General features: G+C 39.7%; 4 protein-coding genes across 5 annotated transcripts; 2 read left to right on the top strand and 2 right to left on the bottom strand.

Annotated features, from left to right (window-relative positions):
- Positions 1-2,846: 2,846 nt before the first annotated feature.
- LOC139141921 (NADP-dependent malic enzyme-like) lies at positions 2,847-16,588 on the bottom strand. Of its 2 annotated transcripts, none has more exons than XM_070711684.1 (12): positions 16,360-16,588; positions 10,023-10,181; positions 9,099-9,299; positions 8,749-8,910; positions 8,453-8,556; positions 7,879-7,988; positions 7,347-7,444; positions 6,689-6,802; positions 6,287-6,398; positions 5,017-5,159; positions 4,295-4,468; positions 2,847-3,466 (listed from the first exon to the last, which is right to left on the bottom strand). In XM_070711684.1, exons 1-12 carry the CDS (start codon positions 16,522-16,524, stop codon positions 3,224-3,226), a joined length of 1,785 nt encoding a protein of 594 aa, XP_070567785.1. In that variant the 5' UTR covers positions 16,525-16,588; the 3' UTR covers positions 2,847-3,223. The 2 variants fall into 2 exon arrangements, with proteins under 2 accessions (XP_070567785.1, XP_070567786.1); XM_070711685.1 differs by lacking the exon at positions 16,360-16,588 and adding an exon at positions 11,014-11,185 and having other exon boundaries at positions 2,956-3,466.
- A 4,538-nt stretch (positions 16,589-21,126) lies between these two features.
- LOC139141920 (uncharacterized) lies at positions 21,127-27,697 on the top strand. Its single transcript, XM_070711683.1, has 5 exons — positions 21,127-22,489; positions 22,998-23,095; positions 23,775-23,986; positions 24,674-24,809; positions 25,696-27,697. Exons 1-5 carry the CDS (start codon positions 22,081-22,083, stop codon positions 26,296-26,298), a joined length of 1,458 nt encoding a protein of 485 aa, XP_070567784.1. The 5' UTR covers positions 21,127-22,080; the 3' UTR covers positions 26,299-27,697.
- A 1,642-nt stretch (positions 27,698-29,339) lies between these two features.
- On the top strand, positions 29,340-42,925 carry LOC139141919 (uncharacterized). Its single transcript, XM_070711682.1, has 5 exons — positions 29,340-29,561; positions 34,017-34,315; positions 36,122-36,367; positions 37,727-39,865; positions 41,100-42,925. The coding sequence occupies exons 1-4, from the start codon at positions 29,435-29,437 to the stop codon at positions 39,164-39,166; spliced, it is 2,112 nt and encodes a 703-aa protein (XP_070567783.1). The 5' UTR covers positions 29,340-29,434; the 3' UTR covers positions 39,167-39,865; positions 41,100-42,925.
- Positions 42,926-50,117: 7,192 nt separating this feature from the next.
- On the bottom strand, positions 50,118-54,546 carry LOC139141918 (uncharacterized). The gene is made up of 4 exons (XM_070711681.1): positions 53,933-54,546; positions 52,571-52,890; positions 51,616-51,855; positions 50,118-50,462 (listed from the first exon to the last, which is right to left on the bottom strand). The coding sequence occupies exons 1-4, from the start codon at positions 54,078-54,080 to the stop codon at positions 50,373-50,375; spliced, it is 798 nt and encodes a 265-aa protein (XP_070567782.1). The 5' UTR covers positions 54,081-54,546; the 3' UTR covers positions 50,118-50,372.
- Positions 54,547-60,948: the final 6,402 nt, after the last annotated feature.

The following is a 60,948-nucleotide window of genomic DNA, read 5'->3' as shown; positions in this document are numbered from 1 at the left end:
TGTCATTTTATCATGTGAACACCTTCAATCCATATTTATAGTTTACTATATAATAAAGTTTGTTTTTTGCACTGAATTAAAATGGGGCTGTTAATTTGAACTTGAGAAACTAGCCGTTGTAATTGTAGCTTCTGGTGTCCCATTGACCAAAACCATCGAAGTGAACTTTTTTTACTGTCCCTAAGTCACATCTCTACATTACTCTGCTCAAAGTTTGTTTTAGAACTGATTTATTTACAAGGGGAAAAAAATTAAAAAATAAAAATATAAGGGATGTAAGAATTAAACCTGTGAATGTTGCTGTTACTGCACTGCTGTTGTGACAATAATTTTGAAGTTTCCAGTCACCAGTTTATTCACAGAATTAGACGCAGTCTTGAAGAGTTTAAGATTTGTAATTCACTTGGAAAGGTTGAAGTTTACGTAATTTTCTTTCTCTTTGTTACAGTTTTTAAGAATCATTCTTTACGTCTAGGTGGCCACATTCAAGTTCAAAACTTTTGCTGTTCTTGCTTTCAGTTGTATTTCTTTTTTTTTATATTCTGAGGTATGGAGTAGATATTGGAATAACAATGATATTGTAAAGATTTTATCCCTTTCAAATTGGTAATGGTGTACAGAGAGAGTCAGGTTAATTTGAAGTCAATGTGGTGATTGTTTTGAAACATAGAACTTTTGGTTTTTCTTGTGGTGAGACGTTACTGTGAACAGGACTTTACAATTGTGCCATGCCTCTGTAAGAGATTTCCCTCGCACCCTTTGTCCCCTCACCCTCCTCCCCTCCCCCCTTAGTTTGTATAATTTGATGTTACAACCAAAGCTGATGTAGTATGACCATTAATTGCCTAAGCAATTCGCAGTTATAAACTAAACTAACCTAACATTCAGCGATACTCCGCGAAGCTTCACACAGTGTTATATTCCCTGTGTTTTGATTGGCTGAAAGATTGAACATCTGGGGAAAGATGTGTTTAGCAAATCCAAACCATGAACAGAAAAGATATTGATGATGCTGTTGATGTAAACACAGGTGTGACAAGGCCACACTGCTGCTATTGATGTGAGTCCACAGAGGTGCAAGCTAAGTCTCCTCTGATCCCTTGTCTCATATTCTCATTTTTTTTTTAACAATCGTCATCCTAATTACCAATACAGTAATTATACAACAAACTATAAACTGTAAATGAAAGGTTTAAAAACTCGCTTTTTGGTTTTAGTAATTTCGAATGCTTCCTTCTTATAGAGAAGCAGTTCAACACATTCTTCCCAAATTACTGATCACGATTTGTAGCAAGCACCGCTATAAATCTATCCAAATTATATCTCCACAAACTGTCCTTGGACCAAACTACAGGAATAATAATAGATGTTCCAGTAGAACAGTCCAATGTTGGAAAACGTAGATTTGGCAAAAAACTGCCACGCTGTTTTCCTATTCACTTACAAATTCAGCAACGGAATAAAATTTCACAAATTTTCCTCCAAAGCACACAGCTTACAGTGCAGCATCATGACATTCTATCATTTCATGGATTTTCCATCAGAGGCAGTTTGATGTTTTTTTTAACTTGTCTATAATTCAGCTGTAAACATTTTATCGTCCTTCCTCGCCTAGTCGCTATGTACATTGTCCTGTCCTCATTATCTTCTCAAATTTATTGTATTATACAGATTAATATACCAATAAAAATACAGTTTATGAGTAAAAATGTTTGCTGTGTGTGTCATATTGATCTCTGTGATAAGCATCGGTGTGCTATATTGGTTTTATTGACCACTTGACTCTGAGACTGAAAGATTTAGCAGTATTGGGACACTCCTAAACCTCTGTGTCTATTAAATGTCAGAATTATGAAGTGCCAGGGCACCCCCACGTGGCTTAATCTTTCATATCTTTGTGACTTTTCATTCCTGGCTTGAGTGTGAGGTAAGACTGAAAGATGCAGCGGTGATGGGACACTCCTCATCCTCTGAGTCTTAAGGTCAGAGGTCGTGGAGTGCCAGAGAGCCCCCATGTGACTTAATCTTTCATGTCTTTTTGACTCTCCAGTCCTGTCTTGCAATGCGAGGTTCCAACGTTTCAATTGAAACTAACAAACATTTGTTTTGTGCGAACTTTCAACAACAAAGATCTTGAACATCGCTCAGAGGAAAAATGGAATTATGCCACTTCTCCCAAATTTCTACACCCATTGCCAAAAACCAAGCACGCCCCAGCTGAATATCACTGTGTATTTGGACTTGAACCCCGTATCATATTTAAAAAAATTGTCAGGTAGAATGTGCCCAGGGAGAAATCTTTTTCAACATTCAAAAAAATTTTTCAGGTCTTTTCTCATTTGTCATGAGTATCATAGACTAATTTCAAAGTCTGTGGAACAAATTAAGTTTTTACCATTTCGTTTTTAAGACAAGCAAATATTTCTCCTCAGAGTAAACATAGGGAATAGCGTCCATCTTGAATTCCAAGTATCAGTAAAGAGTAGGTGATATGTTTCTCTAATTCCAAACCCTGAGTGGTAACCTTGGATTTTATTCTTGATAATGAAAGAGAATGGCTTAGGGTTTTGATATGGGAAGTATGAGCACAAATTTAAAACTCTATTTCAAAGCATGTATTCCCTTTACGCTAGCAGCAACTGTTACTGGTGCGTATGTTCCAATGCCATCTCAACTTCCAAACATAATGCTACAATACCAAAGATTCAGATTTTCAAATGTGAGAAAGTTGTACGTTTATTTGTGCGATATTGAAATACATTTGACAAGGTGACAAAAACATAATATCACTCTCCAGTTCTCTCTTCAACTATAAGCCCAAAAATTTGAATTTTGAAATCTGAGAAGTGCGATAATGATGTATGTTTGACAAGATGTTGAAAGATAATACAATATCTCTTTCTTACTTTCTTCAACTTAAAGTATTCCACTTGATGCATGGCCAATTACTTTCTTGTAAATTTCAATCTTCTATTGACATATCTGACTTTAACAACTCCAAACCAAAATGTTATTCATGTTGTATATGGCATCAAAATCTAAAATGAAAAGCGCCATAAAATTTTATATTCACTTTGTACATGTCGCTGGTATGGTGGCGTTATTCCTATCAAATTCAAGATCCTTTAATATCGAAGTGTTCTGACACGTGAAGCCATTAACTTGAAAGCTAAGACAATAAATAAGATTTGTGCGTTTAAAGAAATTCAGATAAGGTAATGCACTACTTTTCTGAAGGCCATGTGTAGAACTTTGGCGTGAAGTCATCGTAGTCGGTACTGTACGTTTGGCTGCGGACAAATGCTTCCTTGTCGCTAGGCTCAGGTTGTCGCGAAGCCTGATGGTGACGATAGGCATATTCGACTGTCTTGGCGGCGATTTTGATGGACACCTCACGAACGGTGGAAAGAGGCGGATAAAGCCTTCCCTCAGCTAAGTGTTCATCTGTAACCTGATCTGCTAACTCCTGCAAAAATAGTGATAATTGTGTCCAGAAATAAATGGCCGACTCAATGAAAATGTAATGCATGAAACCATCGAGTTTGAATGTTTCTCAGTATACAAGAAACAAAAAAAAGATGCTGAAAAGTTCTAGCATATCGAACTTCTGAGAGGTAATGTAAAGTAAAATAACGTTTTCACAAGGAATATGTAATCAGGAATACATAGAATCGGCTTACAAGACTGGAAAATACTGGGCCCATGTTAAACTGTAATACATTTCAATGCTGTAATTGAGTTTATGATTGCATTTACGTACTGTTCAAGTCACTCTCAGATAAGTACCGATCACTACAATGAAGAGGATGTGGCCTACATTTCTTCAGGTGTGCCCCTCCAGGTGTATTGGAAATATGGTAATTAAGGTAGTATGCACCTTGACCTTGGAAGACTTTGACTTTTGCCCAAACTTTCCATAAGGAAAATCAAAATAATTCCCTTTCGAAATCAAGAATGAAAATCAGAGGTCATTGTCCAAAATTTGGTACTGGAGAAACAAATTACCCAATATTTACTAACTCTTTAAATTAAAAATGGCCGCCACCCGTGTGGAGAAAATTGATCATCGATTTTCTCAAAAATAAACCGCCAGAAACTTTAGCAACTGTGTTAGCTTCAAAATGAGCCTCAACAAGTGGTAGATCAAAAAGATCTTGTAAAAATCTTGAGAGTCTGAATATCTGTCCCTGAGGCGCATTCTACCTTAAACTGAACTACAATATATGCTTTCATTTTGTGCGAGAACAGCCAACATAGTGCGTCATCTTTATCTGGCAAATGGGGGCGCACTCACCTCAGCTGCAACCAGAAAGACGTTGTCCTCTACAATTCGCATTCCACTGGCAATTATTCCGAGCCCCACACCGGGAAATATGTAGGCATTGTTACCCTGGCCTGGATAGAGTGTACGTCCATCTGGTAGCGTCACTGGATCAAATGGACTACCGCTGGCAAACATACACTTTCCCTTTAACAATAAAAAGAAGCATATTTGGTATGATAGCAGAGGAATAAATGTTGTAAAGAATTTCTCATTGTTTATTTGTTTGATGAGAAATATTTCTACCATTGAAACATTTGGAGGAGAAGCTCTCTTGAGCACTATTTTCAGAAGATTTCAGCTTGTTTGTGGCACATTCCAGGCTTATGTTGGCCTACCAGTTGCTCAAAACACAACTAATCACTAAATCTTTAAAAGGTTCTAGGCGGAAAAAAATAGTTGATACACCCTGGTGGTATCGTATTTAAAACATCATAGAATTGGTAAAGCAGAAGTTTAAATACACAAAAGTCAAATAAGAAGTAATATCGACAACAAGCTCAAATAAATTATAAAGAATTTAATAAAGGGAACAGAAACGCTGCCACAGAATCTATCTCCTGCTAAAAGTAGTGAATCAAAACAGGAAATTTGTGCCAGCTCGCTTGCAAAGTACTTGTATTATGAAAAAACAGGCGTTGCACGTTTTGTCTATGGTGGCGCTGTATAGTATCTGACCGTGACGCACAACTTACATTAGTGTAGGTGTACGCTTCTTCTGCCGTGCACTCAGCCTTACTTGTAGGATTGCTGAGCGCAAATATTATGGGATGTTCATTGAAACTCGCCATATCTTGGATGATTTCTTTTGTAAATGCTCCTTTTATAGCGGCAACACCTGAAAGTAAAGGGTTTCATAAAACTCAAACGTTCAACAATATTCTGTGACAATCAAGGGAAGGCGGATGTTCTGTAACCATTCCTGTAGCTAGGTTTCTATAAACTTATATAACTGCTTGAAGTCACACTACTTTACAATGCTTTCACTATTTTCGTTAAAACGACACTTCAACACATCCAAAGTTACACTGCTTTCATTGATTTTCAAAAGACATGCCGGTGCATTTTACTGATAAATGTTCGCTGCCAATCAGTAAGATCCTCTATTAACACCGTTTCACAGTGCGTTTCGAAACCTTGCAGACGTGGACAATATAAAACAGAACTGTTAGGAAAGCAAGCTACTTTGCGTGAGGAAAACTAAATATCCTCACTGCATGAAAACCCAATAATTCAGATAAATTCACATTAATGAGTTGCCTGTATTATAGTATAATACACGTGAATTCACATGAATCCACATGAATACAGGCTTGCTGAATACAAAAAATGGATCATTGACTGTATTCATCTGTATATGCACTCTTCAGCTAAAATACATGCAATAATCCATGTTAATACAGTAAGTATTAAAGGGTTTTTATGCAGTGCCTCTCTTTCGCCTTGAATCTGAATGAAGACTGAACAACGGGTCGGTGAAGAAGACTGGGATAACGGAACATGCTCCGGAATGATTTTTATATTGGTGCCGAGTCACCTCAGCGTTCATTGATGCTGTGACAACGTCATAACTCAAGCCCCTTTGGTTGGAGTGCACTCACTCCCAAATTTTGTAAAGATGCACCTTGGAGAGTTCGAACAACACGTCACACTGATTAGATAGGGGATCAAAAGTCGATATTTTTAGGTATCTCCAGATTAAAACCACCTTTTCTAAAACCTAGGTAAAAGTGCTTATATATTGTGGTCAAAAGGTACATTTGAGTGAAAAATTAAGGGTCAACTGTCTACATTTTTTCAAAATTTTCTCAGGCGAAAAAGGAGCAAGACCGCGGTATATGACGTAATACCCTACCTATGGCAGCTAGTGCTCCCCGGGGACGCATATTGTAAACCATGCGTCCACCATTGTCTAGTGGTGATATATACCCGTTTAAGACTGATATGTATGTAATCAATACTTACCGATAATACCGGTGGGTTTCAATGTTTTGACGGCGTCGGCAAGACTACGGATGTGTTCATGCACATGAGCAAACGGCTCTTTCTGTTTGTTTATTCCGCCTGTTGCTCTGTCCTGTGAGAGAAATTACAGGTGCATTGTCAGACGTGAAAACAACTGACCAAAAGAAACACCTTAAATATTTTCTACACTCAACAGAAAGTTTTTTATTTATCTAAAGCGTTTTCCAAGGGAACTGAATTAGCTAGTTGAGTCTAGTCAAAGGCAAGCTGTACCAGGTGAATAAAAAGCCAAGCAACTCGCAGCAAGTTCACGGACAACGAGCATCACAGGCAACTGTATTTACTCATCAAGCATCATGATGGTAGTGAGGCGTATGCTCAGTAGCCTTGGCGACAGCGTACCTTGACAACCAATCCCTTGGAATCGACCAACCAGATTTGCTTCCGTGCATCCTCTTCAGAGAGCCCGTCTTGCATAATGGCTTTCACTAGGAGATTAGCGATTCCAATCGCTGCCTAATATTAAAAAAGAAAGCAAACATATTTCGTCACTATGTCTTACTTAAAACGTGTATATCGCTTGGCAAATATTCACATACTACGTCTTATGGTTGGATGATTATTTATAGTTTTCGGTTTTTTAAAAAAAGGCCTGTGGTTAGATGTTTGAGTTCAGTTTTTCATCTCGGGAAGTTATTTTTGGCAGGATTTTGTAGGAGAGTTTTCTCCCAAAGCTATCTGTCACCTTCATCAGTCTAATGGCGATCGTCTACTCAATAGTCCTCTTTCTGTTCCATGATGCTGTTCGCGCCAGGTGAGTAACTCATGCTTATGCTACTCTTGGCCGATATGTTCGTCTCCGATTGAAACATGAGGCGCCAACCGTGCTTTAGCATCATAAACTGTATTACTGGACAATGTGATACAATATGTACACAACAAAAACATCATGCTTTGTTTCAAGTTTTAAACAGCCACAGCGATGCATTGTGGGATTACTGGAAAGGGCCTATTGCAATATGTACACCATGTCTTTGAAATTACGAATTTGGCAACTCACCTCACCAGCGCCTTGAAATAAGAACTTGTTTTCGGACAGTTTTTTGCCAGTCACCCTGAGGCTAGCAAGAATACCAGCGACTGCAACAGATGCTGTGCCTATCAAAGTTTACAAACATGAAATAGTTTGTCAAGGAAAATATACAAATTCATTGATTTGTTGTCTAATAAAACGTTAACGGTTTGATCATACCAAGAATGTTTTATATCTTAGCTGTTTCAGTATCTTACAAAATATCAACGGTATTCAAATTTGTTTAACTATTATTGGACAAACAAATCATCATAATCAATGATGACAATAATGATGACGAGGTCACAACTACTAAACAATAAATAATGTTGACAGAATACGAAATCGTATCATCCTCTCCCGCAAATATATGTGCACGAAACTTGTATATGTGTTTGTTATACGGTCAACCAGCCTATCGTTTCAAGCGCCGGACAATTTTTTCCCTTTAACCTTTGATAAATTTAAGACGAAAACTGATGAACAAGACAGATGTGTTCTGCGTTGCCTGGCAACCTACCTTGAATGTCGTCGTTAAAAGTACAATATTTGGATTTGTACTTTTCGAGAAGTTGGAATGCATTGTGATTACCGAAATCTTCAAACTGAACCAAGCAATTGTCACCATACCTGCAACAATGGTATAAAAATGTTATCCATTGTGTTTATGTACTTCTCTATCTTTGCGACGTGCTACAGACGGAGACTTTTATAAAAAAGGACAGTCGAAGGCTTTTCTGTATCATGGACTTAGCATTGCCGTGTTACTACTGTATTGACGTGTAAGTTTTCGCAAGATAATTGTCTAGTTTATCTACCACACAAAAAACACAATCAACACAATAATATACTTCAAAAGTTTCAAAGGAAATCTTTGAACTAGCGGTATTTTGGTAAAAGTACAGTCACTGAAAATAATTTCTCATGTTACTACATAAGCGAACTCAATGATAGGGGTAATGAACGACCTGCTCTATGATGAACGAAATGTAATTGAACTGCCGTATGTTGCCCGCCCCGTACGAAAGTACATTAGAGTGTTCGTCGAACATTTGACCATGTACAGCAAGTTCTAATACCCATTGTTAACTTACATCTTCACGACAGCTTCCATGAATTCGTCGATGAGATCATCGTACTCCTTTGTTCTCACTCTCTTCATCCTCAAACCTAGGTACATCGGATCGGCTAGAAATTTCTATCAAGTGAAAAATGAAAGTATGTTCAATGTTTAATATGGGTAAGTCAACCTCCTAGAGAGCATTGTGTACGTCTAAGTAAATGGTACATAAATATGGGATCAAAATAAAGTACATATTATACTACCGTAACTAGCATTGATCGGTCGCTAACAAATTCAACCATACTAATACACTGTGGTTCGTCTTACCTCGTTATCTGTTCCGACGTCAATGCAAATTGGCAGTGTCTGAGCTGGGTCCACACCAGCACACGCTGTGTAGAGGGCGAGCTTTCCCACCGGTATTCCCATTCCACTGGCGCCGAGGTCACCCAAGCCGAGGATTCTTTCGCCATCGGTTACTACAATTGCCTGAAGAGGATGGAAAATCCCTTTTGACTTTTCATCAGCTTTAATAATCGTTTGTTTGTATAGGCTCTCTCTCTCTCTCTCTCTCTCTCTCTCTCTCTCTCTCTCTCTCTCCTCTCCTCTCTCTCTCTCTCTCTCTCTCTCTCTCTCTCTCTCATAGATATACAAAATTCCGCCTCCGTTATACTCACACGAATATTTGGTTCTGGCCAGTTCCGTAGTATCTGTTCGATATATCCCTTATCGTGGATGGTAATGAAGAGACCCCTTGGTCTACGGTAGATGTGTCCGTATTCCTGACAGGCCAGACCGACGGTCGGCGTGTAAACTATCGGCATCATCTCTTCTAAGTTGTCGATCAACATACGATAGAACAATTTCTCATTTGTATCCTACATAAAATGACGTATTGATTAGTTTTTGCCGTTCTCCAACTTCTTAATGATATATGGAAGTTGAGGATGCCCGATGATGTAGGGTCGATTTTCCACTTTGAAGCACAAAACAAATGATAAGCTTACACTTGGATTGCGCGCTTAGTTCGTCTCTGGATATTTGGCAAGTCTCAACCCTTCAAAACTAAATCCATGGCTAAAAGTCCGTCTAATCGAAAACTAAAGGTATTTTCATAAAGTTCCACCACAGAAAACACATCAGTGACTACACAGGCGCTTCTCAATGATAGAAATTAAGTCAAGACGTACACAGCGAACAGAGACAGCGCCATCCAGGTTTGGTTACTTTGTCTGCGTCTTTGTCCGTCTGTATCTGTCAGTCTGTCTGTCCGTCTCAGTCAATCTGTCTGTCTGTGTCTGACTGACTGTCTTTGCCTGTTTGTGTATCTATCAGCCTGTCTGTCTCTGCCTGTCCAAGTCTCTCTGTTGCTGATTCAATAGCATAAAATTATTATGATTTTTGAATCGTATTTCTCTGTTTTGTGATCAATCGAAACTCGTTACGTTGCAGAATCAGGCAACCCGTGAATTCATAGCAGGTGATCGAATGTAATCTGCATCGACAACTCAACACAAAGGTCACTTACAAAGACGGTCCACAATAAAATATTTACTTAACGAGTATTTTTGAATGACCTCTGGAAGCAAGTTTAGTTTTACCTGTACATCCATGACGTACATGTACTTGAGTAGATTATTGGGTTGTCGCTTGTAGTTGATGATGGCACGTTTGAGTTGTTCATCCTGACAACTGAGTACTGGAGGAAGAAGACCATGGATGCCCAACGCTTGTCTCTCTTGAAGAGAAAATGCCAGACCCTTTGGAAATAATAAAATTAAAAACAAAATTATATTTTGTACTTTGTTCTTAACTATTTATTGCAGAGATTCATTATGACCTGGAAGTTCCAGTGAAATCGACAATATTTGTTCTAAAAGGAGCGAACGCTTTCTGACTGTGGTTTTACGGAAGAGGTGAAAAGCGCCTGTTACTGGCGTTTGATTTCTAGGACCTGATTGACGCTGCTACAGGCCACAGACACAAAGTAACCGGTGGCGGCTGAGAGGAGGATCACAGAGATCTGACTCTGTCTTCTGTTGCTCCCAATCATGCGTTCGTGTATGATTAATATGGCGCCCCTTAAGTTGGATGTATGGTTTGGTGTGGCACCCGGCACCCCCTGAGTTGTACGTTATGGGATGGTGCTCAGGGTCAACACCTACAGTTCAGTTCGACCATCTCGCTTGCTACCTCCATGACCGATCTCCACATGCAAACAGCAGAGGCGCCGAACTGGAGGGCTACAACCACAGGCGCTTGTTGAGTTTACATTGGACACTGCGAGTGTCTGTGGCTTCAGCAAGTGGGCTGCGTTATCAAAAATACAAGGAGGTCAACTCAGAAGAGCGATATGACATGACCTAGATACCAACCCGGATCTATTCTGTCTATTGTAGATTACGATTAAACGGTGTCAGCATTCAATAGCCAAACATATATTCTACCCGATGTGTTAACAAATAAGAGAATACACGTTGCATAACTGTAACAAGCAAAGCCTGGAACGTGCCAGGATGCTAACTAGATATGTTACAAGACCTGGATTAATGAGATGTAGTTGGACGAGCACTGTATGTATGTTGCCTTCACCTTATTGGTGCGATAGTCGTCGAGGACATCTGATCCCCATTTCTTTGCCGCCAGAACACCAGCAGATATTGCCATGGTAACGACGCGTTTACCCTCCAGTTGATAAAACCACGGCGTCGACAAATGCGCTCTGAAATCCACACAGTATTTAGAAGCGGAACTACACGTGACCTGTGCAAACGTCACTGGTAGCTTCTGTCAGTGCATCACTGCACGAGGGAGTGTCATGTGCTGGTGGGCGAGGGTGTGATGCAATGCCCTTTGATTAGAGTTACGCGGTCGGAATAGTTATACGCTTGATAACAGTAATTCGTGTCTTATCTGAATGAAAACTAGAACTATTAGAATGATTTTATCCATTTTATCAGTTTTACACTTAGGAAAAGGGTCATCTGCTCTATTGATTACTTAATCAGTAGTACCACATAAATAACATTGCTTCCAGGGCCTTCAAATTAATCTCTTGGTTTTATTAAGCGTCTCTGCCAGCCATTCAATGACATGTCAGCGGTTATTTCTCAGTATTTTGTTTATGTAAGATCTATTCTAGAGTATGGCTCTGTTGTGTGGTCACCCCACCAGTAGGGCCTGTCAGAAAAAATTAAGTACATTTGTCGCACACTCAATGTTCACTGCAGCAAGTCTATACCCAATTTATTGCAGAATTCTGAACATCCCAAAGTTATACAATAGAAGACTTACTCTTGATATGTTTTTTATACAAAATAATCCATTCATATTATGGTCCACCAATACTTTAAATCAAATCTGTTTTTATGCCCAAAGTAGAAATTTACGCAAGAAACCTCTTTTTCGACAGTGCTCAGATGCGTGTCTGTTTTAACGATATCTCTTCCAAATGTAATATAAAATTTATAAATATTTTTTCTACGCTGTATAGTTTTAGAACTATTTTATCCAGTCATTTTAATAGTACTGTTTCTTGGTCTGTGTATTTTTATTTCACGTGGCATGTTATGTTTTTGGGTCTGTCTTTTCTTGTGATGTTATTTATGTGTTTGTTTCTCAGATCTGTTGGCGGGTTTGTCCGTTGACATGTGTATTAAATGAAATAAATCTAATACAAATAAAAATGCCCTCTTTTAAACCAAACGCTCACTGGTTTACGTGCTTGATCGAGAATGTGAGTTACCGTATACAGATCACTGTGCATAATGTAAGTTGAGGATAACGTCTGGCAGATCGCCTATCGATCAATTCTCCTTGGCAGCAGAATTTGTGGGCACAACTATTTAGTGGTACTATCCTCTAATATCGATCAAGGTTGGTCGTTTAATGACATTGAGTAACCTAACGATTCAATGCAAGGGTGTTGACAAGAATTAATTATGGAACATGAATTATATCTACTTCACAACTGAGGAAAAAAGTGAGATCTCCGGGAAATCCGCAGCCCCTTCCCGTGTCCTTTACCATGAACACATACATGATGTTGGGTTATGTGACCTGACCTCGATTATACGTGATTGGCATTTGGAGATGATATTAAAGGGCCATAGTACCTGAAACTTTCGATTTCCCCTCCCGGTTTTTGCTTTTGGTCTGGACTGCTGATTCTAGTTCTACTTCCTAAAGCACGGTGATATACAAAATATTCAGCTTGTCAACTCAGCCTGCACATGTGTAAATTGCATTATCATTGTTGGCAAGTGAATTCTGGTTAAGACTGGACTTCAATTGGAAACGATAACAGTACATTGTACATGCATATATTGTGTGCCGTGAACAATGTTTTCGGGGTAGAACTAAAACTTGCGAAACTAAAAACGGTGGAGAAAAATCACAAAAAGTTACAGCGACTGACCCTTAAAAATGCTTCGGCGAGTGAACTCGAGATCTACGGTCAGTGTCGATACGGCCGAGTCTCGTTTTCTGTTACCGTCGGCGATGATATGTTCCAGAAGGGTCCGATTTGAATTCTATATAAATCTCGCACTAATTTGAATGTATCTTAGTGACCGACTGACAAACAATAGCTACACATCAAACGACCCACGTTGGCATTTTAATCAATGCTGTGATTTTTAGAAAATTACCTGAAGTTTGGATTCTTGACAGTTCGTCAGTTTCGAGGGAAAGTCGCTGAGTTAGGAGAATTGTGCATTTTCAGAAACCTGCTTTTGTAAGTTGTTCAGATCACATTCCGGAGGGCCGGACTGTTCATACAAAACATCCGGGTCATCTGTTTGGATCAAAGTATCACTCATTTAGTTTTGGCTGAGTCATTACAATCCAAATATGGTTAAATTGGTGGTGGGGGTGGGGTGGGGGGGGGGTAATATTCTACCAGGATACCAGTATACTTATCTATACACATGTGTACAACATTATTAGTTTTGATTTTAAAGAAAGATGAGTTTTGAATTACTAAGCAAATATTACATGAGAAAGACGACCAAAAATAGATTAGCACTGAGTTGTTCTCAGCGTGTCTGTGTGTGGTTTAACGTCGATTTTAGAACTTGAGGAGGAGGAGATTTCATGCGATTATGCGCCTCCCCCCCCCCCCGCCCCATACCATTGCCGGTTGAAAATTTTGGTTCAGCCAGAAAATGATTCCAACATCAAGTTTTATGCTCGAACGCATTATTGGGATGAAAATTGAGCTACTGTATAGCGCGCACATCTGCAAGGCGTGGCTAGGTCGGCATGGTAAAGTCTCATTCACAACAGCCGGACCAACCAAAGGTATGTTTTGCACGGAGGGGGGGGGGGGGGGTAAACATCACTAGGCTAGTGAAGATGCTGCTTTTCTACAGCAGGGGTGCCACGCCCATAGTCCTCATGTTTACCATTCATGTCAACATTTCTTTCATTTTTGTAAGACTGGGTAGATATTTTTGAAACATGAGAAAAGTAATTCGTCGATTCAATTATCATAAGAAAGCCGTAAAAATCACTATTGAAAAGTCGCAAAAGCATCTTGAAAAACTGTATATAATGATAATATAGTTTAATGTTCAAATTAAACAACCGTTGAGGTTAACGTTTTTGGTTCTCTTTCAGTGTGTCTGGCTACCAACTTCTCACAGCACACAAAAGGGATACACATTGATTTTTTTTTACCGAAACACGTAAGCTCGGAAATATTAAGCAAGGGTTGATCGGGATGACCCTTTTACTTTCTATTTTTTTCTGGTCAGTTTGTTCGTGTTGTTACACTATGCAGTGATTAGGAAAGTAACGTTTATTGTTTGTCTTTATCCCATAATATACACCCGGCATTCGATACCATGAACTTAAGGAAATTTCCTAGGAATAATAACTGAAGATATCGCCATCCGCTTCGATTCAAGTTGTTTTGCCGAAAAGTCTCCTAAACATGATATTTATTTTTATTTGGCCTTATTCTGTTGCATATATGTCCGTCTAATCGCGCCCTCCAAATAAAGAAAAAGTTCATTATGATTATATAACTCTGTACGTCAACTGTTATTGGAGGACATGTGTGCTGAAAAAGTAGACAAACCAAAGCGCTACACATTCAAGTTTCATCATTAGTCGTGTACAAGAATCTGCGAAACCTGTTAACAAAACATCAATAAATCACAACGTGATGTTTTCCTTTGCCTAGACTATCTTTCTTTCTAAGTGCTAAAACTATTATATGGCACGGGAATTTTTGCACGAGACACTCGACCCATTGTGACAGCACAATGGAGTTTCAGGCTTGTCATCGAGAAAATGCCGCGGTATTAGTAATGTCTTCTGATGTTTTTATCACACCACTATTTGCACATGTGCAAACAAAGTTCTATTTCATCTACTGTCAACAGCAATGCCATATATAAATCATGATAACAATGATTATCTAGTTATATCGTATGATCAGATCACGCCATTGCACATGGTGCGGCTAACTATCTATAACTGTGTCTAATGATGATAGCGTAATTCAGACATTAGGAAAATTCCGATAATATGCGCGATACCCCGATATAAAAGCTTTGTAATAAGGGTTTTGACTTCACTTCGAAAACGTTAATGTTTGTCTGATAGCTGTAAGAAAGACGTTTGAATCTATAAGCGGTCACTGGGCTATGTGTGGGCATCACGGGGGCGGGGCCTCATCACATGATAAGATGAACCAATAGCTGTGCTTATAATGTTTATCACTAAGGAATGAACCATTTGATATAGTGGGTGGAGTGATTCGTGGTTGCCCGTCTTTCTGTAGGATTTTCCTTTCTTTATATTTTACATTATACATTATTTTTACAGTTGCATTGACACATTTACTTTCAAACTGGGGACATTTCATAAAAGGTTTTGCCACTGCGACATCGAAAATAGTTTTAATAGAACTTTGATTTCAGTCGCGCATCTATGTCAATACGCCTTGATCGTTCTCAATGATTCATGGAATTTCACAGTACAGTCATGTTGCACTGACACTGGCAAACGTCCGTTCCCTAAACAGGCAATCCAACCTTGAAACGCACCGAAGTTTGCCACCGGCCGGAAACTTTATTTTTGTCAGGAAGGCAGTAAGGTATACTATTTACGACATCCCCTCGACTGGCATTGTTTTCGTGCGATCGCAATGATCTCTCTGAGCAAACTTTTCCAATCTTCAGATCTTCTCTAAATACGCTTACGCTAACACTGATCGGACCGTTCGCCTTGGCAGTGGAACACAGTAATACTAATTTATAAATCCAACCTCCAGCGAGTTGTAAAACTGCATTTGAAGGCGACCAATACTATTCGCGTCAACGTTATGAATATTTCAATAAATCTATAGAACCAACGCTCAGCACTTAATTGATTTCGCCAGACACATGCGCACTACTACACCTCTACCTGAACCGTAAAGCAATGGGACATTCGCTCATAACAAATTTCCATTCAGTTTCAGTCACAAACAATGGCAAGATGTAATGTTAATTTATGGCGTTAAAAACTATGTCAGATGTCTCGCGTTATTTACATGCGAATCAAATAGCGAAAGTCTCGTTAAACTGATCAATTTGAAAGCAATATAGTTACGTAGCTTTGATGCTCCACCATTATTGACATACGTATATGCATTATTACATTGTCCATATTCTAATTGTGATTCGAATACTGCCATTGTTATCATAACATTCTCTTTCTTTCCATAAGTGTATATTGTTCCTCACCTGTGAAATGGAAACTGTCTGATTTGATCCAACAGGGAAAAACTAGACACAAGAATAAATTACGTACGCTCACACCGGTCCTTTAAAATTTAAAATGTTTACTCCACCAACATGAAAAATGTCAATTAAACTACCCGGCAATTTGACAGTCGACATAACGATATTGTTCTCATTGTGTAGTCCTATACCAGGACAACCCTACCTTGTTTGTTCGGCTGGACCTGAGAAGGGCAGCTCCCGGCGAATTCTTCATCGGGCTTTCGGATAAATTGTCGGATTCACTGCCCCCGTTGGATTTCGAAGCAGTGTCATAGCCGTTGCATTCTAGCCGTGCAACCGGCGATTTATGCGCACATGTGTGTTGCATGGTGTTCGATCAGTATGGAGTGACTGTGCGTCAAGTGGAATCTCTGTTATCGTGACGTCACGCTCGCCTTATGATGGTACCACTTTTTCAAGACAAAGGGGGTGTTACTGTGCTATGTGGGCGGGGTGTTGTTCGACTCACGGCCCTGTTTGTAATGAGACCGGCCAATAACCACATTTCTATAAAATTCTATCAGAGTTCTGATAACAATAATTTTGGACAGATTAAAGTAAAAACTGTGAAGTTACTCTCGAACAAATGATATATTTTAGGCATCCACAATAGCAAGCAATTTGTCAAAAATTATTTAATTTATTAAATGTGAAGTGTAATTGTTACGACACAGCTTGTCATTGTCAACTCACCCTGTAGGCCTATATGTGTAAACTGCATTTGTTGTCTAACATGTGAATTCTGATCCGGACAGAAATTCAAATGTAAACAACGACAATGCATTTTACACATTTAGATGCTGTGTTGACACCAGTAGAAGCGATTGGAAGGTATTTGTTGGAGAACTTGCTTTGACAAACAAAACATAAGTAGTGGAAAATAAAAAATTACAGCTACCGGAGCTGTCGTGTAAATTTAGCAATGTTGACAATGGTTTCCACAATGGCAGTGAGATTGTCCGAAAACAATGGGCGATATATATGTGGACTAGATATTCTGTTATCAAGTAGGCATACACCTCTTTAGCTTCATATTGAACGCTCCCTTATAGTGGTGACGATAATTGTCGAGTGTACTACATTTTCTGCCTATTATTTTCCCGGTGATCAGTGAGTTTAATTTGCGTTTTCTCATTGTTGATTGTTGAAAAAAGGCAGTGTGTTGAGATTTTCACATTGAAGGTTCTCCGAGTCCTTATTAGCATATTGTGTTGTGTAGGCGTATAGCAAACTGAAGGTCACATTATGGTCAGTTCGTGGCCACAGATCACTATCCATGCATCCATTGAGAGATTGTGGAATGATTGCTAATAAGGCAGCGTTATCGAATTGCGATTAAGTCCAGAGATATATGTATTCGGAACCTTTCAAGCAATCAGGTTGCTAGTGGCGGGAACGGGGTTTGGGTCGTTCTCGAACGCTAACGCCTATAGTAGGCACCTAACTTTAGAACTACCTGTGGCTACGAGAAAGAAGCAAGTGTGTGACAGTCAAAACTCGCTATATTTTTACCTCTTCCATATCCTAAGGGGAAGTCAGAGCTTGCTCGTCGTTGCTAATTCGTGACATTGGTTCTGTGTCAATATTTTACATGAAATATCTTTTATTCGAACTTTTGCATTTCCTACCTCAGTTGCACATAAATTCTGTATATAAACATGCATGCCTAGCTTGAAAAGGAAAAAAAAATGAATTTTGGAATGTTTATTTCCAAGGAATAAATAAATGAAGACAAATCAATATTGCCATATTTCTTATTATTAAATCAATGGCAATTACCCTATATACGTCTGTAGTACCGGTAGCAACTTGTGCAATATGATAGATCAGATATTATCAAAATTTGACGAAATACGAGAATAAGTGAGATATCTCGTGCAGATTATTGAACCAGAGCATGCTATGGTTATACCCTTGAAATGCTATTAAAATTCGTAAAATTTAGACGACTGTACTCCAAGTTTAATCTTTCTTTCACGGATGTGACTGAATTGTTGTGTGTACCGGTACTTTGCTGTCGGTTCTGTGCTGTTTTGTGGTTGTCTTTGTAGCAAATGATCATGTCATAACGAATGTTGACTAATTGTTGTTGGATTATGGATGGGTATGATTGTGATTATTTTCCCGGGGCAGATGACAAAACGGCAAATATTTACGTACCAACCGATGTCGAAAATCCTCTAATTTCAAAACTTTTGTTCTCCGTTCTGTACGATGAGATTAAAAGAAAATTTTGAATCATAACAGGACCGATAAAAAACGTAATTGGTGGCATCCTTAAAGTGACAAAGTTGATTGTTTTGGGTTTATTGCGCGCAAGAAAAAGATGAAACACGTTGATATTGCACTGCTTGGGGTTCAGGTAGGCTACACTATAGAGGAATGCTATCATCATAAACTTATGAGCTCATTTTTTTTTTTTTTCATATAGGCCTATGTTTTTATTTTAACATGAACGTAAGGTAAGGCCTATATCTTAAAATTTGTATTTTGTACTGCATTAAGCCACGATCCCTCCAATCACCCTTCTAATAACTCACTAGAAAGGCCACAGTCACCTGTGGTCTATTCCGCTCTGCGTCTATGCGACCAATAGACGTGGGTACATGTACACACGTCTATGGTGTGCGCATAGACGTACAACGGAAAGTGACTGTGGAAAGGCTTACCGTAGTATATACAGAGAGTGGTGGACACAAATGAGTGTTTACTCCTCATGTTAAAGGAAGGGTATGCTTTATTTTATTATGCTTTATCATGCTTTGGATTTTATGTTAAAAAAATTAGAGTGTCATTTCTTGACTATACTTGCAAAGAAAGCAAGAAAGGAACAAACGCCGCTCTTTAGTAACGACAAGAACACAAATACAAATCTTTATTGGTTCTTTATTATATATCGAAATAATCATACGTAACAAATAAACATACAAGGAGCCAGGGTTCCTTATGTCGGTATGAGACCGTACGCAAACTTCGGCAAACATGACCACAGGCTAATTAGACATTATTTGTGTTGATATTTCCAGTTATGATCAAAAATTAATTATGAATATTGATAAATTATTAAAGGGACAAAGTCGCCCATTTTTCATGAATTTTGTTTGGTATGAGATACTTCTTATATTATTTGACATGTTGAAAGATACTGAATGAATGGGTGACCATGCAAATATTCAACCCCGGTTGTAGACAAATTAAATGAAACCAGCGCGAAAATGAATGAATGTTCATGACCATTAGGGCCTAATTCATTTTCATGATGGTTTCATGTATCGCGTCTAAAACTGGGTTGAATATATGCATGGTCACCCATTCATTCAGTATCTTTAAACATGTCAAACAATATAAGTAGTATCTCGTGTCAAACAAAATTCATGAAAAATGGGCGACTTTGTCCCTTTAATGTGAATGTTACAGAACAATAAAATCTGTTTTTTTTACAAACAGTGTCGTCTATTTTGTGTAAATAGGCCTAGTTTCTGGAAACTTATTGTTGTTATAATTATGATTATTAATAAATTATAATTATGTTTAATAAAATAATATTTTACACATTGTAATCTGCTTATGTAAACAACCCTCTGGAAACCCTTATTTAGTTCACAATCTATGCCAAAATATACAAGTGACACCATGACCCATGTTCAGTCTACGGCGAAAGTGTTCAGTCTACGGTGAAAGTACTCATTATAGACACTGCGTGGTATCTTTCGCCGTAGACAGAATCAGAAGGTATTTAGGCCCTACATTGTTTGTAAAAAAGCAAGATTTTATTATTCTGAAACATTCATATTAATAATAATAATTTATCAATATTGATTGATATTTAATTTTTGATCATAACTGGAAATATCAACACAAATAATGTCTAAATAGCCTGTGACAAGACCAGCTACGCGAAAGTACGCCCTCAATTTCACGGTAGGATCACGTGCTAGTACTTCCGGGTCATTTGCGAAAAGCTACACACACGTGAATAGAAGTTCGAAACCAATGACATTGTTGGGGTGAAACAACATGCAAAGGCCAAACTCATGTCCGAAACTCGAAGAGATCTTCATCAATGGCGTCCACAGACTATGGAGATGAGGTACTTCGCAGAAAGCGAAAGCGAGATAGTGACAGCGACGACAACGCAAGTTGCGAACTTTCCCCGACATCGTCCAGAACTTGCAGAGGACAAAGATGCTTGTTAGTCCCGCGGACGAAGTCCGGCGGGGACTTATAGATTGGGTCCCGTCTGTGCGTCCGTCCGTCCGTCCGTCCGTCCGTCCGTCCGTCCGTCATCAACAGTTTCTCAGACACTGCTGAACCAATTTCGTTCAAACTTGGCACAAAGGCATAGCACTATGACCTACAGATGCACGTCGATTTATTTTGTGATACGATCGAATTTGGCCGCGAGGCGGCCATTTTGTTGCGATTTTTCATGTCTTTGGACCATAACTCAGACATCCTTGAGCAGATTCTGTTCAAACTTGGCACAAAGGCATAACACTATGGCTTTCATATCCATGTCAAATAATTTTGTGATATGATCCAATATGGGCGCGAGGCGGCCATTTTGTTGCGATTTTTCATGTCTTTGGACCATAACTCAGACATCCTTGAACAGATTCTGTTCAAACTTCGCACAAAGGCATAACACTATTGCCTACATGTGCATGTCAAATTAGTTTACGATACGATCCAATATGGCCGCGAGGCGGCCATTTTGTTTGCAATTTTTCGTGTCTTTGAATCATAACTCAAACATCCTCAAACCGATTCTGTTCAAACTTGGCACAAAGGCATAACACTATGGCCTACATATGCATGTCAAATTATATTGCGATATGATCCAATATGGGCGTGAGGCGGCCATTTTGTTGCGATTTTTCATGTCTTTGGACCATAACTCAGACATCCTTGAACCGATTCTGTTCAATTTGGCACAAAAGCAAAACAGTATGCCCTTCATATGAACACCAATTTATTTCGTGAAATGATCCAATATGGCTGACAGGCGGCCATTTTTTTGCGATTTTTTCATGTCTTTGAACCGTAACTCAAACATCCTTGAACCGATTTTGTTCAAACTTGGCACAAAGGCAAAGCACGTACTATGGTATGCATTATGCATGTATCAATTAACCTTGCGATAGGATCCAATATGGCTGCAGAACTGCCATTTTGTTGGAATTTTGCATGTCTTTGAATCGTAATTCAAAGTCATTACACCCATTTTGTCCAAAGTTGGCACAAAGATCAAGCACTATGGCATACATGTCAATTTACTTCGTGACATGTTCCAATATGGCTGCCAGATTGTCATTTTTTTCCAATATCGCTGCCCGATGGTCATTTTTGGATTTTTTCATGTCTTTGAGGCTTAATCATATGCAAATATTCCTTAACCAATGTTGTTGAGACTTGGTACAAAGATAAAGTACTATGGCATACATATGCATGTCTACTAATTTTGTGCTATGATCCATATGGTCAATAGACAGCCATTTGATTTCAATTTTGGTTTGATTTTTTTATGTCTTTGAAACATAAACATAGGTCACTGTCTCTCGATGGACTGATTTTGTTCAAACGTGATACGAAGATAAAATACTATGGCTGCATTCTTGTGCACATTAATTTGTTTCATTATATGATTCGAAATGGCTGATGGCTGATGACAACAACATACCCGATCCCATAGCACTTCGAAAATTTCACCAAACCATGTGTACAGTATGTGCCGTCATGACACTAGAGGCAGTGAGGGCATCGTTATGTGTGATGTATTCAAAGTTCCTTCAGTGGTCATTACCGGCAGAGATGAGTCATTTATTGAACGTTCCTCAGATTACTTTACTATGCAAGTCACAGGCCTGATGCACCCCTTGCATCAATGTCATTCCACAGCGACCTAGACCACAGCTACCTAGACACCAAAGATAATAACAAAATGGACAAGCGGGGACTGTGTCATCAAAGATGCTTGTTCAGATTTAGCAATGTAGAGACTTCTCCACCTTCCGAGTTTGGTGACGGATCGAGCGATTCCGATGACCCAGGGACTCATGGGCCGTCAACAAATCAGTGGAAAGAAGTTCATGTTCAAAGGCTGAACTTCGAAGTCGTGCGAGTGCAGTTGCCCATTGAACGTTGTATTATGCCCACACAAGGTCCATTTTATTTTTGTAATGAACAGCTGAAAGCCATCCTTTTCCAACCAATATCTGTAGGAGGTGTCGTCCTTCAACGCCCCAGCATTGTGGAAAATGACGTCATTGAAAACTTGCATACACAGCTAGCAGGTAAATCTGTTTGTAGTGGAGGTATTGACCATTATAGCATGGTCTCTCTCACAGTAACAAATTGTGTACATGCTTTACCCTGGTCACAGTCTCTCTATCCTGGGGATTGAGGGACTGTGCCATGGTCCTGGAGAGTTGAGCGTGTAGGGATAGTCAATTCTGGTTCAAATTATTATTTCTTCATATTTATTTGTTTATTTGCTTGTTTGTTTGGTTATCCTGGATTCCCTCTGCCCTGATCACACTATTTCAGTCCGACCACCAAATGAATCTGAGCAAGAGAGGACGTCAAACCATAGACAGTAAAGATTTCTCTACTGTCTATGGTCAAACTGCAACATCATTTTCAGCTGACTCTTGTCTTGTCAGGAAGATCACTCACAAAAACATATGTGAAGAATTCCTAAAACATTACTTTGAGAGTCTCCAAATTTAATGTGACTTTAGGCATACTAGGGCATTGATAATTGTTCAATCACTGATTATGGCTCCCTCACTTCGGCTACAGATGATCCGGTCTTGGAATACATACGGATATTATTTGATCAATTCATTGCAGCTGATGAAAAGGTAGTGCAGGGAGGAGATGAATTACGAAGCTTTCGAGTAAGTATTCAAACACGTTTCCGAACCAAACCAGAGACTCTCATCGTGGTTTTCTTTTTACCTGTCGAGCAGTCATTACTCAGGTATACCTGATTTGCCTGGATCAAACTGGTCCAAGGACAATAAGCACATCAATATAAATTTGTTGTGCTGCGCAATAAATATGAGCTAACAGTGAGTTTTTCTATGGCAGTCCGGCTGTCTTTTCCAACCTCAAACTCACTGGAAGTCATTCTGAGTCAATTTTGTATCTTAAATTCCAGTTTGAGCCAAAATCTGCCGTAAACATTCTGTAACCTTATCACTACCATGGTTTGGTTCAAAAACACTGTTTAATAGGAAATAAGGGATGAAGATATCAAAAAGCTTTGCAAGGACACAAAATAAGGGATAAATTTGATGATCGTAGACATTACCTTGGGAAAATTTTTCAGCATTTTTTTCACTCAAGAAGGTTGTTTATCCCGTTGATGTTTACCATAATCAATATTTGCATTCTAATGTTATGACTGCTACTAAAATGCTGCTATCCAGCCTGGGGGTGGGGAGGGGGTGGGGGGTTAGAGAGGAGGAATGTCATGGATGATTTTTTTGTACATGTTATATCACATCTGTACATTCTAAGCCACTGCATATGTTGACATATTCTCCTTTCCTGCGCCTTCATCCACATCAATAGCAACAGTTTAGATCAGTGACTGCGTCGTTGGCAGCGACAATGGAAGAAGGAGCACTATCACATGAGACCATTACAGACATCCATGACACCATCACCCTCATCAAAGTCAGCCAGATATCACATACCACTGAGCACCAACTTGATGAAATAATAGTAAATGTCATGAACTTGATCTTAACCAAGGAAGGACTTGGACAGCAATTCCGAATAAGGTAAGGTGTCTTTGGTCAGTTCCGTCTTCACACCTGACATTTCAATAACAATGGTAATCTCAGAACATGCACCATAAATACAACATTCAGGAATGGGATTGAATCCTGTACATCAGACACGTTCACCCACGGTCACTCCACAAAATGACCGCGATTCACTGAAGGGTTTGAATCAAACCAATCAGATTTACGCTGCCGTTCATATTCAAAAATTTAAGGTGATGGTCACATGGCCGACTGAAGATATCCTCTTGTTCATGTCATATCACTGATCTGGTGGTCCTTTTGATAAAACATCAAATCACTTTGTTGTATAGCATACAGATACCAAAAACTGTTTGTCACAGTCAAAGTCACTGTAAGGGGTAGTTTCTGTATCAAATCCATAGGGTCTGATGAGGCTCATAATCACATGACTGGTGATCACCAAAATAAATTTTCCTTACCCACTTTAATTAGATTCAATTCCTACATATCAAAGACATATGAAACATACGACAGACTGGCAAGATTTGTTATTATAATATGCAGTTTGACTGATATTGCAACCTTCATGTTTCTGTATCAGGCTGTGATGAAATGAGCATAATTGGATTTGTGAAATACTTGTAATAATCAACGAAAGAATAGCTTCACACACTTTGTAATGTCATCGTTACATTCCACATGGTAAATCCTTATTTTCAGTTCTCGTTCTGCCACCATGGTGTCTTTCCCAGTCTGTGGAACACAGATGTCATCTTCAACCAGCGTTCTCCTGGAATATGTAGACAGATCACATACAGCAGATAATTTAGAACGAATTCCAATTGCATTAAGTGCAGTAAGTATTTTTTACTTTGAATGTCGCCATCATCCATGTAGAATTACTTTGACACTTTTTATACTGACTTTCATGGATCAGCTGTAACAATTGATAATGTTTTGTCAGGAGTTTGTATGTGTCAGCAACGGCTGCTCGGTGTAATTCCCACAGTGTATTGAAATACCCAGTACTCAGCCTGACGGTGTTGACTGTAGATCTGTCGCATTGTATGTCAGTATTTGTAATGAAATTCAGGTCTTGACATGAATTCACCTGTCGACAGTGACAATGCATGTCACACACTGACACATATAAGCAAACCAAATACTGAGTATTTCAAAATGTTGTAGGAAGACACTGTACTTGATACATGTAACAAAAATGCAGATACATGCAACAAAAATACTATTTGTCAATAGTTACACTTACTGCTGCTTTAACCCTTTCACCACCATGGTTTGTCCCAAATCCATTGTTTTCCATGGTAAAGTTGGACCTGTATACAGGGAACTGGGGTGAAAGGGTTAAGTTACTCACAGTGATATTTTCAATTCTGAAGTTTGACTCGACTTCACAAGCTCTGTTCATTCCATTTCACTGAGAAATTTGGAAACGCTTTAACCCTTTCACCACCATGGTTTGTCCCAAATCCATTGTTTTCCATGGTAAAGTTGGACCTGTATACCGGGAACTGGGGGTGAAAGGGTTAAGTTACTTACAGTGATATTTTCAATTCTGAAGTTTGACTCGACTTCACAAGCTCTGTTCATTCCATTTCACTGAGAAATTTGGTGGAAATTTGCCAGTTCATCACGATAAACATAACTTTCAGCCAGAACATGATGAAAATGATCTAGGGCCCTACATGAGTTTGGTGATCTCTGCAAATACTATTTTCTTACAGAACAAAAGTCCACAACAAGCAAGTGTGACTGCAAAAGGTACTTTCCTTGAGATGTCGTCATTGATGGCAAACAAAACTCTGGCAACTCATCCCAGTGAAACATCTTCAGTGCACAAGCCCAGCACATCAACAGCAACTTGCGAAAGGGAGCCACCAACGAGCACAACAGGTCATGCACCTGTTTTTGCCACAGCCTGTAGCATGATGCCATCAGAATCTGTATACAGATCCAAAACAACCCAACCCCGCAGTTCTAGACAGTCTGTACCAAACACTGATATTATTGCTCAGAGTGTCAGTATGGCAGACAGAACTCCTTTTGAAACTGATGACTTTAAGATTACATATCACATTTCTCTGGTTGGCTCAACGCGTATCTTTATCAGCCGGACACATTCTTCTAAAAGCACTCTCAATGAAATGAAAGGTCAATGTGAAATTATATCACGAGAAAGGCTGGCCAAGTCCTACACATGTTTTTCAAGTCTTGATGTGAGGGACTCTCCGTTTCTGTGCTTCCAGTATTTGTACATGGCTTTCTCATACCTCATCAAAATTTTCCACCAGCACAGACTACGGACTGATTCACTATTAGAGGATTAAGAACCACCACCACCATGATAGTGTTGTTTATACATCCAGGCCACTTCAGGTATTGGTATACTGGGTATCACTGAGCAGAATCTAGCTTTCTGTTTCAAATACCGTACAGTGAAGTTAGCGTATGCTGTATGGAAGCACAGCTACATTGCATTTCTCATTGTGCTTATAAAAACACTTCCAGTTATAAGTTGTTCGTATCAGCCTGTTGTAATACGGGTATTACTGTCTTTTTATTTACAGCAATATAAAACAATGAGACCTTTGCAACTATTAGATTATTAACCCTTTGAATGCTCTAATTTTTCCCAACAAAATTTAAATGTAACATTTTGCCAATATTTATGAACTTTAGTGATATTTTTTTGATAATTTTGGACCAAATGAATATCACATTTCATTGACTACAGTTTTTTATCAAAATTCTGGCAAAATCTTGAAAAAATTTGAAGAGGGTATATTTTATAAAGGTGACCAAAATTGACTTTGACGCTCAGAGGGTTAATGATTTGATGATAGACTTTACACTTCTATCGTAGGTCTACTATGAATGGTTTTCATCTGTGCCAGAATTTTCATGAGGGTTTGCTTTCCATGTCAAGCACAAGGTGTCAAAAGCTCTCAACCGAACTGTGGATTTTAATTTACTTGTGCAGGCTGATACGCATTGCACATGGGTGAAGTTCCTACTCATAAAAAATTTGAGATGTTTTTGAAATAGTCAATCAACAAATGATGTGGGTAATGAGAAAGGTTCTTTGATGGCAGTCATAGACATCAGCACTTGAAGGAAAGCATATCAAAAACTTAATGTTTTTGTTTACAGAACTTAGTAAATAGAGAATTCTGAACTATGAAGCCATTAAAACCTGGATTCCTTGAAAAAGCTGGTGACCCGTCACACAGGAAAATTACTCATTAATTATAGCTTTGTGTAAATTGGTTACTAAGAAAAATAATCCAATTGGTCCATATTTACTCAAACGTGATTGGTCTGCTCCAGGGTCCAGGTTTTGCATCAAGCTGGACATCGTTTCAACGTACATGTTGTGTGGAGAATATATAGCATTAGAGAAGAAAAGGCTTATGGTCTGAAGTAGACTGAAAGATCAATTGCTCGAGGGCGCTCTTTATGTAAGAGGGGGAGTGTAGAGAGCATGCACCCTTGAGCGACGGATCTTTCAGTCTAGGTCAGAAGCTGCCGCTGAATAAATGTAACAGTCACTAAAGTGAATGAATCAGTGTTCAGAATGTCATCCTAGAGTTATTGGATAAAGCAAATATCATTAGAAACTATAGTTTGTTTTTTTGTTCATAGACGGCAATTAATCTGTACATAGTCAGATGCAGTCTTGTATAACAGCCTGCACTGCCATAAATAAATGGAGTTACAGTCAACATACTCATGATCATAGAATGATGATCAGTGTGGAATGATGTTGTGTGCTATTGGAATGAAGTGAAATTGAATGTTGGTCTGTGGATGTGAAAGAGAATGAGTCTGTAGAGTTGAAAAAGAATGACAATCTCTATATGTTAATAAATATACTGAAGTCCTGTAGAGGCAAAATAGGATGTGAAATTCCATAGCGTACTGTCCTTCAAAGTGAAATAGAATGATAGTTTGTTAAGTGGAGTAGTGACATGGAATTCAATGATCATGCTGTAGGAGAAATGAAATAGACTGTACTAAACTGCATGAAAAACCTGAATGACAGTTCACTAAAAGTGCAGGACAAAATTGAATTGCGACCAAATAATAAGGAAAATGAACACTCAGAAACATACACTTTATTGAAGCAATTCACATCACATTACATGCAATTGATCTGCATTACATAATATTTCAAGTTCTTATTCTAAAGTAATGGCCTTCACTTTGAACTGAATGACACCATGTCAAAAAATTGTAGAAACAAAGATATGGCAGGTCAATACTTTAGAAATCAGAGAAATACAGTCCAATACTCTAGATATAAAAATGACAGTCCAAATTGCAAGAGTACTGAAATGGAATGACAAACTCTGTTGAGTATTCAAGATATTTTCAGGTGCAAGGATGAGAAACCATAAGCGCAACAAGTGAATAATACCATTCCAAATCGAAACGCTAGGACCAGGCAAAAGTGTGAGGTAAAATATTAATCAAATTAGTGCATATGAAAATATAATGAAGTCATGTGTTGTGAAATGTCATGACAAAGGGGTGTGACGAAAATAAAAGATGTTAGTGGTGAGACCAAAGCGCACACTGAAAATTAATATGGTCATAAAATGTTACTAGTAAAATGGAGGGCGAGCCAAAATTTTTAAGTAAAGACAAAGTGTTTTTGCATAAATAATAATTATTTTTACAATATCTGTTGGCAATCTTTTTTAATTTTTTTGGCATCCTTGGCTGGATTTTGTTTTCAAAGGCATCCTTGGGATTTTTCTCCTTGAAATCTTCTTGGAGTCTTCTTTCCCCCTGAAATCTTAAAAGTCCCCCTCCCCCCCCCCCCGGGCCCCCACTCGATGTCATATGTTCTACCCCTTATGCCTGGGAACGATATCCAAACTGCAGGTCTGATTGTGCTGTGAAGTGTCAGTTGTTGAAGTTCAATAACTTGTCAGAGGTTACTGTATTACTTGCCTATAGAGAAGTTGAAATCGTCAGATTTTCACTTCAAGAATTTAAATACCCGCTCTTGCCGGGGTTTAGTAAGTTGCACAGGGCGTTCCTCAGCTCGGCATCGCCCCGGCACTCATGTGGGACAAGCCATGTTTTATTGGTGGTGGGGATGTCCAATATCATATATGCGTCCAACAGTCGATGCACCCATTGTGGAATTGTTGACCGTGGAATTGTTGACACCTTGAGTAATTTAGGAATATTCTTTGAAACAACGTAGTAATGTTCTTAATCCAGCCACGGAGGTGTAACTGTCAGGCTTTGTATTTACAGATAATAGCGATCGCGTTCTTCTATCGGGACATCTGCACCATCCATGATCTAATGGAATAGCCTTGCTATTTACATAAAAAGCGCGCTCTCCATGGAATTGAATATGTAAACACGGATTAATGTATGCAGCACGGTGCACAGATTTTTTCTCTGCTTCTTGATCGCTGACACATCCACACGCAGATCTCATCGTGCATGGCTGAGAAAATGGATCACTCGCCTGCCGTAGACTCGCATCGAGGTTTGACAAGCCAAAAGAAACGATGTCACTCCGACGACGACAACGATAAATCCGATGTGGATTTAGATTCGTCTGTTGACGGTAAGTTTAGCTCTTTGGACGCTTGTTTTGTCACATAGGCTGTTTTCTTTTATTTATTGACCCTTTCGTATACCGTGGAATCAGATCTGGTGAGTCTCTTTTTACCGCAATCTTCAGGGACAACGTTGTGACAGAATGCATTCATCGGGATGTCAGCGGACAGTGTACTGGTAGTACTGGTTTTGCACTTTGACGATAGTTATACTGCACTTGTCAGTAGACATAACAGGTCGGTCGACTTTGATCCTGTCTGTCATATGAATCCACGTTCCCTCTATCACATCACAGTCCCTCTATCCACATAGAGGGACTGTGATCATAAATATAGATAGAGCATGGAGCTACTCCATGGATAGAGCCTAGAGGGGCCGTGTATGAATGCAGGCGCAAGCACAGACACTTGAACCACAATAACTGAAGAATGATTATTACAATCTACAAACGTCTCCTGTCTCTGTATACGCCCCATGCCAACGCTCTGGACGAAGGTCACCACTCTAGAACTAATCGTCGCGCCCGGCCAGTGTCTAACAGTGGGCCCAATGCGCACAAGGGGCGTATATAAAGACGGGGACGCAATTCTTTAGCTTGAGTGGTTCGTCACACTTTTCCTGTGTGACAACATTTTTGAATTGTCCGTGACAGTGGTGTTTTAGTTCGAATGCGTTTTCTAATCTGAAAGTCAGTCTACCACAGCCCCCCCCCCCTTTCCAGTACATTTCATCAGGGGTAATTTGGCCCAAATTGGCTGGCCTCCAGTGAATGAGAGTGAATACGTTGAACTGGACGTGTAGAGCACTACCCCACAACTCTGCCTGTCATCACTAACTTACACCATTCGATGTTCCATATCGTATATGTTAAAGTTTGGTCCTACCCCCCTCCCCCTTGGACTTAATCCAAAAATCTGGCAATATATTTGTATAATGATTGCAATTTCAAAAGAAGACAAAAGACAGAAAGCATCATAATCTTCTTAACACTTCAGTTAATTCGGATCCCTGGGCCTTTTCAAGCCAGGGTTTAACTTGGAAGAGTTACTTGTCTGAAGTCAATAAAGACACAATTGTTGACTTGTATCGGCGTGATCAGTCTTCTAATCATTGTCAATTAAAATTGTATATTAAACAAGTTGAAAATCGTGTACTTTTTTGTCCAAAAGTAGAAATGCCAAGATTAGTTTCGATTTACAATCTGGAGCTTTCCCTCTGTTTTAAGAGGGTTTTTTGAGAAGATCCACTGATCTGAAAAGTAAGATCTTGTACAACAACATAATACAGTCAAAATGGGGTCCAGACTCTTCGCGCCAAAATAGAAGTCACCCCACACAACTTCGTACCAAAACCATTTCATACCAAAACCACTGCACCTTGTCCCAAGTACTAACTCGTCCCACGCCACTTCACTCCAAGTATAATACCATCATTATACTACCAACTCGTCCTAAAACCACATATCACAGTGTTGTTTTTACCTGCAGCTTCTTGGAAACACTTATCTGTCAGGACTTTTGGCTGCTGTGAACCATTTATTCTTGCACAAAACCATAAACCATGGAATAAGACAGAAGAAAACTGCAAACTACAGAAACTTTATCAACAACTCAGGTGGCGTGGTTGGAATTGCACACTGTCATTCTCTTGAAAGATGTATACAGTTGCATGCTCAGTAACGTCGGCCAATGTTCGACAGACCAATATATTATTTTGCTCAAAGACTAGATACTGAAATGACTGAATATTTTGATAATCTGATCAATGTAAGGATTATTTTGATACGTTAAAAGTAATGAAACCGGGGTGATTAACGATGGTGCAGGCTGTTTAGAATACTTTGTGCTGCCGTGAATTCAATTACCCTCGCATCCTGACGTACATAACCAGGTCCAATGTTTCACACGATGCATACATCCTATATGCTGGATAATTTGGATTGCGGAAAATAACGTACATTTATTTGTAAAAACGAATATTTGTGAGAATAGTAGGCTACAGAAATAATCCAGTACATATTTTGGGTCGGTCTCAAGGACCTCCTGCATGTCAAAATTCTTGGTCCTTCTGGAAAACAGTCAGTCCGGGACCACAGGACTGACGTGAACTTGTTGGAAAAAGTATACGTACAATCGTGGGCGGTAATTGACTGTATGTTCACTTTGACCGCCTGGCAAAAGCCTTTAGGTGTATTTTCCTTTACCTTCCTTTCTGCCATGTGTCACACTGGTTACAGTTCCCAACTAGAGTGAATTTAGTTGCAAGAATTAATGCTCAATTTTTGATGGACTGCAGTTCAAACTATCCTACTACTTCTGTCCGAATAGATAAAGTCATCCCTAAACAGGGATGGTCAACTTTAAACCCTTTATCCTGCTGTGTTCATTGTCACCGTCAGGTCAAGTTGGTTCAAAACAGTAGGGTAATAACATGCCCCATATGTAGCATTCTAAGAAAGACTTCTGCTGATGTGCTACATGCTCAGAAGGTCATATCTGATTGGTCGATTGTCACTGTTTTCAGCAACTTAGGGAGTCTTATTGTATTATTTTATTACAATGGTAAGATTCAGCCATCTTATTGGATACCGGCTTCCAAGACGCTGCACATCAGCCCAAAGACTTCTCAGGAAGGGCTGAAAAAGTTAAATTACAGAGAAAGTAGTGTGCCATCCTTTGAAAAATAAATTTTCAGTGTTGCAGCCAGGAACTGTAAACCAGAGGGCACTATGGCCCCCTACCGTTTATTCTTGAGGACATTTTGCACATTTCTGGGACAACATGTATCAGTATTGTTAATCAACTTTGTACTATTTTGTAACAAATTATTTTCACAAAACAACATTCAAGTCACAAGGACTGCTTTACCATACTTGAATTTCAGGCAAATAAATTGTAGCAGCTAGTATACCATAGCTGCCACCAGTCAGAGAGCTCAGTCAAACTACAAGCAAGTCATAATATCAAATGCAGCATTTTAATTACTTCTAATTACAGCACCATGGAAATATAAGCCTCAAAACTAGAAAGCATTTGCAAGCAAAAGCGAAGTTCCAGAGACCAGAGCAGCGGAAGAAACAAGAGAATGTGTGACAAAGATAGGTGCAGAATGAAAGAGTGCTTTGGATTTTAATATTCAAGCACGTACCTATAGTTAGGGCTGCTAGCAGTAAACACCATAATACAACTAAAAGCGAGGCAGTCCACAGATTACAAATGACTACATGTACGGTAAAAACGCAACAGATACATACGGGGGCGACAACGCACGGAAATGTATATCAGACGACATTCTCGCGAGCCAGAGCAATAATTTTCGCTCCGCTGACCTACGCAAAAATCAATCGCTTGACGGGTAGCGCTGAGTTGTTGCCGTAAAGAGGCGCGTGGTTTACGACGATGATCAGACGAGAGGAAACATCGGACCATGGGATCTATTTTTTACATCCATGATCGGACCTAGGCCGTTGAAATTGAAAACCGAGGCCACAATTGCATTGTCATTTGATTAAAAGCACAGACTAAAACGATTTTCATTGCAATGTCGCTGTTTTCACAAGATACTGACCGTTTGATCTTGGAAAGTTGAGCTGCTTTAACGTGCAGCCAACGCATGCCCTTGTGATGCGGTGACAGGGCTGTGTGTTACCGGCGTTAAACGGCCTCGCAGACTGATATAGGAAAAACCGCTGGTGGCTCCTCAGAAATACGGCGGGCAGTTTCTCCGCCAAAACAGCCGATTTTGAATCCAAATTTTGCATTGATCTTCGTTTTCGAGCACACCCACCTCGCCTAGGTACACGATGTGCCCAGCCGCGCTTGTAAACTTATGGAAAGCATATTTTTTGCTCTCTATGCGAGCGAAATCCGCCGCCATTGTTATCTCATGAGCATTCGGGCGAAACAGTATAGCGCCACGTACGGCGAGTATTTAGAGAAAAATAAAATCAAAAAGCAACAAAAAACAAAGCGAAAGAAAGCTAGAATTATGAATTGCTGAACGCAATATGATAGTCGAGCAATGGAGAATAACAAATAAATAAATAAACACGCAAGAAATGCCCGTAAAACCCGTCCGAGCTGAGCGATGACGTCATAAGCGTGTCGCAATGCATTCTGGGTAATTAAGGTAAAATTTGTGTATAGCATGTTCTATGATAGTAATACCGGAAATAGAGAAAGAAAGAAAGAAAGAAGGAAAGTGAGCAAAAACTAACAGTTCCAGAGCTGGTCTCTGGAACTAATAATAATGCAAAACAAAGATCATCATCAGTATCAGATATTACTTATAGACGACACCCAAGATAGTCGACTCTAGAGTGTGCCCCAGGTGACGCGTAGTTCGCGAGAATGCAGGACAACAGGTTTGATTTTTGGGACATTGTTGCAAGGGCGTGTCATGGCTGCAACACTGAATTATGCCATTTGGGATTCCTAAATTTCAACATGTATTGCTTCAACAGACCATGGAGCTCCTGTGCTAATGGAGAAACTACGCCGATTCTCCAAGAGGTTAGTGACCTCCAATACAACAGTCAGATGTCAGGGTGCGGCCGAACGTTACAGACCAGAGTCCTGTGGATGTGCGACGAGATGCTCTGCTGACCGCTGCCCCTGTGTGAAATCAAATACTACCTGCAATGAGGCGTGTCAGTGTGTGGACTGTAGCAACCCGTTCATACAGTTACAGCTTCTGAGTCATTACGGATTGAGTTTGGTGCAGTGTAAACAGGACGTCTGTTTGATGGAAGCCTTACCAAAGGTAAGAATTGTAAACTTGAGGTAATATATGCCTCAAAACTGTAAATCAATTTTTGTCCCCTGTATAAATACAAGTATTACAGTGAAATCTGTCTAAACCAAACCCTATCTAAACTGGAAATTGTCTAAACTGAACCCCTTTCCCGTCCCATTCCAATAGAACTCTATGTTAAAAGGACCTCAATAATCCAAACACCTCTCCAAAGTGAACAATTTTCTCAGTCCTTGAATGGTTCAGTTTAGACAGGGTTTGCTGTATAACGTAAAAATTTTCTTTAAACCGAGACAATTTTTTTTCTCTAATTTTTACTAACATTTTGATCGAAAACTGTAGCCCTTGAAAAGTGATGTCAATGTGATCGAAAGTTCTCAAAACATCACAAAAAAATCATAAAAATTTGTACAGTGTTGCACTGAAATTTTTGGTTGGAAAATTATGGCACTCAAAGGAATCAAAATTAAAAAATCTTGGTCACTTTGCAAATTCGGGTACCAGAGAAACAATTTACCTAATTTTTCAGGAAAAAGAAAAAATTACAAATGAATGGACACTTCAAGTATTTAAAATATTCCCTCGCTCAAGTCCCATACAGGAGTGGCCCAATATACATGTAGGTCTAGGGTAGAAATTAGCAAATAAAAAATTAGTCCTCCAACTATACATTGATTGTCTCTACACTGCAATACTTAGCATTTAAAAACTGACCCGTGTATGACATAACTCCGCCATCCTTGCATCATGTAGATGATCAGATTTAATTCTGTGATTTTTCATGCTATGATAAGATACATGTAGGTAGATAAATATATAGATATCTTCCTTGGAAAGAACTGGTTTGCCACATTACCTATATGTGAGATTGTCTGATATATTCATGGACTTTGATTCACATGTATTTCTGTCGTGATAATATTTTGGAAACTTTCACTTAATACTGGTACTTGATATATATGACACATAACCACTGAAGTGATTTCATCAATTTTGTTTGTAATTTAAAATCATAACACATCTTCTCATAAATGTTTCACCATTTAAAGGGGCAGTTCTCAATCCCTAGTTCTCGCATTAATTAGTGGTTGTTGACATTGACTGTTACATACACTGGACAAATGATTTGTTTGGGTTTCATGACACATTTCAAGATCACGACACAGCAGGGGGCAGCTCTTTCTGGACTGAGATATGAAAAATTGATTACACTTGATCTACAATATAACTGTGATTAGGTTTTCTCAGCTGAAACTAACTAAAAAAAAAAACATTTTCTTGTTATAGCTTTCAACTGAAACTGTGAAAATAGCTACATTGTAGATAAAGTGTAATCAAGTGATCAGCTGTCTGTCTAGACAGATCAGCCCCATGCTAGTTTACTGTCATTTATCAATGTGTGGTACCCATGCTAATAGTTTATAATGTACATACGATGTGTCCGTCTCGAGTTGTGTCACCAAATCGAAACTCACTTTATGCGATAACCCCTTGAGTGCTGTAATTTTCCCCACCAAAATTTCAGTGTAACATTTTATGAATTTTTATGAATGTGCTGTATTTTATTTTGGTAGTTTTGGACCAAATGGCCACAACTTTTCATTTGCTGCAATTTTTTAACAAAATTTTGGGAAAAATCTGAAAAAAATTGTATACATCTAAAAAAAGTTGTTGGCAATATATTCCATCAAGGCAACAAAAGTTGGCTGTGGCACTCAAAGGGTTAAGTCCTTTGTTCTACTAGGAAATTGTGTTCACTTCTTCAATTTGTTCAGACATAAAGTTGACAAATATCCTACCCTCTTATTATCTCAGTTGACAGATCAGGAACTGCGGCAGATTCTTGGAACCCATGTTCCGATGGACTGCTGTGACACGTTTGTCACACTCTTTGAACTCATTCCTGATAAACGCCCGTGCCCGAACCATGAATGTGACCGTACATACACCTATTCCTGGTGTGAGAATAGAGTCTTGCCAGTGACTGAGGAGAGTGAACGAAATCATTGTCCCAAACGCAGACGATGCATCAAACCAACCGAGCAACAGAGCCACGAACAGGTGAGGGCAAAGATTATGAAGCTATTATACAAGAGAATTGTTAGGGTTAGAGTTAGGCATGAAATACATGGCTACAGGCCCCAGGAAGACACTTTTGGTGTGTATTTTAGGTAGCCTGCATCTTGAAACAGTCAGAAGACTTAAAAGTTTACTAAAATGCACCACGAGGCAACTTTAAAGCATTCCTTTTCAACTTCCATAACAAAAGTCAAGGGTCGCCATGCAAAATTTGGTGCTATTACAATGATTACCCGGTATTTGCAGATACTTGATATGAAAAAAGCCTTCATCACTGTGTTAACTTAAAATCCTATGGGTAGAATTTTTGATTAGTACAAAAGTGTGACGAATGACGATATTTACTCCATGACCTTCAAAATGAGTCCCCATCAGTGATATAACTGAGTATTGTAAAAGTTTTAGAGTCCGAATATTTGCTGCTGAGTCGCATTCTACCTTAAGGTAGAACGTGCCTCAAACTTTTACAATTCTCTTCTAATATACCACATGTGGGGTTCATATTCAAGCTCTTGGTGTAAAAAAACTTTTCACCGGCTTAGTTTTTCGAAATTCGAAATTTTTATTTTTCTCCATAGAGTTAACACAGGGATGGCAGCCATTTTAAATTCTAAATATCTGTAAATATTGGGTTATTTGTTTCTCTCGTATCAAAATTTCCAAGGTGACCCCCGATTTTTATTCTTGATTTTTGAAGAGAACGGTTGAAAGATTCCTTGAGGAAATTTTGAGCAAAAGTTTAAGTCTTTCATCGAGGCGCAAACTACCTTAAAGGATTGTGTCTAGTTGTATTTACTTGTTATGTGGAAAAACACAGTACAATAATAAAATTCTGTGGAATTCCCGGTCAAACTGTGCCAACGTATAAAGTTCAGACACATTTTTTCTTTTGGAGAGATATTCACAGTGTTATATTTGAAGACTTCTTTCTGGTGAGTTTATTAACTTTTGGTCAAAAATTGTCCGCTCAATCAATTAGTAATTGATTGCTAATTGATTGCTTCAAGGTCAATTAGATTTTATGCAAATTTTGCAAAAATGAAAAGAAGAGGATGTTCTTCGCTGCTTAACTCAAAGAATCTCAGAAAACGTTTGTGTGACAGCTTCTAAGTTTGGTTTACTAGTTTGAAGGAGTGTCTATCAGATTTATTAAAGTGATGAGGAAATAAGCATGTGGGGGATGTTTTAATCATTGGTTGATGAAAAACTCAAAATTTTTTATGTCTTATTGTTATACATTGCATCATAGTCCCAAGAGAAACGTTTTCTGTAGGGTCTTTGATTGTGTGCCATATTGCTATGTAAATGATGCATTCTTAGTGTATGTATTTACTTGTACAGGTCCCAATACAAGTTGAGGAGAATAATGTTGGCGAGCAAAGAAATCTAGGGGTTTCATCGATGTCATCGCCCGATAAGGACAAAGGACAAAAAGCAATGCGGAAAACAAACAAGTTCAAGAGCCCACGTCTTCTCTGTATGTTTTGTGGCAAAACACAGGCTAAGTTATCGCGTCATTTACAAACCATGCACAAGAGTGAAAGGACGCTAAACCATGCTCTCACATTATCACGAGCGCTTGAGTCTGACCAATACAAGAGTCAACCCTCATCAGGGCCTGTGGACGGAAAAAGATACTTGAAAAATTGTGACAAGGCAAAACATGCAAGGCAGCTCCATCGCGAGGAAGCCAAAACAGACCAATGCCTACCTACTCAGCATTCTTCGCCAGGTCCATCGAAAGAGGTAAACTCCAAGAGAAAGTACAGGGAGAAAGTGCTCGACAGACTCTCTCAAGACAGCATCGGTGTTTTGTGCCGGCAAGATACCATGATAGTGGAAACAGGGTGGAAATTGTACCAAAACTGCTGTGATAATAGGAATTATGAGTTCGTAAGGGAACATATCAGGAATCTCGGCTCACTTTTGTCCCAATGCAGGAATATTAGCGGGAATGAAAGCATGGCCGGCGAAGACCTACTGAATAAAAAATATTTCCATGTCGTGGTGACAGCAATACGCAATCGTAGTTCAGGATTGTCAGGTAATGCCTTGCAAGCACGGCACTGGAAAATGCGACACATTCTGCAGAATGCCTTTGAAACGATGAAAGCCAAATATACCGCTGAAGGTATCGTTCACAAAGGGAAAGCAGTGGACCATTTCTATAATGAATTACTAGCAAAGTGGCAACTCCTCTTCACAACTCAGCGAAAACTAAGTGGGAATGCGAAAGCCACACAGAAACACAAGGTAAGCAGTGCCCAGAAACAGAAGTTGAAATCAGCATATCAATTGAAGGTCAGCAAAAAGCTCAGCAGACACAATAAACAAGAGTCACTGTCCAAGAAGAGAGGTAAAGAAAGACACAAACCAGCAACACTGTCCACGCAGAGAGATACAGGAAGACACAAAACAGCAACATTGTCCACAGGGAGAGATACAGGAAGACACGAAACAGCAACACTGTCCACAGGGAGAGATACAGGAAGACACAAAACAGCAACACTGTCCACAGGGAGAGATACAGGAAGACACAAACCAGCGACACTGTCCACAGGGAGAGATACAGGAAGACATGAACCAGCGACACTGTCCACAGGGAGAGATACAGGAAGACACAAACCAGCGACACTGTCCACAGGGAGAGATACAGGAAGACATGAACCAGCGACACTGTCCACAGGGAGAGATACAGGAAAGTACACAGCAAAGCCTCCTTCCTTGGACAGAGACACAGAGAAGCCTGAATCAGAAATGCTTTCCATAGAGAGGAGATGAAGAAACTACGAACTCACACGATGGCAGAAATATACAAGAGGATGAGGGATCGTAATCCTTCTGTCTTCCAGAGTCTACGAGCTTTGGTTGTTAGTCGACTACAAATGTTTAATATCTGGCATGGGGGAGCGCCAGTTCGTCTGCTTCTCAAGGAATGGGAGGATTTGAGAACCAGGGGAAGTGATAAAGAACAAGAAGACGGAGCAAGTACAGATCCCATCTTACGACATCTTCTCAACAAAGTTGTTCTCACTCAACAAACCCAAGGTGATGGAGCTGAGGTACCGTTGCTCATCCCAAAGGATCTACTGGCGGCCATGGATAAATTGGCGGAAATTCGAAGCCAGGTCACTGTGTCGAAGGATAACCCATACCTGTTTCCATACGGCAGACTGTCTCAGCATCACTGCAGAGCATGGGAAGCTTTGATGTACACTGCCAGGGCTGCCGGTTTGAAGGATCCTCACGCAGTCGTCGACAGGAAGACTCGTCAGAGAACTGCCATGTATTACTTGCTGCTAGATGTCAACCACGATGACAGGGAGGGCTTACTGCAATACATGGAGGACACCCTGGCAAAAAACGAGCAAGCAGTAGCCAACCTGATCCCTGAGATATTACCTCACGAAGAAACGCCAAATCCGATTGGCTCAGAGAAAGATTCAAATCAAGATTCTTCACCTGACGAACAAGAAAAAGGTGTGTTTGATTTAATCCCTGAATATGGTGTAAGAGACAGTAGCTGGAACTTTTAATAAGGACTTAATGTGTTTTCTTCTTCTTCTCCATAAAACATGTTACATTGAAAATACAAGGTATTAGCCTCTCAAACACAAACTATTGTGCAAGATTACGGTAGTTATTGTTGATGATTGAGCTCTCGTCAAATTGTCCTGACTGAAAGGAATGTCAATGTTATTTTGCAAAGAACAACTGCATCTTATGAAGAGGAAAAAACTACTGCAAGTTTCATCAAAGGATATTGCTGATATATCCCTTATGACACGTTTTAAAGTAATCATATGTGAAAAAGTCCTCGCTGATGACACAGTCCCTGCTCGTACCATAATTGTGATGCACATGCACACTACAATACAATGTCTGTTTGCCAAGTTTGAATGAAATCTGTTCAGGGATAGTGATGATTCAAAAACATGAAAAAATCGCAACAAAATGGCCGCTCGGCAGCCATATTGAATCGTATCGCAAAATAAATTGATATGCATATATATGCCATAGTACTTTATCTGTGTGCCAACATTAGACAAAATCGGTTCAGGGATAGTTGAGTTATGGTTCAAAAACATGAAAATTTGCAATAAAATGGCCGCAAGGTGGTCACATTCGATTGTATTACGAAATAAATTGATTTGCATATATATGCCGTAGTACTTCATCTTTGTACCAACACTGAACAAAATCGGTTCAGGGATAGTGGAGTTATGGCTCAAAAACATGAAAAATTTGCAACAAAATGGCCGCCAGGCGGCCATATTTGATCGTATCGCGTAATAAATTGGCATGCATATGTATGCCACAGTACTTTATCCTTGCACACAGTTTGAAAAAAATTGGCTCAGGGGTGACAGAAAAACCTGACGGACGGACAGATGGATGGATGGACGGACGGGACCCAATCTAAAGTCCGCCTGCCAGACTGCGTCCGCAGGGACTAAAAACACCACTAACCTATCCAATTTTTGAGAACAATGATGTCGGAGTCATTCTGTACTTAATTTGTCTTGTCTAACCGAAGAACTTTAAACAATGTAATTGAAATTGTCAGTAGACCTGTAACAATGATACCCTTGGAAGAAAAGTTTATATTTGATGAGAAGGAGGAGATTGATTCATTATTCTTCACCTGTTATGAAGCAGATGTCCAAACACTCTGATCTATTCCCTCTCTTTGTTGTCTACCTCTGCCTACCAGGTTGTGCCTCAATACATTCTGATCAACAAACGATCTGCATTGATTTGACCGATGGCGGTGAAATTACTGACGTAGCAGAAATGTCGTATGACGATGGAAAAACATCTGGACCTACAGGGGAAGAAATCTGTTCAAGCATCCCGCAAGCTGATGTACCTGAGTGTGGCAACAGTCCTACCCTATGCTTTTTCTGACTTAGAGTGAACTAAATAGCAAGGGCGCGGGGAAAAATGTTCAAATTTGGTGATTATTTGATTCAAACTTGTGTTCAGGGTAGAATGCACCTTAGGCACAGACATCCAGACTCAAATTTTTACTTTTTTTCTGATCTACTACATGTGGGACTCATGTAAGAGCTTGGTGAATAAGAAAAATATTTCACCATCGTTGTTTTTCTTTTGAAAATCATAAATTTTATTTTTCCATAGCCATTTTTTTTTTCAAATATTAATACATGATAGGCAATTTGTTTGTCTTGTACCAACATTTGGAAAGGTGACCTCTGATTTTTATTCTTGATTTTACAGAAGGATTGTTGAAAGTTTCATTGAGAAAAGAGTTGAGCAAAAATTTGAGTTTTTCACTGTCAAAGAGTGAACTACCTTCGGGTGCTTCAAATTGATAAGGACGCCGCTGTATGTAGTGCGGTAGCTACAGACAATGTACCGGACAGTGCCTCAGTGTGAAATGTAAACCTGAATCAGGTTCAGTATAGTTGTTCAAGAAGTTGTGTTCGATTTTGCATAATTTGATTATCTTCCAGTGGTATCTTGTAACCATGTTACATGTATTTGAGTATCAACAGTCTTGCATTCCTAAATTTGGAGATAAAATGTGCATTCGGGACAGGTATTTGAACTCTAATAAATCCAACTGCATCCTTCTCATAAAGAATGCATACAGCACTATACTAAAGTTCAGGACCACCGGTCTTTCATTTATTGGGTAGGGGAGTTGTTCAGCCCCATTTGTGTTATCACTTCAGTTCTTCATACCACCAATTTATATATTGCTTAGGTTTCTGAAAGTTCAAAGTAATTTCAGCATGTAGTGCAAAAATTACAAGGTGTAAGTATAACCTGTGTAATAATATTACAATCATATATATATTGCAGTAAACATTATTGTCTATTTTGAATACATGATGTATTGAATGTGAAGAGAAGTTTGCTTTTCTGCATGTTATTCTTGTTAATTTTATGTTGTTTTAGAAATTTGTTATATGAGCCAGAGCAATGAGAAATATTGAGATAACCATCACTGGGACATCAGGAGACGTTTTACCACCAAATTTACAGACATAATGCCCTTCATCAATAATGTGTCTTCAGGAACTACAATAGACTGAAAGATCAGTTGCTTGAGGGTGCTTTCTACTTTCTCCCCTCGAAAGAGGAGGGGAGCCTGGAGAGCGACGGATCTTTCAGTCTAGAATTAACAGGGCACTCTTACATTTGATATACAAAGACATGATAGAATTAGATCCTTCATTCACAATGGATGTCATCGTGATTCATGGTTGATTTTGGGAAAATATTTCCCGGAACAGGAATAACTGTCACGTTTCCCTGTTTTATGTATTCCAAAGTGTCTTTCCACTATGAGGAGGTGTCTTCCCACTATGGCAACAAAAATGAAAAAGTTTTGTTTCATATCCTCAAGTGTATCTCGAGCTAAACTTCAGCGTCAGCCATTTACATCCACGTTCTCTTAGGAGAAGTTAAATAGAAATCAGTGTGCCACACACGGCAAAAGTGTAACATTATCTGTAGGATCATATAGTTTGTATTGTGCAGCTCGGAACAATAAAGAGGTTGTCATCTGGACGTTGTGTCAGAATCTCTGCTTCATGTAAACAGTCATGATTTGGTTTATTTTGTAAGGAGACCTCATCCCCTCTATTTTGAAGAGACTTATGAGGTCAAACCATAGACCCTCGAGAAAAACGTTTTTCTCGAGGGTCTATGGTCAAACTGAATATTTTTAGCCAAAGTACAAAGTTTCCCATTTTCCATTTATTGTCCAGTCAGTATCCATCGGAAAATCAGTGTGCCGCCGCCTTCCACGTCACCAAAGCTGTCCAATGTTGTATTCCCACAGACGGTGTGTATTGACGATTGGCCGGAGTGGCAGGTCCGTCGTTCGAGGGCGCTCCTACGCTCTCTCCCTTAATTTTTTGCTGCAGAACAGGAGAGTTCCTTGTCTCAGTTGTCTATGCTTTATCACGCAAAGTTAGAGTTGCTCCATGTCTGTTGGCATATAAATATCAAAACATAGTAAATTTAAGGAATGAACTTCAGCAGACTGTTGCTTAAGTGGTAAGGCTGTTGTGTGGGATGAATGCGATGGGCACTGCTTCCGGGAAAAGCCATGCGATTGGGGCCAGTCTACACGCAAGCCTTTTACATTGTCATAATTAGGAACGGGGGGGGGGGGGGGCGTGTCGCGCGACAGACCCTCAAGTCGACACCCTTCAGCTTCAGCATGCTCCTATATACCACTACGTTTGACTTTTTACAGTGTCGGCACGGTGATAGCACCCAAAGAAAAATTGATGTGCCTGGCTAACCCCAAAAGATGGAACCGTAAAGAAATGGTAGCAATGATGAAGTAGAAGTGATAGATTAGAAATGACCACGAAAGAAACTCAGGCAGTCACTCATTGACATTGACGCCTTTGAGGGCTAAAAATATTGACTTGTCATTCCAACGAATTTAGTTTGTGGAAATAATATTAGATATTTAAAATTGTGGTCAGGGTAACTGACTCTACCTAACAGTTAACTCCGAGCGACAGCAAACATCTGACACACCAGCGGTTTCAGTCGACGCTGTAGGCAGTTACTGTGCTTTGGGCAAAGACTACCGCATATCACGTCCATGTAGTCTGATGAAATTGGCGCATTTTGGAGCACAGGACGCTTATAGCCCCAGTAATGCTAACTTTCGATGATTTTTTCATTATTTTTATTTTATAAATCAATTGCAACTTCTTATTCTACTCCCCAAAGAATGTTGAAACACCCACTATTTAGCTTGTCAACTTAGCGTCTATATGTGTAAAATGCATGGTTATTGTTTACATTTGAATTCTAGTCCGGACCAGAAGTCAGTTTTCAACAATAACAATGCAGTTTACAACCATACGGCTGAGTTGACAAGCTGGATATTCTGTATATCAACATTCTTAGGGAAGAAGAACAAGGAATTATGGTTCACATTAAAAGTAAAAATGGTGAAATTATCATCAAATTTAGCAGCACTGGGTCTTTAAGCTTACTTCTTCAAGATAGCTGTGATTTTAATGGTTATCAAAGATTAAAAGTATAATAGAGTGTCAGTAGCTCGATATGTATTATGATTTTATAACAAAATTGCGCACCGATGTTTTCGAACATGAAAGCATCTAAATGTACCATGAAGCATGAAGCGGAAATGCTTGCATACTTTTTAACCGAGTCTCCTGCAGAGGTGCCTGGCGTTGTTGTAGCGCCACCAGTGCTCACGACGTGAAGAATTCTCGCTACCCTGAATGCTGGAGTATTTCAAACAACACGAGCCTCAAGGTATCTTCGTCTGGTGGATGCACATATTCTTCCAGGAAACAGTTTACGTGAGGTGCATTTACACTCAACATCTTTATCCGTGTCTTTGATCCCGGAAATTCCAATTTTGTCAAGGAACCCTCGGCCCCCACCGTCATCTGCACAGATCTGGTACGGTAGAAAAATTATGCTGTCCTTTGCGTCGCGCGTTACTAGGATACGTAGTACATACCACAGTGTGTAGGAGCGATACTATGGGTACCCAGGAGATTGAGGCAAAGGAGTTGTCTGGTTTTGTCACAAAACAAGAGCACGACGTCGACGCCGGATAGAAGCATTAGGGTATCGACGAAACTACAGAGCGGTTCTCAATAAGAGTGCCGATTTCAGCTCGCCGGATAATTGATATGCTATCCCGCGTATACTCACTGGTCTGTAATAGCGCACAGGTGAAATGTGTGCTTGACCCAGCATATGTTGCACAAGGATCACACTCAAACATAGACAACACTGCATATCTTGAAGCTGTCGGCTCTCTAGCCACTAGTCCTCTCTTTGTTCATGATCTGTCGTACAACCAACCACACAAAGTCTAGTTATTTATCCATTTTTCACGTGTTCAAAATGAAAAATACAGGAAGTGTTGCGATTGCGCATTGAAGTTTACGTGCCAAACGTTTACATTCGTTACTGAGCATTGCATGGCGTTCAAACTGAGTCGAGTGCCAGTAATTATCAAAGGGTTATTTCAGGAAGTGAAACATAGATAACGATTGCATGGCAGCTAGGTGCCCCGACAATTGACATGGCCATAGGTCAGTTGTAGCAGATTATCTGTCCAGACAAGTGCCTTTATAAATCATCACTGCTACATTCTGTCACGTAAAAATACAGAACGATTGAATTGTAAACTCACCATCAATACAATATAACGAACTCCCATTTGTTTTATGGCGTAAGGAGCCAAGGGGATGCCCGTCTTGCCGAACTAACCATCTTGCTTTAACTGAACATCCATTCAAATTCGAGAAATTGTAACCAGGGCTGGTTGTGCATTGCGATGTAATTTTCTAACCTATAAGTTACAAGGTAAAAATGAGGCTCATTGCAGCTATCCCCCTTTTCTCTCTTTCGACCACTAAGTTCAGTTTTCTCCTCTCCCCTCTCGACACCGGGAATTCCCCTCCTTTATGATCACCATTTATGTACACTCACCACCTCCATACAATAAAGAAGTCCCAATTACCCCCATTCTTTGCCCTCCCCATCGGGAAATCCCCGAAAACGCCCCAAATACTCCCCATACGCCCACTTGCCAGGAATCTCAACGGTCACCTATTTGCAATACGCTTTTCCCCTTCAATGAACAAACCTCTTGAAAACAACCCGTACTCTCTGTCTGTCCACCGGGCCTTTTTCTAGATGCCCGCTGAACAAGTGCGTGCGAATAAAATTTCTTAAATTTTCCGCCTCTCCCCAGGCCTGTCCGCCAATATGGCAAAAATACCAATGCCAACTCGACCGCCGAGAAATCACAAGGACTGGCGAGCACCTATTTTTAGAACGAAGAGCTTTGTCGACTGCCCCTGATTGCGTGGCAGTCTGCTCTGCTCACTATGCGTCGCGTCGGAAAACCGTGACATTCGGACATTTTTATTTATATTCACCCACTAACAGCTCCGTTCAACAACCATGTACACAAGGGGAAGGGAACTTGATAAATTGCGAAAAAATATAGACGTGAACGATTTCCTCGGAAAATTACAAAACGCGATGATAAGAACTATTTTAACAGATGTCACAGATTCATGAAAAGGGTAAAACAACTTCTTCTTGACAGATATGCAGGACTCATTTAAATTATTATTCAGAAAACAGCTTTATATGTCAATATTTGCAGTAGCAACCCTACAATGCAGAACATGCATAGTTGCAGTACCCGTGTCAAACAGAATACCGATGCACACATAAACCCCATCTCCCTATGTGAACAGTCAATTCAAAGGATGGGAAGACATTCACGAGCAAACTCTCCGATCCTAGTCAGTCAAACACCTTTCAACTCACAACCACGAAATTTAATCAATCTATAACCAGATGTGGGGATCGGTTCGCGCTTTTGAAAGACTAAAACTTTCAACTTTCCTCAAAAAACTTTCAATCACTCTCTTTCAAACTCAAGAATACAAATTGGTACTGGACAAATGAATTGCCAGCCGTTTACCGATATTTGAAATCAAAATGGCCGCCATCTATTAACTACCTCTATGGAAAAAAAATCGATTTTTACAAACATAAGACGGTGAAAATTTTATTTGTTCCTTGAGTTTCAAAATGAGTCAACATTCATACCATTGACCTTTCATCCCTGACTTCCTCTTTTACATACATTAATCATCAGTGAACGGTTAACCGATACATCAGAGTAGGATTGAAAATACATCTTTTATACTAAAATTTTATTCACAAAAATAATAAATATGACTGTGGATAATTTTGATACGACCAACCATGCCGTTATAGTTCGCTGCGACTTACGATGTATAGTTCTGATATCTTTCAGTGTGAAACTGACATCAAAGTGTTTTGACAGGAAAATGACTTACGATGTTACCGGTATGATAATCTTGATCGCTTTCTGTTCTATGTAGCTAGAAATAACGTTTCATTGGTGGGAATTTACGACAATACATAAAGAATTGTTAATTGGAATTTTTCGAGTTGAACTTATTAATATTGGCCCGTCACAAGAAGATTGAGGTTTTATCAGATAATAAGAACTGGAAATACAACATGTGATATTTTTGACTGCCCATCCTCGAGAAGTAGGAATTAATTGAACGGGCATCGCATGCCATTGCACAATTTACGGCCAAGGTCAGAGACTATTCTGGCAGATGTTCAACGAGCCCGGGGATTTTCATTGATAATCGAAGCAGAGTCGAGCTCCCTGCCTACCAAGATGGAAGTTTTCAGGCCTCTTTTCGATTTTGTTATGGTGTAATCACCGCAGACACTATTGAAATTACCTCGTTGTAGAATATAAACACTTGATGACGACATATTGTGACGTACATGGAGTGGCGTAGTTCATTGACCTACGTGGGTGACGCTGTGAGGGAGTGTCCAAATAAGGTAGTTTGCGCCTCGAAAATGAAAAACTCAAACTTTTACTCAAATTTTCCTCAATGAAACTATCAATCATTCTCCTTAAAAGTCAATAATACATTCAGTTTTCACCGTACAAACTTTGATACCAGAGAAACATATTTTTAATATTTACCGATATTTAAAATTCAAAATGTCACCTTTCCTGTGTTATCTCTAGGGGGATGAAATTCCCGATTTTCACGAAAACTTTATTTACTCCATAAGCTTCAAAGTGAGCCCCACAAGTGGTAGGCCAAAATAATACTGTAAAAGTTTGAGGGCCCGAGTGTCTGTCTTCGCTGCGCATTCTTCCATGACGAATGCGATGAAGAAAATCCCTAAACAACGAGAGTTATAATTGCTTAAAGTAATTCAATGGCCATGGAAACTTGAAGTCGGCGAGTTATGACGGTTCAAATGTTGATATGAAATTACACACAAAAAGCAACGACATGATGTTAAAATGAATATGATCAATATTGGGAAATAAAGAGTTCGATGTAGGAACAAATTTGAAAATAGCCTTCTGATGAATCACTGACATAGAATGGAAATCTATTTTTTTAACTATTAAACGTGAAAATTTTGATATATTTTTCCACCTGAAATGGAGAAATGGGTATTTGAATTGATGAATGTACGAAGGAAGTAGTGCAGGGAAATCGGAGTGTTACAAAGTAAATATGGGGCATGTATCATGGTGTAGGCGTTAATAACAAATATTTAGAGACAATCATTAAATTGGAAACCTGACGAATTAATGTTAGAACGATCGCAAAACAGATGTTGAACTACTATTATTGAATCAAAATGTAGTAACAAGGGTCAGGTCTGGATGTAACTATATAATCTCGGGCTCACACTACTAAATTTCCACCGAGCGACTTTTTGTATCCGACATCGATGGGTATTTCCCTAGCGGTTTTCAAGGGCCGGAACTTCAAACCACTACAGTCCCACTGCATTCTTTAGTTAAGTAGCACAGACGTTGTTTATCGTGCTACGTAATAACCTATATGTATTTAATATCTGCCTCTTGTACATAACGGAACGAAGTAAATACCGTTGCATGTAGGTGTGAGACTAGACACGGTGGTATTTTGTCCTGGTGATGCTGAGAGCTATCTTTGATGCACTTAGAAATGTTGAACAACTTCCTCATGTGCTTATAATGTATTGCATTCGATATTCTTAAACCTTGGCGTTATCTTATTCCACAGTGGCCTTTAATCATGAAACTACACGTGGCACAATAAATATGCAGTAGTATAAATGACTTCACAGTTGTATAATAATGATAACATCGCAGTTAAAAAGTCAGTTACTGTATTATATTTTGTATAGTTATATGTACGTTCCGTTACCATAATGCTAAATTTCACGCTTGACTTTGCCGGAAAACAATTTGCTAAAGGAATATGATGACATCACTGTGTTCGATAGTATCCGAGACAAATGAGAGTTTTCATCCTTATCTTCGTCAGTTAACGAATATTTTAAATTCCTTTTGTATAGAGATACAAATGAAGATCAGTAGCTGGAACTTTAGATGGTATTTTTGTCTGTTTGTTTGTTCTAGAATATAAGTACTTCTTCTTCCCCTATAGTGTGTTTCAATACACAGTCCTGGCATTGCCAACACATTATATTATATGCAACAACTTCTGAATAAAAACATCTGTTTCCAGCCATGACATATTGACCAAATGATTGTAGAATAGAACAGTAGTACAACAGAAAACTACTTAAAAAGTTACAGCTAATGGGAATAGCATCGAACACGTTATTTTTCTAAGTTTCTTTTCAAATTTCCTTTACTTGACTGTTTATGTGGTGTCTCATGTCGTGGTGTTGGCGGAATATGAGCCCTGAGGTCACATGGGAGGAAAGTAATGGAAAACTACAGTCACACACAAACACATGTAACTCTGAAATGTGACTCGCCTGAGAAAACAGGTATATATGTCTGATAACTAAGACTCCATTGCAGTGAATCCTGGGATACCTCTCCTCTGATGTCAACAATGACTGTAGTCTCAAAATCTAACTTGTCCGTCGGACAGGTAATCGACAGACCATAATTTCACCTGACCCACTACAAATTTATAAGCTGCCCCCGACAGGCAGTTATTTCACACTTTCCAGTTTAAAGATTGTGTACATCACGTTGTACATCCTTTCTCGTTCCTGCGAATGATATTACTAGTACTTCTGCCCCCGTGCACCCATTCACCAGGGTAAACCTTCATAGCCGTCGTAAAGATCCATTATCCATCACAATGATCCCCTACACAGGGAGAAAAAAGTCGAAACAGCCAACTAATTGAAATTGCAGAATTTTATTAACAATCTATAGAAGGAAAAGGGTACTTATATACAATAGGTTGGAAATTACACAGTACGCTGAACAACATCGCGAAAATTTTGTAGCAGCCGAAACTGGCGGTTACACGTGATCATTGAGAGATGTTAGATTTGTAAACTTGGATTTTCCGCGAGTTAAAGAAGACTGGAAACACAATGGCAGTGGTGAAATCTTTGAGAAAGACATGGTTCGCTGTAGTGCCGAGAAGTCGCTTCACCAACGACGTGTATTACCACTTGGTTTCTTCACTCTCACACGTTGCATGTGACACGCACAGGGGGCCATACAGCAGTGTTTGCATTTCTGTAAATGAGTGAAAAAATTAGAGAAACAAAGAGTCATTAATCAAGGTCAGCCAAACTTTTATGAACAAAACATTGGCCAAATTTCATCTGAACTTTGGAGTCTGTCTGCGTGTCACTGGTACCATTGTCAGCTCGCATGTTATCGCATGTGGTGAAATACCTGCAACACGAGACCCGTATAAGACGCAACCGACAGTTTCTCTCCACCCTTGCTGAATATTTTTAACACTAATCGAACAATCACTAATTGTTCAAGGGTCTCCGAGTAAGAGTGCTAGAAAATTGTCGATGATTAGGTCAAGAAAAAAGATTTGTTTCTGGTTCCTGACACCTGGAATAAGTGTTATGATTTCCTATTTCTCATTCAGTTTTTCCATGATCGCTCCAGTAGGATATCGTCGTGCCATCAAAGTTCTGTCTCCAACTACTTTCTCTCTTTTTTATTAAATAAGCATTTTTGGTATGGAATGAAAGAAGCTCCACAGTGAGTGACACTTCGTTCAGTTTGTGTCGTAGTCGTTATATACTGGGAATAAGAGAGCAAGGTTAATTGCTCATATCACAGAAGGAGAAAGGGACGTGAGGCGCACAGGTCGCAAAGTGTTGTTAGCATGATCAGACTCTTTCGCCTGATTTTTTTAGCTGCATTGGCGGTGATGAGGATATGCTAGGCTTGGTTTTATCACCGTCCCGTGGAGGGACGGTGGTTTTATCTTTGTTTGTCGGGTATTGGAATATCAACTCGGTAATGCTACTGTTCATACATTCCAAAAATGCTTTTGTTTTCTGAAAGCAAAAAAATCGTAAACTGAGGATTTGGAGGGCAGGGCCAACCGTCCACGTTTTATTCCCCGAACAGCTATTCAAATACAAAAAAATCACAAGAAACATCTATGAAAACTAACCATCGTGAAGTAAATTTGTCGTTCCTCAGTTTTTAAGACATAAATTTTGAAACTGTTGTTAACGTTTAGTAAACCTTTTACATCGATCCTTATTTTTCCAAGTAAACCCTTTGCGTCGACATTGCTGTGTGAACTCAACATAATGACTGAAGGCATTTGTGTCACCCCGACCGGTCACGATTAGAAAGTTTGAAAACATTGGGACAATACTATTGAAATCGAAACCGGGAACCGAATAAAACTTACGTTGCAGTGCCTTTGATTTCGTCCGACGCACCGACGACACTTGCTGCAATGGTTTCGCCGGCAACCGATACTCAGAGGTAACACGTTGTCGTCGCACCACGAGTACGCATACACATCATCACAGTGGTGGTTGGGGCAAGGGCGCTTGCCGGGGACGAGTTCAAAGATAAAAGCGCTGAGACCGCAGCAGCTCATCTGCAGATGAGTTCCAAGGACTCGGCGGAGCTGCTCGTCTGTAAGCTGAGAGATACGACAAAAATGATAAATTATTCAGGGTCGAGAGAACAACCGAAAAGCATTCTAAACTACTATACACAACATCTTTCATCTTCAGTAGAGGTCAGGCTTGTTGACAAGGCAAGTCGCTAATCAGCCAAGACCTCAAAGACGCTTGACAAGGCGCTATTGTCATGTTGACAGAGGCGGAGATCTTATGATCTCTCATTCAACAATAGTTTGCGGCAGCTACGATCCGCTAAATAAACTGACTACCCAGATAGAGTAGCCCGATCGCACAGTAACAGGTGTCACTTTTGATCAACTGAATCTCTCTTCCTTCTGAAATAGTGAAGCCGAGGAACCAACAAACTAGCGTGCCTGTTCCCACACCATGATCTTACATTATACTAAAGCAAATTTCTATCTCTGATGAGACGGACGAGAATAATTTTCTTAGAGTATGAATAAGTAGAGCAAACACAAATAACAAAAAAAGTTTGAAGGAAAGCACCCATGAGGTACATCAATGCTCTACCTAATGTGAGCAAAGTGAGCTATAAAGTTTGGAGTATCTATACGTTTATCCGAGTATCCCTTGACAGACAGTTAAGAGTGGAATAACATTGTTGAATGAAACCATGGAGGTGGATCGTCTATCTTTATGGTGAAACTGTTAATTTTATTTCTTGAAGCTGTTTGTTTTTTCCGACAACAAATACATAATTTGGTGACGTACCTTCGGCAGCGCCTCCATCAAACAGACGTCTCGTGTGCATTCGTCGACGTCCAGGCCATACTGTTCTAAGATTTGCAGCTTGTTAGACGGGTTGAAACAGATCTTGCATCTGCAGGCGTCGGTGCACGCTCCGTTCAACCGCACGCAGCGACAGTGGCTGGTTCGGCACATGTTCTTACACCCGCAGGGTTTCGCATCGTCGCTGCAAAAGCTGGAATTACTCCAGTCTGGGCTACAATCGCTGCTGCCGTCCGATGTCGCGGAAGTGCTGGTGACCCGCCTTCGTTTTGTCGACTTCACAGCCCGTGGAGACGCGTAATCTGCAGAAAAAATGAACACGGTAAAACTCGTGTATAAAATAAGTCCTAAAATAAGAATAAAATGCGCTTTATATCCGAACTAGCGTGAGTAGATTTCGATACAGCAACCCAGAGACACAGTGATATTTGTGTTGTAATGGAAGCCGAGTTCGGCCGTTCCATACATGAAGAAGAAACGGAGTATCTGTCAACAAGTGGGCATTAATGATAAATGATTTGAAAACATACACTGTTTAGGGCGATGTGTTGTTCTTGGTTTAGGGTCGAGCCGTCCAGGGTAAGAGGTCAAGTTGATGTAGGGTCGAGCATGAATGTAAAAAAGATATGGGTCGAGTCACCGTAGCTTGTAGTCGAGGGCGCATTGGAAATGCAAAAATGCATTGGAAATTTCCGATGCCTAGAAGGGCCCTCGTCGTGTATTGAAACACAGGCGACTGTGGGTCGAGTTCACTGGGGTCCAGTCCCCGGGGTCCAGGTTTATTTGGAGAGGCTATTTAATGTTCAAGAAATCGACCCACATGCCTCATATGAATACTGAACCTCAATTCGGATGGTTCTTGCAGGACGTAATCAGATACTGAGAGCCTGAGGAATGTTTCATCAAACTCGCATATCTGAATGTTACAAGAAGCAGACCATGTACATGTATTTCATAACGAGTCTATCGCTCACAATCGACAAACCAATGACAATTCTTAGTGAGTTTCCAGATCTTTCGAGTACCTCTAATCTCTCAAGATGACAAATTACGACATCAGTTGTACTGGCGGGGATTTCAAAAGTTGTGAAAACAAAGCTACTTATTGCTGTGGACAATTTTTGGTCCCACTTTGAAACTGACTGAGACTTGCAGTGCAGGGACAACATTTCTGACCAGGGCCGTGCGAGCATGGAGGTAGATGATGCGAGTTACTAATGGGCATGCCTTGACATTTTTGTCAGCTGACTGCTGCTCGAAGACATGGAGTCTAAATTGGCAACATGATGAAGTAGAGTAGAAATTTGAGCTTTAAAAAGGCTCCCATGAGTAGAACCAACTTACCCATGTCAAAGTAGCGGACTTCGGTGTCTTCAAAGTCATACGGATCGCAAGCTCTTTCCAACGGTGATGGAGAATTACCCAGATGGTTGGTGATTTCGCTGCAAGGCGTGCCATGAACTTGGGGAAACAAGAATTTGGAGTCAGCCATGATATCTTGCACGAAGAGACCTTTGCCAATTGTGTTGCCGCCTTCGATTTCGAAGTAAGGAGTTGAGACGCGTGATGGTAGCACCAGACGTAAGAGATGAAGTGAAGTCTATCAATATTATCTTTGAAAAAGCGCGCCAAAGTTTAAATCATAAATATGCATGAGGCGAAACCACTGTGGCGCGTCTTGAATCTGTTATCTGTGTTGATCTGTTGTCTTTTTTCAGTGTTGTCATCTTCAACAAGAGTATGCAGAGACATTGAGGACAGTTTCTATAATTCAAATTTTTGTGAACTCATCGTCATTTCGAAGCAGCTTTTACATTTAGACTGCGGATGTGCCGTTTCATCGCTCTTGACAAGCATGACTGGCCTCACCCATACAGAGTGGTTTCTTCCAAAGTTCCTCGATAAACACAAACATCTTGTGAGCGGTTTCTGGACAAAGATCAAAGGCAAGGCAGTACTGGAAAACGATTATCACTGGTCGACCAATCCATTACGTCAGTATACTACTGGCGATAGCTGATCAACAAGTCATGTCGGCAGGACAGTTGCGCCTGTCACTTCACGACTAGCTCATCAGTTGTTAACAGTGGCGGTTGTTGAAGCCCCCTGATATGTTTTCCTCGCTCAAAAAACTACACACCTTCATGCGACGAAAACGTAATATATGATAAAGCTAAGATTCGGAAAATGACACAAAGTGGCATTTGGTCACGATAACGGACCGTTATCAAACAGATTAAGTTATCGATCCCTAAATCTGTAAAAGGAAATTATTATATAAACCATATTACGTAAATAAGTGTACAATTGAGTTTTTTCCTCAAAAGAATTCCTTCTTCTGATAGTAGACAGAAGATAACAAGGTACCTTATCTTGCTTGCTAAGAAACTCTGATTAACTGACCAGGTGCCCCGTCAATGGTCTAACAACCATAGACAACCGCTTTTATGTCACAGAGGTTGGAATCTCTGCCTCCTTGCATACCATTTACCCATGGTACCAACATCAGCACGAGCTCCCATGGGCTGCCAAAGTGCACGGTCCCTCCGTCAACTTTTTATTTAGGTATCTATCACTGCTGAAGCAAGCCGAGTTAATCGTTTCACCGGCCCTGGCAGCACCAAATGATGGCCTCGAATTGGCCACGGTCCCTCTATCCAGGCACGGTAACCGTGATATCCACTTATGGAGGTGGATATAAGGACTGTGCCATGGTATAGGATTAGTGTAAGTTCAGTTACCACCTTCAATCACAGTCCCTCCACCACGAAGAGATAGAACGTCCATGGACGAGGCTCCTGTACCATCACTGCGCTTCTACCTCCATGACCTCCATGCTTGGATATTGCTTTCATAGTGACAACACTTACACTTACGCAAATGTTTTAAGGTACAATGCGCCTCGGGGACAGATATTCGGACTATCAAACTTTTACAATTTCTTTCTGATGTAGTACTTGTGAAAGCTCATTTTGAAGCTCTTGATGTAAGAAAACATTTCACCGGCTTAGTTTTTCGAAAATCGAAAATTTTATTTTTCTCCGTAGGATTTAAGGGACAAAGTCGGCCATTTTTCATACTACTTATATTGTTTGACATATTGAAAGATACTGAATGAATGTGTGACCATGCATATATTCGACCCCGGTTTCGGACATGATAAATAGCAGCCAGGGGTAGCAGCCATTTTGAATTTCATATATAGGTAAATCTTGGGTAATTTATTTCTCTAGTACCAGAACTTGCACGGTGACACCCCCCCCCCCCGGATTTTTATTTTTTTTTTATTCTTGATTTTGAAAGATAATGGTTGAAATATTCCCAGAATAAAGTTCAGCTCAACTAGCTGTCACGAGGACTTCGGAAAAAAGCTAGTGAATTATAGAATCCAGAATTCGAGATGTCGAAAAGTTTGTGACGCGAGTGATCGCACATAACCATGGAGGTATACCAGCGAGATATACGGTGTAGTAATTTGTCTTTACATTAACGGCTAGACTTGGTTCAAGCATCTCTACTACCTCCATGGTTCAAGTCGGTGAATTTCTACAAAAATAAAATCCTTTGAAACAGTTTCTCTCGTGTCTCTTCTATTTCATACACATATTTTTGAAATTGGGCAACCGAGGTCAGGTTACCTTGAGTCTGCGCAGTCGTCAGTTTCTGCTCGGGATTCTGGGAGAAACTCCCCTTTATCGAGTACACCTCACTCATCACGTTCACCCTACTCACACATTTCATATGAAAAGCAATACACAAATCATGCGGATATGGCGTTCACCAAACTCAGACAATCACAAATCACAGACTTGAACCAAGTCTAGTTAACGGCAATCCTCGATTTAATTGAAATCAATGGCATGTACCTTTTTATCAGCTATCGAAAAGCAAGTCAAATTTAAGCAGTGTTGTTTAGGATGTTGGAATTGCCTGATCATCAAATCCTGTCATTGACAAGCTCTTCAGCCTTCCAACTAGGTGATAATGTCGATACATATACCATAGGGAACAGATGAAAGGACTCTGGGGTGGGGAGGAGATTTTTTTGTGCAACGGTTTACCTTATTTTATTTTATTAATTTTGACTGTGATATTTCAAATAAAGAGTTCAACTCCACACCGTCTGACTGCTTTATACATTACCAACAAGTCCTTATCTCCTCTCCAACTTGTGTATACACCACTGTAATTGCTCCGAAAACATTGCCAACTGCCAATCCGCTGTTCATATCAGCGGATTAAGTGATTGAGTCAACACTACAGCCGTCACACACGTAGTTATTTTAATGCGTGTGGGACGGCTGTGGTGTTGACTCAATCACTTAATCCGCTGATACCGACAGCGGATTAGCAAGTTGGCAATGTTTTCGGAGCAATTACAGTAGTGTATACACAAGTTGGAGAGGAGATAAGGACTTGTCGGTAATATATAAAGCTGTCAGACGGTGTGGAGTTGAAATCTTTATTTGAAATATTACAGTCAAAATTAATAAAATTACTTGTAGCAATAAAGAAAACAGTCAGACGGTGTGGAGTTGAACTCTTTATTTGAAATATCACAGTCAAAATTAATAAAATCAAATAAGGTAAACCATTGCACAAAACCCTCCCTCCCCACCCCAGGGGACTGATTTCTTTCCCCTATGCATATACCTGCTAAACTGTTGCTCTGCGGCGTGAAGACAAAGAAACTTTGGCTTTTTTTCGGAATCGAAGTCTTTGCATTTCTAAGAAGAGATAAACACACTTTTTTTGAATCAAAGTCACTTGCTATTCCAAGGAAAGAACACAGTTACCTTTCGGCTGCATCGTCATTCTAAAATTATCACAATATTTGACGTAACAAATCGTTTGACATTACGGAATGAGTGTCTCCACGGACGACTCAGGCAATGGGATCCCAAGTTTGACACTCATCCACTGACGTTCTCATTCACATTACACATCCGACATAATTCTTCTTACACAATATTAACGCTCTGACGTAACAATGCCTTCCATGTGTAAACATTGCAATGTCTTTTAAATCTAAACCAGCTTTGACACATTTTCTAACATTTTGCAAGCATTTTTCTACCGACTACAACCACACAGGCTACACGTATATAAAACTCAGATTTCCAAATTCCATGTAGAGTACATTACTGAGAAAATTTTGGCTCTGAATGGATTTCACTTCTCAAAAATCACATCGCCGTATCATACCATACGCTGTATTCGCAAGTGTACTGCCTTACATATTAATATACTTTAACGAGGAAATTAATAAGAAAGTTGTACTTGTTGTATAGAATTCAAACAAAATTCCTTAAAATACCATCAAAATTACACCTACTGTCCCTTTAGCTTACAACTTGAACATTCCCGTCAAACTAACATTTTGACTTTCTTAAGTTTGATGTGAACGGAGGGTCGCACATTATTTGCAGTAAGTTGGTAAGCTTAGTGCAGCGCCATTTGTAAAACTGAGAAGATACAGTATGTCATTGTAAACTTCTAGTACAAATCAATGTCTCGTTCACACAAGTGAGTTTGATAAAGTTAATCTAAAACAGTCTGGAACGAGACAGCAGACACATTTTAGGAGACTAGCTATTTGACATAATTCTGATCACACTTGTTAGATTAGCCCTTATTCGTTGTCAACACTTCTCTTTCTGAAGTTTGCGAAACCACAGGCAATGGCGTTTCTTTAGCGTAAGGTGTCAAAAAGCAATGCTGAGAAAATGCTAATTAAAGTAGCTAATATGCCCCGCGAATAGTTTATCAGAATAGTTTTCTAGGTTGCTACTTGTGTGGACTCAATTAAAGGTTGTTGAGCAGAGCGAATGAGGTGTCTACTGTATTTTGGAGGGGGGGGAGTCGAAAATTCATTTTGCATTTTCATCAATATGAATATCAAATAGAGGTAAATTCATACATTGGTCCCTAATTCCAAAGTTTCGCACGGTTACCCTTGACTTTATAAAAGTTTCTATGATGAGTTTTGTAACGAAACCCGATTTATTTCGAGGCGAGTGGACAATTATCAACTGTAACTGTTGATGTGGTTGCCATCGGTTTTTTCGTTAAAGTATGCCTTTACTATTCTGACATATATTTTAAACAAAAACGAAATCTTTGGGAGGATAAGCGACACTTATTCACAACTTCCCTCCCCTGCTACAATTGGAAACAGTTCTCTCATTCCGTCCGTGTTCCCTTCTCCGGGAACCACGCACCGCAGTCCCTCTACCATATACAAAAACTGCAAGCTGCCCTCTCTTCGTCAAATGACTATCCTTGCTCATGGGAAACCGCCGAAAATAACATTCTCCCGCTTGCTTCCCCTGCTCGCTGAACAAATTGAAGAATATTTCCTCGTTGTCAATGATAAAAACTTTCCTCCCCTATCCGTTCTCCGTCTACTGGTACGAAAGAAAAAAGGCCCTCCCACTTATCAAAAAGCTTGCAAAATTTCCTGTTTACCAACAACATGTAATATCCCCGCCCCCACAATTAGGAAAAAAATCGCCCGCCCGCCCGTTCTCGAAGCTTGTAAAATGACCCTCTCGCCCAAAAGATATGGCTTACGTTCAGCCTAATTAGAGGGTCTCCCCCCGGTAATGTATGGGATTTAACGGACACCTTGTTTAATTTTAACGCCCCCTCCCCAATATTGATAGTTTAAAGGCAAGGGGAGCCTATAAATACCCCCTATCTCCCTGGGCATTCATAATCCAATATAAGTGGCGTATGGTAACAGCGTCAACGAATGCTCCCGAAAATCTGGAGCTTTCAACAACCATGGTGTACATTAAAGCACTGTTCCAACATATTACGTTTTGTGAATACTTGTTGCATCAACTTGTTGGTGAAATTCTTTCATTTTTTCCATTTTAAGTTGATTTTTAATGCCAAAACTGCTTCGATGTTGTGTTCAAAGCGTCTACAGAACAATAGATGAAAGCATTCAAACAGCTGCCAATCACGAGGGGACGCGAAAAGGTGCAAACGATCAAACATTTTTTGTGTACATCGGATCGATTACGATGTCAACCATGAATAAACGATTCTTACCACTGAGTAAAATACTTGAACAACCGATACTGAACACGACTCTCAGATGAGTACAGACACAAACGAACTGCTTCATGGTTTCAAGCAGATTGCCTCTCCCAGTTTCTTTGTTGATCTGTGTACCTGTAGGCCTATGAATGGGTGATGTGTATGTTGACCTGCAGTACTACGATATTTTATGATAGATCTCTTTGGAAGTATATAGTGGCCTAGCCCTGCGTACGATGGCGTGTGTTCCCGGCGTTATACGGCCTCCCACCACGGCTCTGCTGATTGCCATGGACAAAACCGGCAACATGCGGATCCAATTTGGACGGAGCACGAAAAACTACTTTTTGACTGTTTTCGGCCAAAATCAACTCGAGTCCGATCCAAATCCAATTGCCTACCCAAATAACTCAACCGCTCACAGAGTGCGAAAAGAATGCTCTCGTGACGTCTAAAACCGTTGTTCGCTGGCGATGCATGGTCAATGGCCCATGCAGTGGACGCCCGTTGGATACGTTCATGCCACGATTATGCAGGTGCCCATGAGCTGCATTATTTCCCGTCGGGTCGGGGCGATGAAACTAAATCGCGATTGACTCATCTCTGTCGGATTTGACCAAAAAGAGACACTTGAAATAGATTATAGAATAAAATGTTGACATTCAGACTGAAACATGATGAAAGGTCTGAAGATCGCCATGATGTCATTCTTATCTTCACGTTTTTCTGAGTTTGTTTTTACTAAATTGCTCTAACGTTTTTTTGATCAACTTTTCTTTCCCAACCAGGGACCAACATTACCTTTTTTACTTTCATAGTAACCTAGGATTCATTTAATTCGCAGATTACATGTAATAGACTCTTATGTTCTTCCTCGATTGTCTGTGACTGATTTTGCTTTCCCGATATCGATATTGCGTTCGCACTCACATGTCTTGAACCTTACGTCATTCACTGAAATAGTTTTCGGACAAACTCAAGAAATTCGACAACTACTAACGAATAGTCGGCAAAATTTACAGAGACTAGCAATAATGATTATGGTCATTTACCATCTTTAGCTAAGCGGATTCGCTTGGCGGAAGCAGTATATAACGATCTGAGTTCCCAGTTTTACCCTACCGTGTGAGTGTAGTATTCGAACGAGTGAGATCATAATCTTACGATGTTCCGAGTGGCCTGGAGATTTTTTATAATATACAATAAATTGACCCTATCAAAATTACTCTGTCTTACATTGCTTGGATATTGATATTTTTTTCTATACTTTTTGACTTTTGATTTTTTGATTCTCCATTGGCGGCAGCACATGT

The sequence above is a fragment of the Ptychodera flava genome, chromosome 10 (assembly GCF_041260155.1).
Source record: "Ptychodera flava strain L36383 chromosome 10, AS_Pfla_20210202, whole genome shotgun sequence".
Lineage (NCBI taxonomy): Eukaryota > Metazoa > Hemichordata > Enteropneusta > Ptychoderidae > Ptychodera > Ptychodera flava.
The sequence above is the reverse complement of the archived record's forward strand: the minus strand, read 5'-3'. Positions and strand labels throughout refer to the sequence as shown.

Bases quoted from the DNA above. Each gene is read 5' to 3' on its own strand.
- LOC139141921 (XM_070711684.1), bottom strand. From the start codon at position 16,524: ATGCAACACACATGTGCGCATAAATCGCCGGTTGCACGGCTAGAATGC. The intron at 8,911-9,098 runs GTGAGTATAACG...CATCCTCTTCAG, and splicing joins GGCCAGAACCAAATATTCGT to GCAATTGTAGTAACCGATGG. The intron at 6,399-6,688 runs GTACGCTGTCGC...TTTCTCTCACAG, and splicing joins CCAAGGGATTGGTTGTCAAG to GACAGAGCAACAGGCGGAAT.
- LOC139141920 (XM_070711683.1), top strand. From the start codon at position 22,081: ATGTCATTCCACAGCGACCTAGACCACAGCTACCTAGACACCAAAGAT. The intron at 22,490-22,997 runs GTAAATCTGTTT...CTTCGGCTACAG, and splicing joins CTTGCATACACAGCTAGCAG to ATGATCCGGTCTTGGAATAC. The intron at 23,987-24,673 runs GTAAGGTGTCTT...CCTTATTTTCAG, and splicing joins GGACAGCAATTCCGAATAAG to TTCTCGTTCTGCCACCATGG.
- LOC139141919 (XM_070711682.1), top strand. From the start codon at position 29,435: ATGGCTGAGAAAATGGATCACTCGCCTGCCGTAGACTCGCATCGAGGT. The intron at 34,316-36,121 runs GTAAGAATTGTA...TTATTATCTCAG, and splicing joins TGATGGAAGCCTTACCAAAG to TTGACAGATCAGGAACTGCG. The intron at 36,368-37,726 runs GTGAGGGCAAAG...TTACTTGTACAG, and splicing joins AGCAACAGAGCCACGAACAG to GTCCCAATACAAGTTGAGGA.
- LOC139141918 (XM_070711681.1), bottom strand. From the start codon at position 54,080: ATGGCTGACTCCAAATTCTTGTTTCCCCAAGTTCATGGCACGCCTTGC. The intron at 51,856-52,570 runs GTACGTCACCAA...CGTATCTCTCAG, and splicing joins TGATGGAGGCGCTGCCGAAG to CTTACAGACGAGCAGCTCCG. The intron at 50,463-51,615 runs GTAAGTTTTATT...ACTCATTTACAG, and splicing joins GAAATCAAAGGCACTGCAAC to AAATGCAAACACTGCTGTAT.